Genomic DNA, 62,875 nt, shown 5'->3' on the forward strand with positions numbered 1-62,875 from the left:
TCCATCAATCTTGAATAGAATACGGCATATGAGCTAAGAAGCAGCTTATAAACCGTCGACAGGTGAGGGTCAGCAGTCGTAGGTGGTGTCACATTTGTCCAATGTGGAAGTAGGTCGTGCTGTCTAAAGCCAAGACAGCAATGCCTTAGTGTGCGCAACAAGGCCAACAGATTACTTGGATGAATGGTTTGAAAAACCGACAAGTTGAAGATTGAGACAATTATGCAGCATATGGGAATCTTCATCCAGGCTGAGGGACTGATTACCTCATACTCCTCCTCTCCTTACGCCTTCCTCTTTGTATTGGACTGATGAAGCCACTGTGTGGCGAAACGTTTCCTGAATAAAGATTCCCATATGCTGCATAAGTGTCTCACTCTTCAGATTACTTGGATTTATCTCAAGAAGTATAAGTAACAGAAGTCCAAAAGTTATTTTACAGCTCAATAGTGAGGATGGATATAGACTCATTAGAGAACATACAGAGAAGAATGACTAAAATGATTTACTGTGTAAGGAACCTCCCTTAAATCTTCACTCTCTGGAGAGGCGTAGAATGAGGGGGAGATATCATTGAAGAGTATAAGTGGTATAAACCTTGGTAATAATTACCGACAAGTTGGTTTAGAAAGACACGTAAGCAAACACTATATAATGCCGTTGTTAGGTAAGACACATTTTAATGTTCAACCTGTCAGACACTGCAACACAAGGGTTTTTCAAACCATTCATCACAAGGGTATCTTGGTACAGACCTTAAATCAACTTCGACAACCTCTACTAGTGAGAACGGCGGGATTTGAGAGGGACCTGACCTCCCAACATCTGCGTTCTACTAGTGACCTACGTCTCACCTCCTGGCGCTATATAAGGCTCCATCCTGCCACTTCGGTATTTTATACCATTTTAATGTTGTTAGGTAAGACACATATGCAACAGTTAGACAACTTTATTCCGAAACGTTTCGCCTACACAGTAGGCTTCTTCAGTCGAATACAGAAAGTAGGCAGGAACAGTAGAGATGTGAAGACGATGTAATCAGTCCATCACCCTTATAGTCGCATCTCTACTGTTCCTGCCTACTTTCTGTATTCGACTGAAGAAGCCTACTGTGTAGGCGAAACGTTTCGGAATAAAGTTGTCTAACTGTTGCATATGTGTCTTACCTAACAACCTGTCGGTATTGTATACCATTTTGATGTTCATCCTCCATTCTTATGTTCTTATAAGGGATTTTTTTCCTCAGATGCGTTGCTTCGTTGTCGTATTTGTGTTCCTGGCGGCTGTTGTTGCTGAATCACTGTTCATGTTAGCTGGTGTAGTGGGAGGTTTGACTCCACTCAAGGGTGACGCCCTCATCGGTTACGATGCTGGCCTGCATAAAGCACACTATCGTAATTACTTCCATAAACCGTACCGCTTTCGCCTGGCCATGCAGAGTCCCGCTATCAAGGAGAAGTTGCTGATGTCTACTGTGCGTCTACTCGACTCTAGAGGCTGCATTCTCAAGCTGTTGTGTTACATCCAGACGAAGGAGGAGGCTGCCCGCTCCCTGGAGGAGATCATGCTATCCGACATGTTTGCCAAATGCGCAAAGGTTCCTTGTAACGTCCACTTCATGAATGCTATACGTATCGGCCACAAGTCCAAGGATTGTAATAAAGTTGGTAGAATTACCGACAATATGTAAAGTAAAAGGACACAAGTGCAACTAATGTGACATTTATTGTGGCAACGTTTCGCTCTCCAGGAGCTCCTGGAGAGCGAAACGTTGCCACAATAAATGTCACATTAGTTGCACTTGTGTCCTTTTACTTTACAAGTCCAAGGATGCCGCAAAATGTGACAGGTACTTCTCCAAGTGTCTTCTGAATGACGCTCGGCTCAGTGGTTTGCTACAGCGGACCTGGGGATGCGGCTTTGACTTCTTCGACGTGGTACGTCGTCCACAACTGGTTGAACGCAAATTGTACACGTCCGTTAAAAAATGCATTGACGAAGAAGTACAATAGAGCAACTACTGTGCATATACTAAGTATTTAAAACTGAAGTCTCAAATATTTGAGTATTGTATAATGATTCTTTACGTATTCTTCGCTCATTTTCAGAGCAGTGTTTCATTTTAGCTTTATTAATTATGGTATACTGTCTTGTGGATATTATTTGTTCCTATATAATGGTGTGATTTTTAAATAAATAACTCACAATTCCAACTATTTTCATCTTTGAAGTGTTCCTTTCTCATGCTGATCTAGTCTCATTCATAGTTTTAATATCAATAAATGTTGAAAATGGTATAAAATACATTTACTCCAAATTGAACATTAAAATGGTATAAAATACCGACAGATTGTTAGGTAAGACACATATGCAACAGTTAGGTATCTTTATTATGAAACGTTTCGCCTACACAGTATGCTTCTTCAGTCAAGTACAGAAAAGTTGACAGAAGCAGAAGATACTTGAAGACGATGTAATCAGTCCATCACCCTTAAAGTTTTGAGGTGGTCAGTCCCTCAGTCTGGAGAAGAGCATTGTTCCATAGTATGAAACAATATGGAGATGAAGTGACAGGATGGAGCCTTATATAGCGCCAAGAGGTGAGACGTAGGTCACTAGAAGAGGTAAGAACTCAGATGTTGGGAGGTCAGGTCCCTCTCAAATCCAGCCGTTCTCACTAGTAGAGGTTGTCGAAGTTGATTGCAGGTCTGTACCAAGATACCCTTGTGTTGCAGTGTCTGACAGATTGAACATTAAAATGGTATAAAATACCGACAGGTTGTTAGGTAAGACACATATGCAACAGTTAGGTATTTTTATTTCGAAACGTTTCGCCTACACAGTAGGCTTCTTCAGTCGAGTACAGAAAAGTTGATAGAAGCAGAAGAGACTTGAAGACGATGTAATCAGTCCATCACCCTTAAAGTTTTGAGGTATCTTGGTACAGACCTACAATCAACTTCGACAACCTCTACTAGTGAGAACGGCTGGATTTGAGAGGGACCCAACATCTGAGTTCTTACCTCTTCTAGTGACCTACGTCTCACCTGTTGGCGCTATATAAAGCTCCATCCTGTCACTTCATCTCCATTTTGTTTCATTCTATGGAACAATGCTCTTCTCCAGCTTCTATCAACTTTTCTGTACTCGATTGAAGAAGCCTACTGTGTAGGCGAAACGTTTCGAAATAAAGATACCTAACTGTTGCATATGTGTCTTACCTAACAACCTGAAATCAACTTCGACAACCTCTACTAGTGAGAACGGCTGGGTTTGAGAGGGACCTGCCCTCCCAAAGTGACCTACGTCTCACCTCCTGGCGCTATATAAGGCTCCATCCTGTCACTTCAACTTCATATTGTTTCAGACAACGGAACAATGCTGTTCTCCAGACTGAGGAACTGACCACCTCAAAACTTTAAGGGTGATGGACTGATTACATCGTCTTCAAGTCTCTTCTGCTTCTATCAACTTTTCTGTACTCGACTGAAGAAGCCTACTGTGTAGGCGAAACGTTTCGAAATAAAAATACCTAACTGTTGCATATGTGTCTTACCTAATAACCTGTCGGTATTTTATACCATTTTAGTGTTCAAGGAGACCAAAACTGAGCAGCATAATCTAAATGAGGCCTCACTAGTGATGTATAGAGCTGCAAAATAACTTTTGGACTTCTGTTACTTATACTTCTCGAGATAAATCCAAGTAATCTGTCAGCCTTGTTGTGCACACTAAGGCACTGCTGTCTTGGCTTTAGATTTCTGCTTACCATGACTCCCAAGTCTTTTTCACATTCTGTATGATCAAGCTCTACTTCACCTAGATTATAGCTTCGAGGGTTATTTTCATTACCAAGGGCAAGTACCTTACACTTATCCACATTGAACTTCATCTGCCATTTTTCAGACCAAGACATTAATTTGTCCAAATCGTCCTGGAGTTCATTGATATCCTCCTCAGAGTGAATTATACGGCCTATCTTTGTATCATCAGCAAATTTACTCATGTCACTCGTAATCCCTTCATCAAGGTCATTAATGTAAATTATGAACAAGAGAGGGCCTAAAACTGATCCTTGTGGAACGCCATTAGTGACTAATCCCCATTCAGATTTCACTCCATTAATGGTAACTCTCTGCTTTCTATTGGTTAGCCATGCCTCAATCCATGCTAGAACTTTACCTCCTGTACCATGAGCTGCCACTTTTCTTAAGAGTCTCTTTTGAGGTACTCTATCGAAAGCTTTACTAAAATCCAAATAAACAATATCATATTCCTTATCGCTGTCAACTGCCTCAAATGTTCTATTGAAGAACGTCAGTAAGTTTGTCAGGCAGGAACGACCTCTCGTGAATCCATGCTGAGATTCATTTATCAAGTTATGTTCTTCAAGGTGACTTCTGATAATGTCAGCTATAATTGATTCTAATAACTTGCCCACTATAGATGTCAGGCTTATTGGACGGTAATTTGAAGGAGTGGACTTATCCCCTGATTTGAATATAGGAACCACATTAGCCATCTTCCACAACTCTGGCACAACACTGGTAAGGATGGATGCATTGAATACACTCGTTAATGGCTGACTAAGCTCCATCTTGCATTCCTTAAGTACCCTGGAAAACAGCTCATCGGGTCCCGGGGACTTATTTTGCTTCAGTTTGTCTATCTGTTTAATAACCATGTCCCTCGTGACAGTAATATTAGTTAACTTAAATTCATCAAGAACTAAGTAATCGTTGATTACTGGAATCTCATTTACATCTTCCTGTGTAAAAACTGACAAAAAATAGTCATTAAATAAGGAGCACATTTCCAGTTCGTTATCCGTCAGCTGTCCATTCCCAATTTTCAGAGGTCCTACTTTTTCCTTCACCTTCGTCCTATACACTTGAAAGAATCCCTTTGGATTAGTCTTTGATTCATTAGCAACTCTAATTTCATAGTCACGTTTAGCCTTTCTAATCGCCTTTTTTACTTCTCTTTTAAGCTGAACATATTGGTCAGTAAGGTTAACCTCTCCTCTTCTGATGCGCCTATAAATTCCCCTTTTCTCCCCTAATAGATGCTTTAGCCTCCTGTTAACCCATTTGGGATCGTTATTATTAGACCTAATTTCTCTCTGGGGAATGTATATACTCTGGGCACGGTGTACATTATTAAGAAAACAATCATAAAAGCAGATCCCTTCATAATCATAAGTATGATCATCGTTAATAAAATCATTAGCTAGATAACTCCAATCAAGATTAGACAGGTGTTCCCTAAGTCCATTATAATCGGCAGAACGAAAATCAGGGATTTTTACTGTATTATCATTATTCTTGCATTCCCAGTTAATGCTAAAAGTGATGGATTTGTGATCACTTGCGCCAAGCTCTTCAGTGATCTCCAGATTATTCACGAGTGTTTCCTTATTTGACAAGACTAGGTCTAGTAAATTATTAACCCTGGTAGGCTCAGTTACGCTCTGTTTCAGAAAACAGTCCTGAACTGTTTCCATAAAGTCACTGGACTCTAGATTACCTGTCAAAGAATTCCAGTCAATTTGACTAAAGTTAAAGTCCCCTACTATGACTATGTTACTGTGTCCAGAAGCCCTAACAATTTCGTCCCAAAGAAGTCTCCCTCTATCGTGATCCAAGCCTGGAGGTCGGTATATTACACCTAGAATTAGTTTTTCTTGACCCTCCACGAACTCTACCCAAACAGACTCTGTTACTGCTCCATCTATTTTTATACCTGTTTTTATGCAACAATTAATATTTTCTCGAACATACAATGCAACTCCTCCCCCCTTCCCATTACATCTATCCACATTGAACAACTTAAATCCCTGAATATTACACTCAGCAGTCATATCCCGACTCTTTAAATCATACCACGTTTCAGTTAATGCAATGATATCAAAGTTCCCAGCACATGCTACCAAACGTAGTTCATTAATTTTGTTTCTTGCACTTCGACTGTTAGCATAAAATACCATCATATGGTTTTTCTTCTGCACATTTTTCCTATTCATCTTTATTTTTACACAATTTCTGAAATTATCATTACCCAGAGTTACTCCATGACAGTTACTATTAAGATTCTTAATATCAGAGCATAAGTCAATATATCCATACTCATTATTTATCATTTCTAAACCCATACCTCTAACTAATCCTAGTTTAAAGTCCTAACAACCCCCTCAACTGAGTTAGCAAGAAAACCCACACCTGCCCTGGATAAGTGAATCCCATCCCTGGCATACATGTCATTTCGGCCATAGAAGTTGTCCCAGTTGTCAATGAATGGTACTGCATTATCCTTACAGTGTTTATCCAGCCAACAATTAATACCAATTGCTCTGGACAACCATTCATTGCCAACACCTCTTCTTGGCAAAATACCACATATAACAGGGCGCCCCCCTTCTTCCTAATTATGTCTATAGCTGTCCTGAACTTTCTAACTAAATCCTCACTTCTACGTTTGCCTACATCATTGCCTCCAGCACTGAGGCAAATAATAGGATTGATCCCATTACCGTTCATGATGTTGTCAAGCCGGCTAACAATGTCCTCCATCCCAGCCCCAGGAAAGCATACCCTCTGTCTCCTACTCCTGTCCTTCAAGCAGAATGCCCTATCCATGTATCTAACCTGGCTATCCCCAACAACAACAATATTCTTACCTTCCTTGTTGTCATTCGTCGTGACGATCCCAGTAGTCGACTCACATTCGTCGGGTAGCAACGAGAATGAGTTGGAGGTTTCCACAGGGGTTTCCACAGCAGTCTCTTTCTTCTTCATCGTTTCTGGCTTTCCATTCGTCTTCTTGATCGTCAACTTCGTCGTCCCCTGCTATCCAGCCACTGACCACGATCCCTTCTTGACCTGAGGACTCGAAACAGGAGGACTACTACGAATCCTCTTGTTTTCCTCGGTCAATCGCCGTATCTCCATTTTCGCTGCCCTCAATTCTTCCTTAAGTTGCTGGTAAAGTTGCTCGATGGAGGGCATCTTGGTTCTGTCCACGGGAGCGAATGAGGCCGTATAATTCACTCTGAGGAGGATATCAATGAACTCCAGGACGATTTGAACAAATTAATGTCTTGGTCTGAAAAATGGCAGATGAAGTTTAATGTGGATAAGTGTAAGGTACTTGCCCTTGGTAATGAAAATAACCCTCGAAGCTATAATCTAGGTGAAGTAGAGCTTGGTCATACAGAATGTGAAAAAGACTTGGGAGTCATGGTAAGCAGAAATCTAAAGCCAAGACAGCAGTGCCTTAGTGTGCGCAACAAGGCCAACAGATTACTTGGATTTATCTCAAGAAGTATAAGTAACAGAAGTCCAAAAGTTATTTTACAGCTCTATACATCACTAGTGAGGCCTCATTTAGATTATGCTGCTCAGTTTTGGTCCCCTTACTACAAGATGGACATAGACTCATTAGAGAACATACAGAGAAGAATGACTAAAATGATTTACTGTGTAAGGAACCTCCCGTATGAAGATAGACTTAAAGCCTTAAATCTCCACTCTCTGGAGAGGCGTAGAATGAGGGGAGATGAAGATTGAGGCACTTATGCAGCATATGGGAAGATTGAGACACTTATGCAGCATATGGGAATCTTTATTCAGGAAACGTTTCGCCACACAGTGGCCTCATCAGTCCAATACAAAGAGGAAGTCGTAAGGAGAGGAGGAGTATGAGGTAATCAGTCCCTCAGCCTGGAGTCGATGTGTTCAGTCCATCAATCTACAAGATTGATGGACTGAACACATCGATGGTTAGAAGTGATCAAGGTCCCAGGACCGAAACGTTTTCTAATAAATATGTTATAGTGTTTGCTTACGTGTCTTTCTAAACCATTAGTTAACTTAAATTCATCAGGAACTAAATAATTGTTAATTACTGGAATCTCATTTACATCTTTCTGTGTAAAAACTGACAAAAAATAGTCATTAAATAATGAACACATTTCCAGTTCATTATCCGTCAGCTGTCCATTCCCAGTTTTCAGAGGTCCTACTTTTTCCTTCACCTTCGTCCTATACACTTGAAAGAACCCCTTTGGATTAGTCTTTGATTCATTAGCAACTCTAATTTCATAGTCACGTTTAGCCTTTCTAATCGCCTTTATTACTTCTCTTTTAAGCTGAACATATTGGTCAGTAAGGTTAACCTCTCCTCTTCTGATGCGCCTATAAATTCCCCTTTTCTCCCCTAATAGATGCTTTAGCCTCCTGTTAACCCATTTGGGATCGTTATTATTAGACCTAATTTCTCTCTGGGGAATGTATATACTCTGGGCACTGAGTACATTATTAAGAAAACAATCATAAAAGCAGATCCCCTCATGATTGTTTTCTTAATAATGTACTCAGTGCCCAGAGTATATACATTCATCAAGCCTACTGTGTAGGCGAAACACTTCGACTGAAGAAGCCTACTGTGTAGGCGAAACGTTTCGGAATAAAGTTGCCTAACTGTTGCCTATGTGTCTTACATACCGACATTTGTCTTTATCTACACAAGAATGCGCGTACCTCACACAGGCTCTTAGCTGCGCTTTCCTCTGTGAATATAACAATGATACACAAGTCCGACAAGCTGATAAGTAAGACGCATGTGCACCAAATCTTGTCACCAGTAAATACCATTATTATATTCACACTGTGTGACACACAGCATGGCGACGTTAGCATCTTCGCTGGGCCTGCTACTGTGGCCACCAACCAGTGGTTGCTAGCTACATTAGCAACCACTAGTTACTAGCCACACTAGCAACCCGTCAGTGCTTCAGGCGCACACATGACGAGATATAAATACTCATATACATTTCACAAATTATTTTTTACGGGAAGATATGAAAGTCACATACTACGTCACTACCACGCGACGAACGTCCGTTAAACAGCTTTATTGTTGAACATTAAAATGGTATAAAATACCGACAGATTGTTAGGTAAGACACATATGCAACAGTTAGGTATCTTTATTTCGAAACGTTTCGCCTACACAGTAGGCTTCTTCAGTCGAGTACAGAAAAGTTGATAGAAGCAGAAGATATTGAAGACGATGTAATCAGTCCATCACCCTTAAAGTTTAAGGGTGATGGACTGATTACATCGTCTTCAATATCTTCTGCTTCTATCAACTTTTCTGTACTCGACTGAAGAAGCCTACTGTGTAGGCGAAACGTTTCGAAATAAAGATACCTAACTGTTGCATATGTGTCTTACCTAACAAGCTTTATTGTTCACGGTTGGGCTCACAGGGTGAACACATTTTACCATCAGCAGTGAAACAACTATAACATTAAATTGCTTATGGGCAGCATTTTTATTTAAAATTTTAAGGTAAAAATCTGGATGGGTGCCATGGTTGTACCCCGCTGCCAGACAGTCACTGCTGGTCGTCGTACCTGAGGAACAGAAGTCACTAACCCAAACGTCTGTAGCACCTTGCAGGGTGCGTTTATTCGCCGCTCTTGTTTGTACTGACACATGTTTTGTGTTGTGATGGTATTTAAGACTGCTTAAAGTGGCATGTAGGCATTTGCTGCTTGAAGTCAAGAACAAATTGGAAAATTGCTGTTATCACAGAAAATATTCAAGGATTTTCGCTTAACCTGATAGATCCATTTATGCAATTGATATAAGGGTCTAAGTTAATATAAAGTATGCCTCGTCTGACTGGCACTGTAAACAATGTCGGGGAATGATTTATGCTAGGAAACCAAGCGTAACAGAAAATGTTTAACTGCTGCTCTGGACTTCAAAGAAAGTATTATATATCCCAATTTTAAAGAATCAGTGTTCGTTCGGATAAACACCTAATATTATAACAGACCACAAACTGAGATTCGCTTGTAAATAAGCAAGTGTTGCATTACTATCAGCCAAGCAGAATAAAAAGAGACGACTGATTTCAATCTCGAAAGGCAGAAGAAAATAGTTACGGAGAACATTTAGTAATTGCAAGACTCTCATAGTACTGCGATCATCGAGAAGTGGAGGAGCGTGGCCAAGGAGCAGGGAATAAACACAGGTAGTGACTGCTGCTGCTGCTGCTGCTGCTGGGAACAGTTAAAAGCCTGGAGTCACAACTCGACCCCAACACTGGAGTAACTGTGCAGGTTCCGTTGCTCGCTTCCTCCAGGACTGGCCACACCTCCCCAGGCTCTCCGGAGGTAAGTTCACACTCTCGTTCCCTTCAGGGGATTCCTTCATGTTCTTGATCAGAGGAATGAGCACTACTGGCCTCTTCCAAGGATCCTACGTGATTGTCATCCATTCTCCAGGTGGTGTGTGACACCTGAACGTTAAGCGATTTTCCCTTGAATATTACAATAATAATAGAGGAAATGGTATGGTGATACCGACAAGATGTGGAAAAAGACACTTATGTACAGTTCAGGACATTTATTAAAGGAAACGTTTCGCCACGAGTGGCGAAACGTTCCCTATAATAAATGTCCTGAACTGTGAACATTAAAATAGTATAAAATACCGACAGATTGTTAGGTAAGACATATATGAAACAGTTAGGTATATTTATTTCGAAACGTTTCGCCTACACCCTTAAAACCTTAAGGGTGATGGACTGATTACATCGTCTTCAAGTCTCTTCTGCTTCTATCAACTTTTCTGAAGATTGAGACACTTATGCAGCATATGGGAATCTTTATTCAGGAAACGTTTCGCCACACAGTGGCTTCATCAGTCCATTCTACAAGATTGATGGACTGAACACATCGACTCCAGGTTGAGGGACTGATTACCTCATTCTCCTCCTCTCCTTACGCCTTCCTCTTTGTATTGGACTGATGAAGCCACTGTGTGGCGAAACGTTTCCTGAATAAAGATTCCCATATGCTGCATAAGTGTCTCAATCTTCAACTTGTCGGTTTTTCAAACCATTCATCACACATATCAACTTTTCTGTACTCGACTGAAGAAGCCTACTGTGTAGGCGAAACGTTTCTAAATAAAGATACCTAACTGTTGCATGTGTCTTACCTAACAGTCCTGAACTGTACATAAGTGTCTTTTTCTACAATAATAATGGAGTCCCCTTTATCTTTCCGTACGTAATGCGCCGTTTTTTTTTTTATTATTATAATGATATTCTGTGTTCGAACCAACCCGCAACTGTAATAAATTAATATTCAATTGAAGAAAAGTCTGAAAATGGGGGAGGGAGAGATAATGGGTCACCAGAACGTTTTTTTTTTTTTTTTCTTCTTTTTTTTTTTTGAGGAAGAGAGACTATAACCTCCAGTCGAAAACAAGATATTGTAAATACAAGTATTTATGGTTTAGCTGAGCTGAGCCATCAATCCCATAAACATCATGTATCCAGGATTGATGGTTAAGCGGTTAGAGCGTCCTGGATTTTGTGGCTTCCCACCAAGCGGGTCAATACACGGGTTCGATCTCCGGCTAGTCGCAGTTTGTTAATTGCTTTAAAACTACTTGTTCGTGGAGGCGTTAGTACATACACTGAACTAACCTGGATCCATCTAATACACAGAAATTAGTGATAGCTCCAGCTGCTGTCCAGTCACGTTTTTTCTGACACTGTATTCATCATAGTTGTGCCTCTCGTTTTCAATCTCCATTTTTCAAAGGGTGTGTCCCTGTCTACCTTATCAAGGCCTCTGAATATCTTGTGTACTGTTGTCTCTTTTGGTTCTTCTGTCTTCTAGCTCCGGTTTAGTTTCTTAAACTTCTCTCATCTCTTGTTGCAAATTTATGGACATTTTCCCCTCGAGTGTTCGTGAAGGATTCTCATTCACAGTACGCTATATGACCATCTCCTTTTGCATGTTTTCTTTACATGCTGGTACATTAATTTGCCCGTCACTATCTCCATCACCTTAGTTCTCCATGTGTCTGTATCTCCATTTAGTTTCCATTTTTTTTTCAATATATATTTGGTGAAAGTCTCCCATTATTAGTTTTGCTTTGATCTTGTCGGTTCGCGTTCCTAAATCCAGGATGACTATAATCATTTGTTTTTAGTCGTCTTCACATTCCCGTCTATGTCTTCCCTTGCGTGGTGGTGGTTTGTTGAACACCGTTACGTGGTTTCTGTAAGTGGGTTTGTGTGTGTACTCACCTAGTTGTACTCACCTAGTTGTACTCACCTAGTTGTACTCACCTAGTTGAGGTTGCGGGGGTCGAGTCCGAGCTCCTGGCCCCGCCTCTTCACTGATCGCTACTAGGTCACTCTCCCTGAGCCGTGAGCTTTATCATACCTCTGCTTAAAGCTATGTATGGATCCTGCCTCCACTACATCGCTTCCCAAACTATTCCACTTACTGACTACTCTGTGGCTGAAGAAATACTTCTTAACATCCCTGTGATTCATCTGTGTCTTCAACTTCCAACTGTGTCCCCTTGTTCCTGTGTCCAATCTCTGGAACATCCTGTCTTTGTCCACCTTGTCAATTCCTCTCAGTATTTTGTATGTCGTTATCATGTCCCCCCTATCTCTCCTGTCCTCCAGTGTCGTCAGGTTGATTTCCCTTAACCTCTCCTCGTAGGACATACCTCTTAGCTCTGGGACTAGTCTTGTTGCAAACCTTTGCACTTTCTCTAGTTTCTTTACGTGCTTGGCTAGGTGTGGGTTCCAAACTGGTGCCGCATACTCCAATATGGGCCTAACGTACACGGTGTACAGGGTCCTGAATGATTCCTTATTAAAATGTCGGAATGCTGTTCTGAGGTTTGCTAGGCGCCCATATGCTGCAGCAGTTATTTGGTTGATGTGCGCTTCAGGAGATGTGCCTGGTGTTATACTCACCCCAAGATCTTTTTCCTTGAGTGAGGTTTGTAGTCTCTGGCCCCCTAGACTGTACTCCGTCTGCGGTCTTCTTTGCCCTTCCCCAATCTTCATGACTTTGCACTTGGTGGGATTGAACTCCAGGAGCCAATTGCTGGACCAGGTCTGCAGCCTGTCCAGATCCCTTTGTAGTTCTGCCTGGTCTTCGATCGAGTGAATTCTTCTCATCAACTTCACGTCATCTGCAAACAGGGACACCTCAGAGTCTATTCCTTCCGTCATGTCGTTCACAAATACCAGAAACAGCACTGGTCCTAGGACTGACCCCTGTGGGACCCCGCTGGTCACAGGTGCCCACTCTGACACCTCGCCACGTACCATGACTCGCTGCTGTCTTCCTGACAAGTATTCCCTGATCCATTGTAGTGCCTTCCCTGTTATCCCTGCTTGGTCCTCCAGTTTTTGCACCAATCTCTTGTGTGGAACTGTGTCAAACGCCTTCTTGCAGTCCAAGAAGATGCAATCCACCCACCCCTCTCTCTCTTGTCTTACTGCTGTCACCATGTCATAGAACTCCAGTAGATTTGTGACACAGGATTTCCCGTCCATGAAACCATGTTGGCTGCTGTTGATGAGATCGTTCCTTTCTAGGTGTTCCACCACTCTTCTCCTGATAATCTTCTCCATGATTTTGCATACTATACGTGTCAGTGACACTGGTCTGTAGTTTAATGCTTCATGTCTGTCTCCTTTTTTAAAGATTGGGACTACATTTGCTGTCTTCCATGCCTCAGGCAATCTCCCTGTTTCGATAGATGTATTGAATATTGTTGTTAGGGATACACATAGCGCCTCTGCTCCCTCTCTCAATACCCATGGGGAGATGTTATCTGGCCCCATTGCCTTTGAGGTATCTAGCTCACTCAGAAGCCTCTTCACTTCTTCCTCGGTTGTGTGCACTGTGTCCAGCACTTGGTGGTGTGCCCCACCTCTCCGTCTTTCTGGAGCCCCTTCTGTCTCCTCTGTGAACACTTCTTTGAATCTCTTGTTGAGTTCCTCACATACTTCACGGTCATTTCTTGTTGTCTCTCCTCCTTCCTTCCTTAGCCTGATTACCTGGTCCTTGACTGTTGTTTTCCTCCTGATGTGGCTGTACAACATTTTCGGGTCAGATTTGGCTTTTGCTGCTATGTCGTTTTCATATTGTCTTTGGGCCTCCCTTCTTATCTGTGCATATTCGTTTCTGGCTCTACGACTGCTCTCCTTATTCTCCTGGGTCCTGTGTGTGTGTGTGTGTGTGTGTGTGTGGGTGGGTGGGACGAGGGGGAGGGGAGAATCACAATGATATATACGATATATTAAAATAATCATCTCTGAGGTGCAGCATCCAGTCCCTGTTCAGAGTTCGCATCTCACACGAGAAGAACTGAACGACAGAGCACAGCCAAGCTGTACAGTAACGACGGCTGGCTGCAGATTGCTTGACCATAGCGGTGTTGACGCCACTCAACCTCACTCAAACCGTTGTTTTTATGACTCATCTGTATTTCGCTGTAAGAGCTGGAACTATCTTGCAGCCGCATAGACGTGAATGATGTCACGACAATCTTTGAAAGTATCCAACTTATTCCTTGATGTAGTAAAATACGTTGTCGCTCTCTTATTTTTATTATTATTATTATTATTATTATTATTATTATTATTATTATTATTATTATTATTATTATTATTATTATTTTTATTATTATTATTATCATGAATCATTATTTGCACCAAGCTTGGTGTCCAGGATCATTATCCAAACTTGGTTTCCAGGATCACTGTCCAAGCTTGGTGTCCAGGATCATTATCCAAACTTGGTGTCCAGGATCATTGTCCAAGCTTGGTGTCCAGGATCATTATCCAAACTTGGTGTCCAGGATCATTGTCCAAGCTTGGTGTCCAGGATCATTATCCAAACTTGGTGTCCAGGATCATTGTCCTGGCTTGGTGTCCAGGATCATTATCCAAACTTGGTGTCCAGGATCACTGTCCAAGCTTGGTGTCCAGGATCATTATCCAAACTTGGTGTCCAGGATCACTGTCCAAGCTTTGTGTCCAGGATCGTTATCCAAACTTGGTGTCCAGGATCATTATCCAAGCTTGGTGTCCAGGATCATTATCCAAGCTTGGTGTCCAGGATCATTATCCAAGCTTGGTGTCCAGGATCATTATCCAAACTTGGTATCCAGGATCATTGTCCAAGCTTGGTGCCCAGGATCATTATCCAAACTTGGTGTCCAGGATCATTGTCCAAGCTTGGTGTCCAGGATCATTATCCAAACTTGGTGTCCAGGATCATTGTCCAAGCTTGGTGTCCAGGATCATTATCCAAACTTGGTGTCCAGGATCACTGTCCAAGCTTGGTGTCCAGGATCATTATCCAAACTTGGTGTCCAGGATCACTGTCCAAGCTTTGTGTCCAGGATCGTTATCCAAACTTGGTGTCCAAGATCATTATCCAAGCTTGGTGTCCAGGATCATTATCCAAGCTTGGTGTCCAGGATCATTATCCAAGCTTGGTGTCCAGGATCATTATCCAAGCTTGGTGTCCAGGATCATTATCCAAACTTGGTATCCAGGATCATTGTCCAAGCTTGGTGTCCAGGATCGTTATCCAAACTTGGTGTCCAGGATCATTGTCCAAGCTTGGTGTCCAGGATCGTTATCCAAACTTGGTGTCCAGGATCACTGTCCAAGTCTAGGATCCAAGTTTGACGTCCAAGTTTGGATACTAAACTTGAATACAATGTTTGGTGTCAAGCTTCGTGTCCAAGTTTAATGTCCAAGTTTGGTGTCAAAGTTTAATGTTTGGTGTCCAAGTTTAATGCTTAAGTTTAATGTTTGGTGTACAAGCCTGGTGTACAAGCTTGGTTTTCAAGTTTCGTGTACAAGTTTGGTGTACAAGCCTGGTGTTCAAGCTTGGTGTACAAGCCTGGTGTTCAAGCTTGGTGTACAAGCTTGGTGTTCAAGCTTGGTGTTCAAGCTTGGTGTTCAAGTTTGGTGTACAAACCTGATGTACAAGTTTGGTGTACAAGTTTGGTGTACAAGCCTGGCGTACAAGTTTGGTGTACAAGCTTGGTGTTCAAGCTTGGTGTACAAGCTTGGTGTTCAAGCTTGGTGTTCAAGCTTGGTGTTCAAGTTTGGTGTACAAACCTGATGTACAAGTTTGGTGTACAAGTTTGGTGTACAAGCCTGGCGTACAAGTTTGGTGTACAAGCTTGGTGTTCAAGCTTGGTGTACAAGCTTGGTGTTCAAGCTTGGTGTTCAAGCTTGGTGTTCAAGTTTGGTGTACAAACCTGATGTACAAGTTTGGTGTACAAGTTTGGTGTACAAGCCTGGTGTACAAGTTTGGTGTACAAGCTTGGTGTTCAAGCTTGGTGTACAAGCTTGGTGTTCAAGCTTGGTGTTCAAGCTTGGTGTTCAAGTTTGGTGTACAAACTTGGGTTCCAAGTAATAAGTCACCTTTTAACAAAGGTTTCCTTACTGCTCGCGCCTTCTACTTACATTTTCTCGGTATTTTATATCACTTGTACCCCAAAAAATAAAAAATAATTCCTTCAACATCTATGATGATTGTATGAGAGTATCATGTCACGGTAGTGATATAATTATGAGATCCTCAAGTGTCACTGCAGCGGACTGTCGTGTTGTGGGTCACAACATTAAGCCCGGATGTTTTTGTGGTTTGTTTACAAGAACCTGAGGCGTACTAAGCGTCAGCTGCTCTCAAAGTAAACACAGCAGGTGGTTAGTGACCAGTGGTGTGCGTACATGTGTACAGCTCGCTGGGGGATGGTGTGTGTATGTGTGTACATGTGTACAGCCTGAGGTTTGCCAGAGGATGGTGTGTGTGTGTACATGTATACAGCCTGAGGTTTGCCAGAGGATGGTGTGTGTGTACATAAGCACAGCCTGAGGCTTGCCAGGGAATGGTGTGTGTGCGTGTTAGTTACCAGTTATCAAAGGCACTTATGTACAGACACCTGGTGTGTTTGAAATGTGTGGTGTGTAAGTGTACTCACCTAGTTGTGGTTGCAGGTTTGTGTGTGTTTGTACTCGCCTAATTGTGGTTGCAGGGGTCGAGACTCAGCTACAGGCCCCGCCTTTTCACTGATCGCTACTAGGTCCTCTCTCTCTCTGCTTCCTGAGCTTTGTCATACCTCGTCTTAACGATATGTATGGTTCCTGCCTCCACTACATCACTTGCTAGGCTATTCCACTTCCTGACGACTCTGTGACTGAAGAAGTACTTCCTAACATCCCTGTGACTCGTCTGAGTCTTCAGCTTTCAACTGAAGAATTGAGACACTTATGCAACATATGGGAATCTTTATTGAAGAAACGTTTCGCCATACAGTGGCTTCATCAGTCCAATACAAAGTAGAAATGGGTAAGGAGAGTAGAAGTTTTGAGGTAATCAGTCCCTCAACCTGGAATCGATGTGTTCAGTCCATCACTCTTGTAGGAAGTGCAGTACAGGGCCAGAGACGTGGCTTATATACTGCGGTGAGATAAGTCCAAGCAGGGGGAGGCGGGATCACAGTGGGACCTGCCACTAGTGTAAGTAGGTCGTCGTCCAAAGGTTGGGCAAGCGTTGAAGTCTTTGTACCAAGATCCCATGATGTTGCAGTGTCTGACAGATGTGATGAATGGTTTTGAAAACCGACAAGTTGAAGAATTGAGACACTTATGCAACACATGGGAATCTTTATTGAAGAAACGTTTCGCAACACAGTGGCTTCATCAGTGACACGAAGATAGGTTCGCCGATGACACGAAGATAGGTTTGCCGATGACACGAAGATAGGTAGGATAATTGATTCAAACGTAGATGTTAGGGAACTTCAGGAGGATTTAGACAAACTCTACTCTTGGTCAGAAAAGTGGCAGATGCAGTTCAATGTAGATAAATGCAAGGTTCTGAAGCTCGGGAGTGTCCATAACCCTAGCACTTATAAGTTAAATAATGTAGAACTTAACCATACAGATTGCGAAAAGGACTTGGGGGTTATGGTAAGCAGCAACCTTAAACCAAGACAACAATGCCTAAGCGTACGTAATAAGGCAAATAGATTACTGGGATTTATATCAAGAAGTGTAAGCAACAGAAGTCCAGAGGTCATACTGCAGCTTTATACATCATTAGTAAGGCCTCACCTAGATTATGCAGCTCAATTCTGGTCTCCATATTACAGAATGGACATAAATTCGTTAGAAAACATTCAGCGTAGGATGACTAAATTAATACATAGCATTAGAAATCTTCCTTATGAAGAAAGATTGAAGACTCTTAAGTTACATTCACTTGTTAGACGAAGAATGAGGGGAGACCTGATCGAAGTGTATAAGTGGAAGATAGGTATTAATAAAGGGGATATTAACAAGGTCTTGAGGATATCTCTCCAAGAGAGAACCCGCAGTAATGGATTTAAATTAGATAAGTTTAGATTTAGAAAGGACATAGGAAAGTATTGGTTTGGAAATAGGGTAGTAGATGAGTGGAACAGTCTACCTAGTTGGGTTATTGAGGCTAGGACTTTGGGTAGTTTCAAAATTAGGTTGGATAAATACATGAGTGGGATGGGTTGGATTTGAGTGGGACTTGCACGTCAGAGCTTAGTTCTTGGGTAGCACTGAAAATTGGGTAGGTCAAATGTTTGTTAGTGGGATGAATTGTAAAGGACCTACCTAGTATGGGCCAACAGGCCTGCTGCAGTGTTCCTCCTTTCTTATGTTCTTATCAGTCCAATACAAAGTAGAAATGGGTAAGGAGAGTAGAAGTTTTGAGGTAATCAGTCCCTCAACCTGGAATCGATGTGCTCAGTCCATCACTCTTGTAGGAAGTGCAGCACAGGGCCAGAGAGGTGGCTTATATACTGTGGTGAGATGAGTCCAAGCAGGGGGGGGGGGCGGGATCACAGTGGGACCTGCCACATTATTTAACTTATAAGTGCTAGGGTTATGGACACTCCCGAGCTTCAGAACCTTGCATTTATCTACATTGAACTGCATCTGCCACTTTTCTGACCAAGAGTAGAGTTTGTCTAAATCCTCCTGAAGTTCCCTAACATCTACGTTTGAATCAATTATCCTACCTATCTTCGTGTCATCGGCGAATTTGCTCATATCACTAGTAATTCTTTCATCAAGATCATTGATATATATTATAACAAGGTCTTGAGGATATCTCTCCAAGAGAGAACCCGTGACGTGTACTTAGCTCAGTGGTGACGTGTACTTAGCTCAGTGGTGACGTGTACTTAGCTCAGTGAAGACCTGTTTGTGTGCTCTTGAGTGGTGACCTGTACTTTGAGTGCTGACCTGTACTTAACTCTGTGAAGAAGTGTCTTGTTTGCTCCCGTGGACTGAACCAAGATGCCCTCCATTGAGCAACTTTACCAGCAACTTAAGGAAGAATTGAGGGCAGCGAAGATGGAGATACGGCGATTGACCGAGGAAAACAAGAGGATTCGTAGTAGTCCTCCTGTTTCGAGTCCTCAGGTCAAGAAGGGATCGTGGTCAGTGGTTGGACAGCAGGGGACGACGAAGTTGACGATCAAGAAGACGAATGGAAAGCCAGAAACGATGAAGAAGAAAGAGACTGCTGTGGAAACTCCCGTGGAAACCTCCAACGCATTCTCGGTGCTACCCGACGAATGTGAGTCTACTACTGGGATCGTCACGACGAATGACAACAAGGAAGGTAAGAATATTGTTGTTGTTGGGGATAGCCAGGTTAGATACATGGATAGGGCATTCTGCTTGAAGGACAGGAGTAGGAGACAAAGGGTATGCTTTCCTGGGGCTGGGATGGAGGACATTGTTAGCCGGCTTGACAACATCATGAACGGTAATGGGATCAATCCTATTATTTGCCTCAGTGCTGGAGGCAATGATGTAGGCAAGCGTAGAAGTGGGGATTTAGTTAGAAGGTTCAGGACAGCTATAGACATGATTAGGAAGAAGGGGGGGGGCGCCCTGTTATATGTGGCATTTTGCCAAGAAGAGGTGTTGGTAATGAATGGTTGTCCAGAGCAATTGGTATTAATTGTTGGCTGGATAAACACTGTAAGGATAATGCAGTACCATTCATTGACAACTGGGACAACTTCTATGGCCGAAATGACATGTATGCCAGGGATGGGGTTCACTTATCCAGGGCAGGTGTGGGTTTTCTTGCTAACTCAGTTGAGGGGGTTGTTAGGACTTTAAACTAGGATTAGTTAGAGGTATGGGTTGTTAGGTAAGACACATATGCAACAGTTAGGTATCTTTATTATGAAACGTTTCGCCTACACAGTAGGCTTCTTCAGTCAAGTACAGAAAAGTTGATAGAAGCAGAAGATACTTGAAGACGATGTAATCAGTCCATCACCCTTAAAGTTTTGAGGTGGTCAGTCCCTCAGTCTGGAGAAGAGCATTGTTCCATAGTATGAAACAATATGGAGAAGAAGTGACAGGATGGAGCTTTTATAGCGCCAGGAGGTGAGACGTAGGCCACTAGGAGAGGTAAGAACTCAGATGTTGAAAGGTTAGGTCCCTCTCAAACCCAGCCCCTCTCACTAGTGGAAGTTGTCGAAGTTGATTGCAGGTCTGTACCAAGATACCCTTGTGTTGCAGTGTCTGACAGATTGAACATTAAAATGGTATAAAATACCGACAGGTTGTTAGGTAAGACACATATGCAACAGTTAGGTATCTTTATTATGAAACGTTTCGCCTACACAGTAGGCTTCTTCAGTCAAGTACAGAAAAGTTGATAGAAGCAGAAGATACTTGACTGAAGAAGCCTACTGTGTAGGCGATACGTTTCATAATAAAGATACGCTATAAAAGCTCCATCCTGTCACTTCTTCTCCATATTGTTTCATACTATGGAACAATGCTCTTCTCCAGACTGAGGGACTGACCACCTCAAAACTTTAAGGGTGATGGACTGATTACATCGTCTTCAAGTATCTTCTGCTTCTATCAACTTTTCTGTACTTGACTGAAGAAGCCTACTGTGTAGGCGAAACGTTTCATAATAAAGATACCTAACTGTTGCATATGTGTCTTACCTAACAACCTGTCGGTATTTTATACCATTTTAATGTTCAGAGGTATGGGTTTTGAAATGATTAATAATGAATATGGATATATTGACTTATGCTCTGATATTAAGAATCTTAATAGTAACTGTCATGGAGTAACTCTGGGTAATGATAATTTCAGAAATTGTGTAAAAACAAAGATGAATAGGAAAAATGTGCAGAAGAAAAAACATATGATGGTATTTTATGCTAACAGTCGAAGTGCAAGAAATAAAATTAATGAACTACGTTTGGTAGCATGTGCTGGGAACTTTGATATCATTGCATTAACTGAAACGTGGTATGATTTAAAGAGTCGGGATATGACTGCTGAGTGTAATATTCAGGGATTTAAGTTATTCAATGTGGATAGATGTAATGGGAAGGGGGGAGGAGTTGCAGTGTATGTTCGAGAAAATATTAATTGTTGCATAAAAAAAGGTATAAAAATAGATGGAGCAGTAACAGAGTCTGTTTGGGTAGAGTTCGTGGAGGGTCAAGAAAAACTAATTCTAGGTGTAATATACCGACCTCCAGGCTTGGATCACGATAGAGGGAGACTTCTTTGGGACGAAATTGTTAGGGCTTCTGGACACAGTAACGTAGTCATAGTAGGGGACTTTAACTTTAGCCAAATTGACTGGAATTCTTTGACAGGTAATCTAGAGTCCAGTGACTTCATGGAAACAGTTCAGGACTGTTTTCTGAAACAGAGTGTAACTGAACCTACCAGGGGTAATAATTTGCTAGACCTAGTCTTGTCAAATAAGGAAACACTCGTGAATAATCTGGAGATCACTGAAGAGCTTGGCGCAAGTGATCACAAATCCATCACCTTTAGCATTAATTGGGAATGCAAGAATAATGATAATACAGTAAAAATCCCCGATTTTCGTTCTGCCGATTATAATGGACTTAGGGAACATCTGTCTAATCTTGATTGGGGTTATCTAGCTAATGATTTTATTGACGATAATCATACTTATGAATATGAAGGGATCTGCTTTTATGATTGTTTTCTTAATAATGTACACAGTGCCCAGAGTATATACATTCCCCAGAGAGAAATTAGGTCTAATAATAACGATCCCAAATGGGTTAACAGGAGGCTAAAGCATCTATTAGGGGAGAAAAGGGGAATTTATAGGCGCATCAGAAGAGGAGAGGTTAACCTTACTGACCAATATGTTCAGCTTATGGAAATAAATGGTATAAAATACCGACACAATGGCAATATAAACACAAATGCAGTATAATGTGATCCTTTATTGACTACGTTTCGCCCACACAGTGGGCTTTTTCAAGTCACAAACAGAACTACCTGGGGTGGAAGGAACGCGAGTATTTATAGTCCGGCTGAGGTCAGGTGAAGAATGCTGCATCTGATGATGTACCGAGTTGGGTTGTAGAGTCTAAAAACTTGGGTAGCTTGGAAAGGAGACTGGACAAGTTTGTGAGCAGACCTTCTACAGTGTTCTTATGTGGGATAGCGATGAAGGAGTTTCTTGGCAAGTGGTTCAGCTATGTTATAGAAGCCACTATTCTGGTTGAAGTTGTCGGATATAGAAATAAGTGATGATTCCAGGATTCTTCGGTATTGAGTGTTGTCTTCTGTGGCGATAAGTCTTGAGTTTCTGTAGTTTATCAAGTGGTTGTGTGAATTACGGTGTTGTACGCAGGCATTCCTTGTGTCGTCAGACCTGCTTGCGTATTGGTGTTCTGAAATACGTGTTTGGAGGTCCCTTGATGTTTCGCCCACGTATAACTTGTTGCAGTCATTACAAGGGATTATGTATACCCCTGCAGAGGATGGAGGCTTGTCCTGCCTACTACTGGTGATGTCCTTGATGGTCGTGGTTGTGGAGGTAGATACTTGGAATGATGTTTTGGCAAAGATGTTGGAAACATGTTTGGCAATGGAGTTGGTGGGAAGGACTATGTATCTCTTCTCGGCAGTGTCTTCTCTGGGTGTGTTGAAGATGTTTAGTGCTCGCCGTCTGCAGTCTCTGATGAAGTGACGAGGATAGTGGAGTTTGGAAAATACTTGTTCAATTATAGTGCATTCTTCCTCAAGGAACTCGTTGGTGTAATTATAGGCTTCTTCCTGCGTGCACTCAGAATCTGCAGCAACGAGTTCCTTGAGGAAGAATGCACTATAATTGAACAAGTATTTTCCAAACTCCACTATCCTCGTCACTTCATCAGAGACTGCAGACGGCGAGCACTAAACATCTTCAACACACCCAGAGAAGACACTGCCGAGAAGAGATACATAGCCCTATGCTGTCAGAAGTTGACAGCATAGGAACGAACGAACGAACGAAAGTTCAGGTAAGATCCCAAATGGGATGAGCGGGGAAGACGGGACAGACGAAGAATAGTGCTGGAGAGGAGTGTTCTTAGTCGTAGAAATAGAGCCAGGGCTTAACCCAGCAGCAAAGGCGATCGTGGGACAGATATTGAAAAGAGAAATTCCGGTTCTTCTGTTGGGACTCCGGTGGGGTGAGCTGGGAGTAAGGGACTTGCGACCTTTAGAGCTAGAGAGGAGTGCAGAACTGAGTCATGTCTTAACCCAAAAAAGCTAAGGCGAACGTGGGTCAGAGAATTGTACCTGTCTTAGAAGGTACCTGTCAGCGGATCCAAGGTTATTTGTAAGTAGGGTTAGGAGCAGGATCATGCAAGGAGTAGAAAAGGTTGTGTTGGTTTGTGGGTCTGCGAATGTCTTCGTCAAGGAGAGAGGTCCAGTAGTCATGTCGTGTCTCAAGTTTGTCTATCTGTCTGTCACTGAGCCTCTTCCAGTACAGATTCAGCGCAGGGACGTCTAACTGGGCATGGAGAGACTCGCTTGTGGCGAAGTCCTCCCATCTGACATCAAGCACCCAGCGCAGCGCCTTGTTCTGGACACGCTGCAGCTTAAGTAAGTTTGTTTTTGCTGCAAGAGAGAGGGCTAGAGGAGAGTAAGTTATCAGAGGACGTATTAGGGATTTGTAGAGGTGTAGTTTGGTGCGTTGAGAGGCATGTTTCAGCTTGTAGAGGCCCGCAAGGGCCTTACTAGCTATTGCATGCCTTGAGTGAATGTGTCCGTGTAAACGAAGAAGGTAGTCAAGATTAACGCCAAGGACAGTGACAGATTGTGTGATAGGGAAGTAAGTGCGGGTGTCAGAACACTTCGACAGTGAGAAGCGATCAAGCGACTTAGCTCGAGTGGTGACGCGTGCTTACCTAACACATCGACGATCTCGCCTCTCTCGAAATTACCCCGTGTTGAGTAGTGCTTTGAGTAGTGTTTGCTGGACCTTCGTCTTCCTCTCCACCATCAGGATTGGTGCGTCGGTGGTTGCCGACCGAAGGGCAGGAAGCCTCTTGCTGCCTGAATTCTCTTCGCCTGTTGACTGCACGCCATACAGCCAGTCTCGCCACCACTCAGGATATACAGTGCTCCATCAAGCTACAGTTCACCTCCTCAGTGTCCTGCGCCAGGCAAGTACGTGTGTCTACTTACACGTACTTGCCTAGCTGAGTACTCTCACTTTTTGGCCGATTGTCACCTCCAATTACATCTTTTCGTAATTAGACGATGCCTTCGTTGCCTTCCACCTCCCACCCCCCTTCCACTCTCCCCCAACCTCCCACACCTGCCTCTGCTTCTACTAAATCCAATTCCTTCTCGCTAAACCTCAAATTTTCTAATCCTGATGCCACTATCTGTCCGGAAAATTTATTATATCAGATCACTGGTGCACCTCAACTTAAAGTCTTCAAAACCAACTCAGGCTTCAAACTCCTTCTTGACAAACATTCCTACGAAGCGTACACCTCAAGCGATACCAGACAAAAACTTCTCAACGCAGGCTTCACCATTATTTGGACTCCTGAGCACCGTGCCAAAAGCACAGTCATTGCTAAACACGTAGACTACTCTCTCCTGACAGCCTATGACACAGACAAAGAAGACTTAATAAAAGATATCAGTACTAAGAACAAAGTCTCTGTTGACGATATTTACAGACCAGAAAACTCTACCATTCTCAAAATACGCTGTTCTACTCCTGCTGATTGTCACCTCCAATTACATCTTTTCGTAATTAGACGATGCCTTCGTTGCCTTCCACCTCCCACCCCCCTTCCACTCTCCCCCAACCTCCCACACCTGCCTCTGCTTCTACTAAATCCAATTCCTTCTCGCTAAACCTCAAATTTTCTAATCCTGATGCCACTATCTGTCCGGAAAATTTATTATATCAGATCACTGGTGCACCTCAACTTAAAGTCTTCAAAACCAACTCAGGCTTCAAACTCCTTCTTGACAAACATTCCTACGAAGCGTACACCTCAAGCGATACCAGACAAAAACTTCTCAACGCAGGCTTCACCATTATTTGGACTCCTGAGCACCGTGCCAAAAGCACAGTCATTGCTAAACACGTAGACTACTCTCTCCTGACAGCCTATGACACAGACAAAGAAGACTTAATAAAAGATATCAGTACTAAGAACAAAGTCTCTGTTGACGATATTTACAGACCAGAAAACTCTACCATTCTCAAAATACGCTGTTCTACTCCTGCTGACGCCTCTACACTCTTCAGTCAAGGAATCTTTGCCAAGACCATCCGCATTCCTCCAAACGCTCTCTTCACTCCGAACTTCCACCCAATCACACAATGTCTTAAATGCTACAAATTCGGCCACGACAAAAACACATGCACATCTACACAAGTCTGCTCCAGATGTTCAGCAACTGGCCACTTCTGGAATACTTGCAACCTCCCCCTTAAATGTTCTAACTGCGGCGGGTCACACACTGCAGTTGCAAATTCCTGCCCTTCTAGAAAGCACATTCTCTCCTCCCTCAGAGCAAACCAACCTCCCTCCCTACCCAACCCCTTCCCTGCTCCTCCCTCCCCTTCCTTACCTCCCTCCCCTTCCACAGCATAGGCAAAGCAAAGCAAACAAGTTTAGGTAAGATCCCAATGGGATGAGCGGGGAAGACGGGACAGATGAAGAATAGCTCTGGAGAGGAGTGTTCTTAGTAAGAGAAATAGAGCCAGGGCTTAACCCAGCAGCTAAGGCGATCGTGGGGCAGACTTGAGAACAGGAATAGCAGGGACTGTTGCATTGAACTTGTTGTAGTTGAAGTCTTGAATCTTGAGTAGCTGGCAGCAGGCTAGGTCACATCAGAGGGTAGAACACATATGGGAGTTATAGGAGTAACTGAGGAGGCAGGTTAGCAATGGAGCCATTTTCAAACTTTCTGAAGCTGCTTCTAGATAGGTGGTATAATTTAGCCTTGTTGCTGAAGGTGAAACGTAGAGGCTTGATGAACTCAAGAACTTGGGTGAGTGTGAAGTGAAGCGGTGATTCACATGCATACTTGACTGTTCCAGCACCGAGGCTTTTGTAGAGTTCAGTACAGGTCATGGTGTCAGTATTTGAAGGAGAAGTGTAAAATGTAAGGTTTTCCCATGAGGGTTTACTGGAGTCGTCGTTATCTTCCTCTTCTGGAATGGATTCACTGGGAGAATCTACAATGGTGGTAGCAGGTGACTGAGGTTCGACAGGAGCAGCTGTGAGGTGTAATGGTTGTGTAACAGCAGGCTGGGAGAGGTGGGAGGCGGTGGTTGAGTCAACTTGATCAACGTTGTCAGCGGTGGAAGTGGTTATAGAAGTTACAGGAGCAGTTGCTTGGGCAGGAGACAGGTCTGTAGGTGCAGTAAAGTTCAGGACGTTGGGAAGGATCTTGAGGATGTCTTCTGAAGGTGTGGATTCCGGAAAATTGAAGGCAGGCATGTTGTTCAGACGGAATAGTTCGTTAATAGTGGTGTTGAAAGTGCCGGGGCTTGCTGCGTTTGCAAGGTGTGCATACACCATGCAGTACAGCACCTTGGAAGGAGCACCGTCGGGGAGTGGAGAGAGGGAGTTGCTGGGCGATGGTGCCTGTAGATTAGCGTGTAGAGTCTTGATGGCGTCGGTTTGTGGTTTGGTTATTGCAGCATATGTCGGTGAATTGGAGGTCTTCTTCAGAACTTTAGTTTTCTTCAATATGATTTCTTTCCTGAGTGGGCACTTAGCTGCAAGGGTATGATGATTACCCTTGCAGTTAAGACATGTTGGTGTTGTAGTAATGGTGCAGGATCTGAAATCGTGTCCATCATTCCCACATTTTGAACAAAACTTCTTATTCTTGATGGGGCAGTCCTTGGTGGTGTGATTATAGGAGTAGCAGGTCCAGCAGTGGGAGATGTATGTGAAACGTTCTTGTTCTATATGACTTGGGTGAATGTGGTAATATGAGATGGCCAGACCGTCAGAGAGAGCTTGGGCAGCCATGGAGATGTCTGAGAATGTAATCTTTAGCATTGATGTGGCGTTGGGGATCTTTGAGATGCTGTCTACCGAGGCCCACGTGTTTTGTTCCTCAATAGATGTCTTCAGTGCTTCAGTAGAGAGAGAGGTGACGATATTGTCAAGTCTTTTCACAAAGACCGAACGTTTCGACTTCAAGAATGGAGACGGGGATAGAGTGAATTGTTGTGTTTGTAGGGTCCTGATTGAAGAGTCGTCCATTAGTTTTAGTGCTTCCGTGTCATCTGTGCAGACGACAATGAAGGAGTCTTTCAGAGAGTGGATTGCCGTAAATTTGACCTGCAGGCAGGTCCTAACGACGGTAGCTAAAGCTAACTTCGAGGAGTCATTTATTGCACCATTCACAGGCTTGATTTTCACACGATTCGACACCATTGTGAAAAGGATATCACGTTTGTAGAATATAAATTCTACACCCCGACGGGGTCGAAGAGAGGCTTCTTGCGGTGTAGAGCAACTGTATGATCGGACTGTGTGATCGAGCGACAGTGGGCATAGGGCCGTAGACGTGGCTTATATACTGTAGTGAGGTGACGTGAAGCAGATGGAGGCGGGGTCATAGTGGTACCATCCACTAGTCGAAGTAGGTCTTCGTCCAAAGGTTGAACAAGTGTTGAAGAATTCTTTGTAACAAGACCCCATGATGCTGCCGTGTCTGACAGTTGTGATGAATGGTTTGAAAAACCGACAAGTTGAAGATTGAGACACTTATGCAGCATATGGGAATCTTTATTCAGGAAACGTTTCGCCACACAGTGGCGCCACTGTGTGGCGAAACGTTTCCTGAATAAAGATTCCCATATGCTGCATAAGTGTCTCAATCTTCAACTTGTCGGTTTTTCAAACCATTCATCACATACTGCATTTGTGTTTATATTGCCATGATCAGCTTAAAAGAGAAGTAAAAAAGGCGATTAGAAAGGCTAAACGTGACTATGAAATTAGAGTTGCTAATCCAAAGGGGTTCTTTCAAGTGTATAGGACGAAGGTGAAGGAAAAAGTAGGACCTCTGAAATCTGGGAATGGACAGCTGACGGATAATGAACTGGAAATGTGTTCCTTATTTAATGGCTATTTTTTGTCAGTTTTTACACAGGAAGATGTAAATGAGATTCCAGTAATTAACAATTATTTAGTTCCTGATGAATTTAAGTTAACTAATATTACTGTCACGAGGGACATGGTTATTAAACAGATAGACAAACTGAAACAAAATAAGTCCCCGGGACCCGATGAGTTGTTTTCAAGGGTACTTAAGGAATGCAAGATGGAGCTTAGTCAGCCATTAACGAGTGTATTCAATGCGTCCATCCTTACCAGTGTTGTGCCAGAGATGTGGAAGATGGCTAATGTGGTTCCTATATTCAAATCAGGGGATAAGTCCACTCCTTCAAATTACCGTCCAATAAGCCTGACATCTATAGTGGGCAAGTTATTAGAATCAATTATAGCTGACATTATCAGAAGTCACCTTGAAGAGCATAACTTGATAAATGAATCTCAGCATGGATTCACGAGAGGTCGTTCCTGCCTGACAAACTTACTGACGTTCTTCAATAGAACATTTGAGGCAGTTGACAGTGATAAGGAATATGATATTGTTTATTTGGATTTTAGTAAAGCCTTCGACAGAGTACCTCACAAGAGACTCTTAAGAAAAGTGGCAGCTCATGGTATAGGAGGTAAAGTTCTAGCATGGATTGAGGCATGGCTTACCAATAGAAAGCAGAGAGTTACCATTAATGGAGTGAAATCTGAATGGGGATTAGTCACTAGTGGCGTTCCACAAGGATCAGTTTTAGGGCCCCTACTGTTCATAATTTACATTAATGACCTTGATGAAGGGATTACTAGTGACATGAGTAAGTTTGCTGATGATACAAAGATAGGCCGTATAATTCACTCTGAGGAGGATATCAATGAACTCCAGGACGATTTGAACAAATTAATGTCTTGGTCTGAGAAATGGCAGATGAAATTTAATGTGGATAAGTGTAAGGTACTTCCCCTTGGTAATGAAAATAACCCTCGAAGCTATAATCTAGGTGAAGTAGAGCTTGGTCATACAGAATGTGAAAAAGACTTGGGAGTCATGGTAAACAGAAATCTAAAGCCAAGACAGCAGTGCCTCAGTGTGCGCAACAAGGCCAACAGATTACTTGGATTTATCTCAAGAAGTATAAGTAACAGAAGTCCAAAAGTTATTTTACAGCTCTATACATCACTAGTGAGGCCTCATTTAGATTATGCTGCTCAGTTTTGGTCCCCTTACTACAGGATGGACATAGACTCATTAGAGAACATACAGAGAAGAATGACTAAAATGATTTACTGTGTAAGGAACCTCCCGTATGAAGTTGTTGTTGTTAAAGATTCGCCGGTATTTTCCCGGCCCGGGCCCTTCCAAGTGGTGGCCCGGCACTGGCTCCCTGTCTAGGGAGTGTCTGAGACCTAAGTCTCCCATGGGAGGAGGCACAAGTACCCCCCTCATCTTGTAAGGTACAAACTCGGGCTCTGGCACCAACCATGCCCTAGAAGGGCAATGCATGGTGTCGATCATGCTAGCGCTGTGCTCTCCTGTGTGGAGTGTCGTGTGTTGGTGTTCATTTTCATTCATGTTGATTCGCAGGTCCTTCTGGCCCAGGTCTTCTCCAGATGGTGACCCGGCAGTGGCCCCCCGGGTGGGGGGTGACGATAATCATCTTTCTTCTTTCTTGGCCCTCCGGTTGGAGGATGTCGTCTTCTTCTATCTTGAGCTGACTTCCCCAAAGAGAAGCGCAGTCGGGCAGAGGCAGCAGTTACAGGGTTGATTGGAGCCACACCCCAGCTTTATCGGACAGCAAAGTGCTGGGTGAATGGTCATGGATAGTCGTGCTAGACGAGGGTACCGTCTTCAAGGTCCCTATTCTGAAGCATCTTGAATTTCCTCTTTGAGGTGTACTTGACTTCCACAAGGTGTTGGGTGTTGGCAGTGAGTAGTCTGGTCATGTCTTCAGTGGTGTATGTAGCAGTTTGGTCGTAGGTATACTTGACTGTTCCGTCCTGGAGGTGATGATGGATTTCTGAAGACAGCATTGTGTTCTTATACTCCTTGGTTGTGTAGAAGTATACACCCTTCAGATATCGGACCCGTTGTGGTGCAGCAGTGTCAGTGACAGTGGCACCGTGAGGTGCATCCGCAGTGTCTTGTGTTTTTGCTTTCTTGGCTGGTGGCTGAACTGGTGAAGGCAAGATTTCCGACTGGTCAGTTGCTCTAGCAGTGGATGAAAGCGGTAGTGGACTCTCATTGGTGGGTTTTGCCGACGTCTCAGAGGTCTCTGATTGGTCCATCTCTGTGTCTAGTGGAGGTTGTGACAGCGGTGGAGCAGCGGTGATGCTGGTAATATTTGCAGTAGATTTTAGGATCTCAGTGGAAGGTGGTGATGCAGGGAATGTGAGGCCAGGCATATTGTTTAGTTTGAAAAGTTCATTGATGGTGGTGTTGAAGGAACCAGGCTCAGCTGCATTCTGTACATGAGCATACATAATGCAACAAAGAATCTTGGTGGAGTCGGCAGTAGGTGCTGGCAGGGAAGTGGTGGGAGCAGCTTGCGTGGCATGTAGTATCTTGGTAGTGTCTGCTTGAAGCTTGGCGATAGCAGAATATGTGGTTGCTTGTGGGTTGGGTTTCTTTTGTTGTTGTTGTTTCTTGAGTATGTCTCTTCTGGTAGGGCACCTGGCAGCAAGAGTATGGTGGTCATTCTTGCAGTTCAAGCATTTAGGTGGTGAAGCAGTAGTGCAATTCTTGAAGTCATGACCCTCACGGCCACAGGTGGAGCAGAACTTCTTGTCCTTGGTAGGACAATCATTTGTGGTGTGTAAGTATGAGTAACAATTATAGCACTGTGAGATATGTTGGAATTTCTCTGCTTCGATGAAGGCTGGGTTGATGTGGAAGTAGTGAATAGCCAGGCCCTCAGCGAGAGCTCTGGCTGCCATGTTGACGTCACTGAAGGTAACCTTCAGCATGGATGAAGCATTGGGTATTTTAGTAATGAAGTCCACCTTGGCCCAAGGGTTCTTTGCTTCGATAGATGACTTGATTTCTTCAGTGGCCTGTACAGTGATAAGGTTGTCGAGTCGCTTGAGGAACACAGTTCTCCTGGCCCTCAGTGCTGGGGAAGTCAAGACAAGAAATCCCTGGTCTCGTAGAGTGGTAGTAGCAGTGGTGGTAAGTAGTTTCTCAGCCTCTGTGTCGTCTGTACAGACGACAACAAAGGCCTCTTTGAGCGATAAAATCGCGTTACATTTGGCTTGCAGCCTGCCACTAACGACAGCTGCAAGTGCTAGTTTGGACGACTCATTGGTTGTGCCACTCGCTGGTTTGATCTTTACTCTGTTAGAGTAATGCATCGTGAGTAAGCAGTGCTCTGGTGTAGAATGTGTACGAACAGTCACCAACTGTGAATGAAGATAGACTTAAAGCCTTAAATCTCCACTCTCTGGAGAGGCGTAGAATGAGGGGAGATATCATTGAGGTGTATAAGTGGATGACGGGCATAAACAAGGGAGACATTAATAAAGTACTGAGGGTGTCGAACCAGGTAAGAACCAGGAATAATGGATTTAAGTTGGATAAATTTAGATTTAGAAAGGACATAGGTAAGTACTGGTTTTCTAACAGAGTTGTAGATGCGTGGAACAGTCTTCCCAGTGGGGTGATAGAGGCTAGGACCTTGGGTAGCTTTAAGAAGAGACTGGACAAATATATGAGCGGGAGGGGCTGGGTTTGATTGGTGTTGGGGGGTGCGGGAGTTATTTCTTGAGTAGCTTTAGGTAGATGTCGTTTTGATAAGGACCTGCCTCGTATGGGCCAGTAGGCCTTCTGCAGTGTTCCTACATTCTTATGTTCTTATGTAATGGATTTAAATTAGATAAGTTTAGATTTAGAAAGGACATAGGCAAGTATTGGTTTGGAAATAGGGTAGTTGATGAGTGGAACAGTCTACCTAGTTGGGTTATTGAGGCTAGGACTTTGGGTAGTTTCAAATTTAGGTTGGATAAGTACATGAGTGGGAGGGGTTGGATTTGAGTGGGACTTGCACATCAGAGCTTATTTCTTGGGTAGCATTGAAAATTGGGTAGGTCAAATGTTTGTTAGTGGGATGAATTGTAAAGGACCTGCCTAGTATGGGCCAACAGGCCTGCTGCAGTGTTCCTCCTTTCTTATGTTCTTATGTTCTTATTGTTTTTTGAAGCAGTTTGTGGCAGAACCTACAACATAAGAACATAAGAACATAAGAAAGGAGGAACACTGCAGCAGGCCTGTTGGCCCATACTAGGCAGGTCCTTTACAATTCATCCCACTAACAAACATTTGACCTACCCAATTTTCAATGCTACCCAAGAAATAAGCTCCGATGTGCAAGTCCCACTCAAATCCAACCCATCCCACTCATGTGGGATGGGATGAAACATTGTTTCATACTATGGAACAATGCTCTTCTCCAGACTGAGGGACTGACCACCTCAAAACTTTAAGGGTGATGGACTGATTACATCGTCTTCAAGTATCTTCTGCTTCTATCAACTTTTCTGTACTCGACTGAAGAAGCCTGCTGTGTAGGCGAAACGTTTCGAAATAAAGATACCTAACTGTTGCATATGTGTCTTACCTAACAACAGTCTACCTAGTTGGGTTATTGAGGCTAAGACTTTGGGTAGCTTCAAGTTTAGGTTGGATAAGTACATGAGTGGGAGGGGTTGGATTTGAGTGGGACTTGCACATCAGAGCTTAATTCTTGGGTAGCATTGAAAATTGGGTTGGGCAAATGTTTTGTTAGTGGGATGAATTGTAAAGGACCTGCCTAATATGGGCCAACAGGCCTGCTGCAGTGTTCCTCTTTTCTTGTGTAATCTTCAAATGTCGGTAATCCATACCATTTACAACAGGACCTGAGGCATCGAAGGTAATTCTTGGGTAGCTTTGGGAAAATGTTGGGCAAATGAGTGGGTGGGAATGGTTGATTTAGAGAAGGACCTGCCTAGTTTGGGCCAGTAGGCCTGCCTCAGTGTTGTTTTTCAGAAGGTGATTTCACCTCACCTCGCTGAGGACTATAAAGACTATAAAGACACTGTTTTTTCATCGTAATCTCCGCTGACTCACCTGACGCTGAGAACTATAAAGACTGCAGTACATTGGTTTCTCACACATTGTTGTTTCATCCTTTGAAATGGAAACCAATCATATCATTACAGAAATGGATGCATTTCTTAAAGCTGTTTCAAATATCGATCCTAGTAAAATCTCTGTTCATATTTTTTTAGAGATCATGAAAAGAGTTGAGAACGAGCTACATACTAATCTGCGTAATGAAGAACCAGCCGTGGTAGCCATCCATAATGCGAATCTTGGGGTGTTTTTAGCAGTGACTCTATCATTGTGTATCGGAACGAAGTCGGTTCGGATAACAGGTCAGTGGGAGAGCGTCCTATGGATTGTGGTGGAATTAGTGAGCTACTGGCAGACAGGGAACATAATAGACATTGAATTGTTGAGGGCTGGTAACTTAAAGCCCTGGATACTTAAAATGTACACTGATGCTGAACTGTGCCCCAACGTACACCTACGTGCGCAGATGATTCGCTTCATTGCCATGTGGCCAGATGCGGACTTCCTGAATGCTACCCTCGGCCAACTAGTTGCTACTGGGCTAGTATATACTAGTGCATACATAGAATTGGACCATATAATGTCTTCTGGCTTAAAAGAAAGCCTGTTCAACTCCCTCGTCCATGTGCTGTATAAATTACGCAAGTACTTTTACCTGGATGCCGTCTCTGCTGCCGCTGTGCTCCAAGTCACTAACCTGACGATTGGCCCAGAAGCAGCATTCTTCAGTCATCTGGTGAAACTCTTGAGCCAGAAAGCAGAAGAGACAGAGAAGCTTCTTCGGGCAGGTTTACTCAGTGCACCGCTCGCGATATGGGATTTCTTTGATATCATTTACCAATTCACGATGATGCTCACGAAGCTACCCACGAAGAAGGCTTACCAGAGTCCTGGCCTGGCTCAGGTCGCCGCAGCTTCCCTGGTCACCACCATGAATTCCTTCGTTAACGTGGGCCCCATTTTGCAAAACAAACATCCCAGCAGCTGCTTCTGGGTCGTTTCTAAGTTGGATGCTCTTTTCCAGGTGCTATCCGTTCAGTACAAATACAATTATATTTCTAAAGTTCTGCAGCATGATCATGCACAAGTACTGACTTCCCTCGGTCAACAGGCAGCAAAGTCAGGGTTATTATACCATCATCTTCCAGTGCCTCTTAAGTCGCTGCTGTCGAACTGCCCGGAGGAGTTCGTGGACAGTGTGACGCAGGCGGTGATGGAGATGCCAGTGTTGCTTCGTTCTTCCAACATGATGGTGGACAAGTCGACACTGATCTACCTGCTGTTGGTGTCACCCACAGACCCCTTCACCAGGGCCCCCCTAGGCCATGGCTCCTACAGATGTCTGCCACATCTCAGACGCGACATTATTGCTTGGAAGAAAGCCGCGAGAGCCTTGCAAGATGATGAAGCAGAAGATAGTGACAGTGACGCCGGTGAGAGTTACGACCTGGGAAATATTCACAACAGCAGAAATAATCTAGACACCACGAGAGACGGCGATGATGACTTTTCAAGCGACAGCAACGCCACGAGGGACAACGATAATGACGTCGCGAGCGACAGCAACGCCACCAGGGACAACGATAATGACGTCGCGAGCGACAGCAACGCCACGACGGACAACGTTAATGACGTCGCGAGCGACAGCAACGCCACCAGGGACAACGATGATGACGTCACGAGCGGCAGTAACATCACCAGGGACGGCGATAATGATGTGAGCGACAGCACTATCGCCAGGTACAACGATAGTAACCCCTTCATAAACAACGACAGCAGTGTCAGAAACGTGGAGATAGCGCCCGGTGTTGAGGGAGAGGAGTGTGAACTCTGCAGCTTACTTAAGGAATTCGGCTTTATCTTTTAATCACGTGTATATTTGTTATTGCGTAACATGTTTGTTAATAAATATCTACAATAAAAATCGACTTTTACTTAATACAGTGAGGGATAATGGGGTGAGTCCTTGGCTAGCCCGAACAGTTATTTATACTTGTCTTCGAATCTAAAAGTTATAACGAACGCATAGTTCGAGGAGGCTCAAAATCCTGGTAAGGTACAGGTACCTCTGTATCATCATTCTTGTCACTCATGTCGAGATCCCTCCGGTTAAGGAGGTCTTCCGAATGCTTCAGGTGAGCCTGATTTATCGTAACCGAAACTTCTGTTAGCCTGTGTGGGGCGCTGTCAATACAAGATCTCATTTGACTTTTGGGTCTTCGGTAAACTATAAAGCAAGGTGAAAGACACATGTGCAACATCTGGGTATTTTTATTGTAGAAGTTTTGCCATCCAGTGGCACGGAGGTTGGCGCTTCTATAGATGGAAAGGGGACGTGTAGCAGACGAAGGCATAGTAAACCATACCACGGGAGGGATTTGAACCCGCGGTCAGAGAGTCTCAAAACTCCAGACCATCGCGTTAGCCACTGGAGTTTTGAGACTCTCTGACCGCGGGTTCAAATCCCGCCCGTGGTATGGTTTGTTTGTAATCGTGTCATTACGATTTCGTGAGTCATGTTGAAGGCATAGTCACTAGTAGGCGGGATTCCCCAGTGGAAGTAGGTCATACCCAAAGAGATGGGTTAGCTGTAATAGTAGTGGTCGTAGCCGTGAAGGTTATGTACATGTCCTCAGAATCAAGATTCCACAATGTTGCAGTGTTTGACAAGTTGTACAAGAATGATGAAAATTAAGACACATGTGCAACATCTGGGTATTGTAGACGTTTCGCCACCTAGTGGCTTTATTAATACAAATTTTAGGACAGAATTTGAAGACTTTGACTTTTGGAGTATGTTGCGGGTCTTACTAAGAAAGATTCTTGAGTACCTCGTCGAACTGTGTTCGTTATAACTGTTATAGATTTCAAGACAACACTGTTCGAGCTAGCCATGGACTCACCCCTTAGTGCAGTACTGGCCATTTTATATATGGAGGACCTTGAATCCAGACGGATCCTCGAGTATACCAGGAAAAGATACAAACAATAGATTAACGGCATCGGAGTATAAAAGATCTAAACAAATGATAGTGAATTATTATAATCAAAAAGAAGCGCTAAGCCACAAGGGCTATACAGCAAATGATAGTGAAGATATGAGCGAGTGACTCCCATTGTGTATCCCTCAGGTGATCAGCAGTATGAGTGTCATCAGTGACAGAGTATGGACGGTGGTAGTGGTAGTGGTGGTCACCTTATCACTCACTGCTGCAGCCTCTCAAGTCCTGGTCAGCCTCGACGCTGTGGCAGGTAAGACGCGCCTCCACAAATATATTATTGAATAATACATAAAATAACCCGCACGAGTATGAAACTTATGACGATGTTTCAGTCCAACTGGGACTATTAACTAGACACACTGAAGACCGAAAAGTCATGAGTTTCATTCTCCTATATTCCACTTTTTTATTCTTTATAATATTGAATGCCTATTTATATTGAATAATCTTTTAGTGAGAAAAATTCAGATATTAGGATTTAGAAACTCTTGTTTATCTTCGAAACTCAAAATTAAAGACCGAACTCTTTCTTGTCCTTGAATTTGGTCAGACGCCGCGGAAGGTCGCGCCCTGGCAAGGAACACTCATGTAGCAGACGCTGTCAATGCTTTTCTGGCTGAAACACCTAAGTCAGACCACGAGGGAGTCCCTGTGAGGAACAATAAGTTGAATGTCCTTCTTCCCAGGCGTCCTGTGGGCCCCCGAGACACCCCTGTGGTCATGACTCACTATACTCTCCCCCAGGGACCACAAGACATCCCGGTAGTGATGACTCAGTATGCTTTACCCCCGGAGGCAGGCCGGAGGGACACACCAGTGGTGATGACGCAATTTGCTTTCCCTGAGGGTGTGCCAGGAATAAGGAACAACGGCACCTCAGGGAACGCAGACTCAGGAGTGGTTGCCCCAGGTGCTCCTTCCTTCCAGGGGGCAGATAAAACCACCCCCGGGGAGGTCAGTACCCCTGGCACCATTTCGTCACAACTGGGCTTTGTTGACACCTCTGACGTAAACAACCTCACCCTTGCTCAACACCATATCATTCCGGCCACTGAAGGTGATGACGAGGTGGTACAGGAGGCTATTGGGTCTTCTGTTGGACATCCTGTCGGCTCTTCTGCGGACCATAATGTCGAGCCTTCTGCTAACTATCCTGCTGCGTCTCCTGCACATGGTACCAACAACTTCAGCCTCCTGAAGCCAGCCTCAACCCTGGAGATGATGGTCTTATCCAAGTTTGGCTCCAAGAGAGGAGCACCTCACGGTAAATATAATGGCTTTATTAAAAGCACTGAACTAGAAAGCAATGTGTGTATGTAGAGTGGGAAGGGGGTCATATGACCAGGAGCACATTCACTATTAAACCATTAAGCCTAAAAAAAAATATTCTCAAATAATAATCTTGCTAAGCCATTAAAAATATAATTTAGAAACTGTGATATTAATTTCCGTGTAAATGCCTCTTTTGACTGGCTGCAAATATTGAACACTGATATGTAACTACATCAAAAATGTTTACTGCACTATTCCTTTTGAGTGCATTGATGTAGAGCAGGCTGGGTTCTTAGTATACAGCGATACCTCTCTCGTATCGTACAGTGACCGAAACACATTATTATTATTATTAACATGACATTGTGTAGTTGGTTCAGAGAACAAATGGAGTCCGAGGGGGGAGGAGGAGGGAGAGTCCACACAGAGGATCAACACACTAGCTTACTATGGTGACGAGGACGACCACCTTGACCACAACGACTACGACGACTACTACTACTGGGATCACCACACTGATGTTCTCTCTACCACCTTAAGGTGAGATTCAGAGGATGGTAGTCGTGAGGTGTGGTGTGTGTGTGTGTGTGTGTGTGTGTGTGTGTGTGTGTGTGTGTGTGTGTGTGTGTGTGTGTGTGTGTGTGTGTGTGTATCGTGTACTTTGGGCACAGAAAGTGCATCATTAGGTCATTTGAGAGACATTCGAGTTGCTCAGTAGTTTGTAGTGCTTGATCATTTCCCAGGATGCGACCCACAACGATCGACTAACTCCCAGGTACCTTTTTACTGAAGGTTAACAGGGACAGTGGGTGTAAGGAGACTCGCCCGTGTGTGTGTGTGTGTGTGTGTGTGTGGTGTAATGGTTATGGGAGGGGTGGTGTTTGTTGGTGGAGAGGTGATTGTTGTTGAAGGAAGGTGATTGTTGTTGGAGGGGTGGTGATTGTTTGTTGTTGAAGGGGTTGTGGTTGTTTTAGGAGAGAGGTGATTGTTTGTTGTTGACAAAGTTAACTAACCTCGTTAGAAGCAATGTTTGATTACCTGAGAGTGTTGCCAAGAATCAGTCACTCATCCCGACTCCACAAATAAACGCCATGACGTCGTTAGTTGATTCGTCTGAGAAATATATATATATATATATATATATATATATATATATATATATATATATATATATATATATATATATATACAGATATATATAAATTATATATATATATATATATATATATATATATATACATATACATATATATATATATATATATATATAAATATATATATACATTATATATATATACATATATATATATATAGATATACATATATATATATATATATATATATATATATATATATATATATTTCTCTGACGAATCAACTAACGACGTCATGGCCTGAGCTAGCTACCATCTGCAGCTCTTAAGGCTGCCATCCCTACGAGCCCCTTCGAGGCAGGGTAGATGGCAGACCAGATGCCTAGCTTCTCCCTACGAGCCCCGTGAGGGCGGGGAATGTGGCTAGGCCTGGGGACACTTGGTCCCAAAGATGAGGAGGTACTTGTCCCTCCTCCCATGGGAGACTTAAGTCTCGAGACACTCCCCAGATAGGGAGCCAAGGTTAAGTCTCGAGACACTCCCCAGATAGGGAGCCAAGGCCGGGTCACCACTACTTGGAAAAGACCCGGGCCGGGAGAATACCGGCGAATAAAATATATATATATATATATATATATATATATATATATATATATATATATATATATATATATATATATATATATATATATATGTATGTATGTATGTATATAAATCAATTGTTATTAGACCAGTAATGTTGTGTGTACTCTTGCAGCAGTGTGGCGGAGGTGAAGGGGACCCAGGAAGTGCGGTACATCCCTCCCTCGTCTGGTTCCAGCTCCCCTCCACTAAACAAGTTCCCAAACCTGCCACAGCAGTTCACATCAGATAATAAACATTCCCACAGATTTCCCCCGAAGCATCAGCACTCGCCACAGCCTGCACAGCACTACTCGCCACAGCCTGTACAGCACTACTCGCTACAGCCCGCACAGCACTACTCACCACAGCAACAGCAGCTGCAGCATGCTTCTCTAAGTCTCATGCCACAACCACTGAAGCAGCAGCATGCGCCTCTACAATACTTGTCACAGTCGCAGCAACAACATGCACTTTCACACCGCATGTCACAGCAACAGCAGCGTTATTCGTCGCTACAGCAGCAGTACCCACCACCGCCGTTGCACTCGCAGCAAACACAGCAACTGGCACAGCAGCTCGAGCAACAGATGTACCGCCTCACTCAGAACCCGCAGGCACACCTGGTGGTACAGCAGCTGCTGCAGCAAGATCCCGAGATGCAGAGACTAATGGACCGCTTTATTCAGCGTCAGGCACCCATGAGCGACTCTGTGCACACACTTCAACAACAACCTCAAAATCATGAACAGCAGCCGCAAAATCATCATCAACAACAGTTACAACAGTCGCAAAATCAACAACAGCTACAACAGTCACAAAATCAACGACAGCAGCTACAACAGCCGCAAAATAATCAACAACAGCCTGTACAGCAGCCGCAGCAGCAGCCGCGACCGCAGTTGCAGCAGTCGCAGAGTTTGCAGCGGCGTCAAGGCCAGCAGGTGGCAGGAAGGTTGCAGCATCCTGTGCGTGCAGGCAGCAGCGATCAGGTGGACACCTTCAACATCGTCATAACCAAGAACCTTACAGGAGGACAGTCACAGCCATCCATCCAGTTTCTTTCCGATGCCAAGGTGAAACACAAACCTTTCCTGATAGTCTACGCATGCATTTAATTTGTATTCTTGTTTTAGGAAACACGTAATTTTCGTATTATTCCCCATAAAAAAAGAGAAACATGCATTCTCGCGTCTTCAGAATCTAGAATACCATTTCACGGAACGTGTGTTATAAGATTTGTCGTGACCCACTACAGAGTAAAAGAACTCACTGGCCAGTGAGTTTTACACTTTTTACAGCGCCATTACTACAACTGTCACTTGTTACAACTATTACTATTACAAATTGAGAACAAAATTCATGCCAATATATTACAACTCTTGACACTGCAAAGTTACTCAAAAAAATCTAGTAATCTAGCTAGAACTATTTAAGCTAACTTGGTTTATATACTTTATATGAGGAGGTAAACCCGTGTTAATATTTCACATATTTTTTACAGCTAAAAGTGAAAAGTTTATTAAAATCCATAAGATATTATGCAACTTTTCTCTAAGCTGATGTTTTTCACCCAGGAAAAAAATCTTAATTTTAGTGGATATTCTTAAATTTCCTAAAATCATTGGAAAAGCCTCAAGAAACGTAAACAAATGTGGGTCGTTGACTCATAAACAATGGATGTTCGATCCTTTGTCAATTCCATAGCGAGACAATGTTTTGCACTCTGGTAGGACTGATGGTCTCTTCAGGAGTATAGACCTATCTTAATTGTTTCATGTTTCTGAATAATTCTTAATTCTAAAATATGTCCTTTCCAATTTAGGTCTGGTGTGAGACCTGACTGAAGGAGCGTTGAGTCTCACAGCCATTAAGCCATAAATAAGAGACATGTTATTTAATATACCATTGACAAGTCCAATTTGCTGATTAACACCGAAAAAACTACGTAAGAGAGACATGTATTAGGATACGTTTCGCTCACCAGGGGTTTCTTTCAGTCCAGTCTTAGTACCCGCAAACGTGTCTTACATACCATTGACAGGCGAGATCTAATTATATTTGCGTGTTGTGATCCAGGTTGACGCTATTCTTCTCAACACCAGCATCGACTCCGTCACAGACATCCAGGCTCTGAAGGGTGTCGTGCACTCAGCCATCAACAAGGCCATCTCATCCACACCCATCGCAATACAGGAAGCTCTGGCACAGGTCAGCTGTACTAGGACATTTATGTACAGTACAGGATACTTATTAAAGGAAACGTTTCGCCACGAATCTAATGGGATGGAAGAGCCACACGTGGCGAAACGTTTACTTTCTTGAATTTCCCCAACTGTACGAGTACTTTTCTACATCAGTATCACCATGCCATTAACATCAGGCCAGCATTACACGCCATGCTGAGATTCTGGGGTCGTGTTGAAGTTCTGGAATTTCTGGGGTAGTACTGAGGTTATGGGGATGGGGGGTGAAGTTGTATAAGGTTCATGGTGAGGTTGTATGAGGTGAGGTTCATGGTGAAGTTGTATAAGGTTCATGAGAGGTTTGAAGATCGTACAGAGACTGATACAAATTTCCAGCCACAATTTCAATATCTGAAGACATTACACAAATAACGCGCACACAGACGTTTCGGTTCTGCTTAGACCATTTAACTAGTCATTTCTGAAACTACTTAATGATCCAAGTCGGACCGAAACGTCGCCGTAAGATTCAGTCTCTTAATGTGCGGATTATTTGTGTACTGTTTCAGTCACGGTATTGTGCCTTTCGTTTTATTCCTTCTAGAGACATTATCTATCCTCATGACTCACGAAATCGTAATGACACGATTGCAAACAAACCATACCACAGGCGATAGAACCTGCGATCAGTCATAAAACTCCAGACCAACGCGCTAGCCACTGGGCAGGCTGGCTACAAGATTCGTCCAACTAGGAACTGTATATTTATACGCCATAGGAAGCTTAGCATAGGCACCACTGTGACCACAAATACATTTGTGGTCACAGTGGTGGCCCAGTGGCTAGCGCGTTGGTCTAGAGTTTTATGACTCTCTGATCGCGGGTTCTATCCCCACTCGTGGTTTGGTTTGTTTACATTATCTGTAACTAGACGCGTCCTCAATGGAGATAATTGCTAAAAAAAACATTTAAATTTTCAACCGCAGTAAAATAACTAACCCCGCAACATTATTAATATATTATTATTATTATTATTATTATTATTATTATTATTATTATTATTATTATTATTATTATTATTATTATTATTATCACCAGGGAGGAGGGTAAAGCGCTGAACTCGTTAAGGTCATAGAGCGCCTCGGGTTACTCCTTTTTATCCGACATCTGACTTATGCAGCTAGCCAGCCTATGGTTAGTTTTCGAAGAATCTAATAGGAGGTGTATTTTGATGAAGAAAATGATAAACAGTTGGATGGTTTATCAGACTTAAAGGAAAGTTGTCTATTGTGGCTGTGTTTTACATATAGTTAGTGAGTGAATTTTCTAGATATTCAGCGGTACATACTTCCAGAACTAGCATAAAGGTTAGGCTTTCTAGGAATTATCTAAATGTTATATGTATGTTATATATTATTTAGATATTGCTCTTAGTTATGAAATTTTGCCATTGATAAGAAACATGCTCAACTAAACGAAGCAGGAAGTATGTTCTATGTCAGCAGAGTAGGAGGAGTGTTGATACTCGTTAATGTGTATTCATCTGGTGTTGTGGTGTTGCAGGTGGTGGAAGGACCAGGTCACGATCCCACAGTGAATGTGGTCAACTCAACTATCCCAGACCTCGGGGAGCTGGAGGCCACCATCAACAACCTGCTGGGCACTAGTGTCGTGTACAACAAAAATCCTCAGAGCAACACGACCATCGGCTACATCCCCCACCCTGATGGCTCCGTCGTCAACAGGCTTCTCAACAACACTATAGGTGTAGAGAACCTCAACATCAACTCGACCTCCAAGACCAATGTAGTTAATATTTTCATTATCAACATTATTGGAGGAGTGACTGGTGATAAAGATGAAACCGGCCTGCCAACGCTTCTGCCACAGATAAATCAAAGTCAGAACACTAAGGTAGGGACGCCATTAATACCAACATCTTCGTCGTTAGGCTTACCGACATCTCCATTAGGCTTCACACCCATAAACTCCATCAGGGGAGAAATAAGTGAAAATTCCGAAGGGGAATCCGACTTCCTGACATCACTTCTTTCCCCGACTTCTGTACCACTGAGTCAGTTGCCCCTCAAGCCTCCACAAGTTATCTCTACTACATCAACCTTACCTTCTGGTTTTACAACACCTCAACCGGCTCCCTCTTCGTTTACTTCTCAGTTTGGGGTATCACCAGCTTCTCCATCTCCTCCGCCAGTAGTGCCATTACCTTCCACCATAATTCCCCAAAGAGGTCAGCAATCCGGCTCTATCAGGGGCTCTCAGCTTGCCAACCCTGAAGGTATCATCCTCAATAACAACCAAGTCCTCGACCTCTTGCCCTCGTTCGTCCGAGCCACTACCATCCCGCCAGTCGTGCCGCTGTACAACACTTCATTACACCATATACTAGGAAAGAGACCTTCAGTGCTTGGTCTTCTACCTAACAGAGTGTTTGAGATTATTAGGCCTCGTATCGAGCCTTCAGATAACAAAACCTATGGTGGCCTCATCCGTAAGGTAATAGTGGGTAATCTGACTAGCTATTTCCCTGCTAGTTCTTCACCAATACTTGCATTCACTGACGCTGTGTCAGAGAGGAGCACTGTGACTCCACTTTTTCCCCAGTACCAGTACCCTCCACACAATACTCGCATGCCTCCCCACGATCCTATCCCTAGCAATCCTTTCCCATTCCAAAAAAGCTTTCCTACGCGTTACTCCAGTGAGTCTTCAAATCGGCGGTCCCCAATCATTTACCCGGCTAGCTTAAGCATCCCAAAACACCCACCAACGGCGGCCATTGGGTTAGCTCGCAGCCCAAACCCTCAGAGGAGCCCTGGGACCCACCAGAACCCAATGCAGGGATTCAGTGTCGTCAGCGAATGGCAACAGAGCAAGCGTCATGATGTAAATCTTCTCAATCATACTACGATCAACAATAAAAATCATAGTCAGGAATCCGTTGCTCGAAGAACTGTTAATTTGGCTGAACAGGTGGAAGTACATAAAACAAGTCAAGAACCTGTAAAGGATGAATTGGCTGGTAAGCAAAGAAGCGACACGAAGAGCATCAATAAAAAAGATAAAATGAAGTCGTCGACAACCAAAAACATGAACGCAGGTATCACTTCCTCTGCAGGGAGCCACATGGATAACTTTATGAAAGCCGTTGCCATCGGGGCTTTACCTAGCGGGATTGCCTTTGCTTCCGCCCTCTGGCCGTACTGGGCACCCTTGGTCCTTGGGAGGAGACGTCGAGACCTCAGTGACAAGGAGGCCGCAGCACGGGCTAAAATATCTCAAGACTGGCTCAGCATCCTGACGGGAATGAAATACAAAGGAGCCGGGACAGAATTTCCTGCAGCCTGGGATAGGAAAAAGAACAATTCAAACTTTAAAAAAGAGAACTCATCTTCCATGCCTCGGCCAGCATCAGCGCAAGAACCAGCTTTTTCTAAGCTAGATGTGATAATGACTGAAAGTTTAGCACAAAAAGAGTCGTTATTCAGTCCTACTGCTTTAAAGCTTACAGAAAATGGCAATAAATTAAAGAGCGAGTCCAAAAAGGAAACCACCAAACTCGATGCTTCTACTAAACCAGCACCAGACGGGATTAAAGCAGCAGCCGAAACTAAGAAATCCGAGACCCGTGACAAACCAGATGAACCCTCATCGATGTTTACAGAAGAGGGTCAGGGAGATATCATAAGAACAACAGAGAAGGCCATGACAGTTAGACGCTCATCTGCTGCCAATCCAAGCATATCAACGACTGAAGCCAACTTAAATAACTCACTTGCCCACATAATGTTATCGCTGACCTCAGGTAATGAGGAAACTCTGGTGTACCCAGTCATCGTAGATACCGCCAGCACAACCACAGAGCAAAACAAAAAGGATGACTCCCCTGCAGACGTTGCTCTCGTTACTAACTTCCTTTACTCAGCTCTGAATGGCTGGAAAAATGGAGACAATTTTCTGTCATCTGAGAATATTCCTCTGGAATCTAAAGAGGATCTGCAACCTTCCGTTGTTGATGTCATTAACCTCGAGTTAAACACGGACCCTTCCAGAAGAAAACTCAATGTTACTAACAGCCCTATTATCGTCATCAACAGAGTACCACTCAACAGACTCGTTTCGACTACTCCTCCACCTGCCATTACTGGACCACGACCAAATACACTCATCACGATGTTTCCTGATGCAATTAAAACCACAGTTACGACCAGTCTGCAGACAGTAAGTAGTGTAAATAAGAATGATTTCGACCTTTTCCTCGATACCACCAGCCTCTTCTCGCAGACACGTCCACATCCCGGCCACAATGACTTGGATGTCACTTTCTTGTCAGAGTGGTTCACTAGACCCACAACAAGACCTTTCACTAGAACTACTTCTACCACCACTACAAGAAAACCAACCATCACAACGACAAGAACAACTACAACAACAAGGAAACCAACCACGATAACAAGGAAAACAACCACAAGAAGAATACCAACTACAACAAGACCAGTCACGACAGCAAAGACAATCTCTCCCACGAGAAGAACAACCACCTCCACATCTATAACATTCTGGACAACGGCTCCACCAAGAAAAACTACCGCTCGTTCAAGGATAACGACAACCCCAGCAAGCAAAACGACCAAAACGACACTGCCAACTACTTCATCTCCAAACTTAAGAACAGCCACCCTTGCAAGAGCAACAACTACTCCTACAACAATTACTACTACTATTACCACCACTACTAAACCAACAATCACTACTACAACATCCACAACCACAACAGCCACTACATCTACAACAACCACTACACCCACAACCACCACCACTACCCCCACAACCACCACATCGCCTCCGACCTTCTTTGACTCTATCTCCGATGTCCTCGACACCTCCAGTAACCGTCTGCGGAACGCTGTAGGCTTCGTGGGGTCGGTGGCCGTATACGGAGCGGCTGCGCTTCTGCCTCTTTGGCTGCCCATCGTCCTTGGCAAAAGACGAAAACGGGAAGCTTCCACGGAGGATGACCTTCAAGCGATCTCCGAAGCCATGATGATGATCCAAAACCCTCCTTCAGTAGCTAGCGACCTCTCACGGGGTGTTGAGAAAACAAAGCAGTCCAGGAAGAAGAAACTTACATCTCCAGGAGTCGGATCCGATAACAAAGTAACGGAACTCTACAAACAGTTTCCCTCCTTAAAGACGCTCGCTCTTTACCTGAAGAAGGAATTGCAGAATCGGGCAAAAAACAAATGAGAAAACGTTGTGCGAAGTGCTTATGTAAGACTTAAATTTTTAAACAGTATCTGTAACAACAACATATATTAACATCTCACAAATTTGAAGTGATTGCTAGGCTGTTTCAGTTCATAATGAACCATTATTAAATCGTAGGAAAGAACATTTAAGAAAGTTAGAAGTCAGAGCCGATTCAATATTTAGGCGTCAGTGAAGGTTCAAAGAACAATATACAAGTATCTAAGAAGCCGATAGAAGGGTAAATAATAAACACCTAAAATGGCAGAGGCATGAATCAGAATATTTAACTTGTCTCTCGTCAATATAATAAAATTCGAAACAATCTGGTTCACCCTTCTCCTTCCACTGATACTTTTTTTTTAGAGTAAATTCCCTTCATGCTTGATGCTGGCGAAGAGCTCTTGAGCTCAGGAATTCGAGCTATCCTCCCCTTCCTTGGATTGATCCTGATCGCCTACCAGTCACCAGGCGCTCTATAACCCCAACGAGTTGAGCGCTTCACCTGGACATAAAACAATTTGTTTACTCTGTATCGTTTTCCTCTATTTACTGAACAAACTTAAAGAACGCGAAAAAAGTGCTTCCTTTTTTCCTGTCATGTTGAAGATCATATCCATCCCACAAGCTGGTCGTCCACCAGTAACATCTTACACCCTACGAGCCTTCAGGAAGGCCGTCTTGTTGATTCCTGATGCGGGTCACATGATGACCCACAGCAGGAGCTTTTGGTCATTTGACTGAGGCCTTCCGCTGCCTTACTGCTCCACCCCTTTAATTTTTTTTAGTTATGATCATGACAACCACCTTTAAATAGGGATTGTCGTACACTGTCAAATGTTTTTATCATTGGAACACGCGTGACCTGATTTTGGCTGTCTCACCTACCTTTGACCTGACCCGACCCGTCTTCTCTCCTCTTCCTTTCATTAGCGACTGATATAAATCCAAGATGGACTGAAGCCTCGTCTAGTTTCCATTTCAACTTGTGGATATAGTGCTCCAGTGCTCTAGCTCTCTGTTGCTCTAGTATTCTGATGCTCTAGTGCTCTGGTCAGAGAACACCCTGGTATCCCCAGTTATATTCTGCATACAAGGGGCTTTTGGCATGTATACCCAATCACTACATTTCTTTGTACAACTATGTATCATGTCGAAATAAAAATTAAATAAATAAATAAACTAGAGAGGACCACAATTCTTCACTATCAGAAGCGTGACTCTCGGGTGGTATTAATACTGTCTTCCCTACTCTCTTACCTTGTGATGCAACGCAACAGTAATGTGTATGATATGCTGTGGCCACCCGTCCTCTCACTAACACACAACATTACACTGTGGTAAAGACAGTCAAACGGGTGACAGACAAAGGTGCCCGAAACAGTGAAAATCTCAATTATTTCCATTTCGTTCAGTCCTTCCGTTTTCTGCCAGCTCGGCAGAATTGTTTACGGTTTTATCTTGTATTTTATTCATTTCCGCTGTAATATGTTATAATTTTTTTTAATTCCTGGAGGACAACTTGTGCCTAACGTAACCTAAGTAGCGAAAATCGAGGAGGAAGCTACGTAACACTGACCAGGATGGGTTGCAGGGCTGTTGCTGTCTGTTGTATCAAGCTTCACAATGATGATAAATCATCAGCTACATACCTCAGACATCCCTTGATGTCATCCTCTCCTACTCTCATGTTAAACCCTCCCTCTGTCTTGATGTGAAGTTCTCTTATATGTCATAAACTCTTTATTAATGTGATACCCTCTAATATGATGTTATACCTTCTGTGTTGATGCTAAACCCTCTATGTTGATGTTATACCCTCTATGTTGATGTTATACCCTCTATGTTGATGTTATACCCTCTATGTTGATGCTATACCCTCTATGTTGATGCTATACCCTCTATCTTGATGTTATACCCTCTATGTTGATGTTATACCCTCTATGTTGATGTTATACTCTATGTTGATGTTATACCCTCTATGTTGATGTTATACCCTCTATCTTGATGTTATACCCTCTATGTTGATGTTATACTCTATGTTGATGTTATACCCTCTATGTTGATATTGATATGCGCTTTATATTGATGGTACATCCTCTACAATTTTAACATATCCTCTATATTGTTGTTATCCCTCTATAATGTTGACATGCAGTATATTGATGTTATTCTTCAACATGATGTCACTTCCCATTTGGATGTCAAACTTGTTTTTGTTCTCTGAGTATGTTGCACACACACACACACACACACGACATGTGCCTACGACAATATGGTAACACACACACACACACACACACACACACACACACACAGAGTAGTAAGGAAGAGGAATAGTTTGGGAAGCGATGTAGTGGAGGCAGGATTCACACATAGCTTTAAGCAGAGGTATGATAAAGCTCACGGTTCAGGGAGAGTGACCTAGTAGCGACCAGTGAAGAGGCGGGGCCAGGAGCCTGGCAACCTCAACTAGGTGAGTACACACACACACACACACACAAACATACACAAATATAATGCTGCATATTCTAAATGTTGTTATGTTTAATATTTATTTGTTATAATAAACGTTTTAGTAATAATTATGTGTTTTCCATACTTTTAATGTGAGGCTTACACACTGGATAACTGACTCTTAGAAAAGACAATGTCCTCGTTAATAGTGAAGAAAAGGTAGATGAGCCAACTACTCATATGATGATAAAAAGGATCAAGAAAACATATAATTATTATCTTTTAGGGAAATTAACTGGAAGAACAAGAAGTCTCAACTATAAGCTACAAGACGCTATGGAAACATTTCTTGGCAGGTGAGGTTAGCTGCTTGTACGTGTACGTCTGAGTTAGACATTCTCCATAGATCAATTTTTGTGACTAGTAGATGTATATCGATAAGGCACACAACTCTGGGTATGAAGTTTTATTGTGAAGACGTTTCGACCAGCAGGGACTTTATCAACTGAACTGGTAAAGTCCCTGGTGGACGAAACGTGTACGTACGTATGTGTATGTGTGTGTGTGTGTGTGTGTATGTATGTATGTATGTATGTATGTATGTATGTATGTGTGTGTGTGTGTGTGTGTGTGTGTGTGTGTGTGTGTGTTATTTACATTCTGTAATTACCATGACTGAATTACCATGACTTGCAGATGCTGTAAAATTTTTAATACACACAAAAAAAAATTTACTTGGCTTATGGGAAATTGAATGCATTGCTAACGAGGCGGGTGGCATGCAAAATTTACTTTTGTCATAAGCAAGGCACCAGGTAACCCATGGCAGGAATGGATGAAAAGTACAATGACATCCAGTCACTATCTGTTGATGCGTCTGCTTCAGCAGTTATTAATTACAACCTAATCTGTGTTCATACAGTATAAAGACTTGTGCAACATTTACGTAACTTTATTCTAGTGGCTTCTTCAGTCCAATGCAGAGAACAGTGGAAGATGAGGATGAGTTAGAGGTAATTAGTCCCTCAGCCTTCCCCACCTTTCTATGCACTGGACTGAAGAAGCCACTGGTTGGTGAAACGTTTCTATAATAAAGATACACAAATGTTGCACAAGTGTCTCATTTATCAATTTGTTGGATTTCTAAACTATTTATTCATGTCGCATTAGTTACATCTATGTCCTTTTACTCTACGATGGTTCCTTGATGCTACGTGACACCGATTATTTAGATAACCTGACGCCATCACCTGATCTTCACCACTGACCTGTTTTCTCCGCTATATATACTGTCTTCTCTCTCTTTTTTGTATTATCTGGAGTGACTAAGGTCCCAGGACAGAAACGTATCAAATGAAGATGTCCTGAATGTATTTACTTGTGCTCGTTCATCCGCATGACTGTATGTATTACTGTATTCACGAGTGTATACACGACTGTATGTATGAGTGAATGTACGCGTTGAGAAAAAATAGCTTATGCACTTCCTTGTGGGAGAGAAAATTGCGTAATTATCCGCCAAGGCGGCACTATACCCTGACGCCCCGCTGTTAAGTGTATTAAAGAACATACACAAAAGTCCCATTATATTTAACGTCAAGACGTCGCCACACCCACTAAGAACGATAAAGAATAAAAAGGTACAATACCGTGACTGGAGCAATACACACGTACAGCAGTCAGTACTATTCGTGTATTCATATGTACATACGTTTATAAACTTAAGTCAATGCTCATGCATCAATTTTATAAGGTTATGAATGTGTAGCAGTGCTAGTCAAGCCGGAGGTGAGTCACTATGATGGTTGTGAAGGCTTACTCAGCCCTGTAACAACTTCAGTCAGTATTACCAAGGCTGGCTCCTCCTCAGGAAAATTAATGAATAGAAAAAGAAATAATAACAGACAATGATAAACACTTTATTATTTAGAAACGAAAAATGTAAAACAATAAAACATGAATGGGTATCCTAATTGAAAGAAAAATGAAAAAATGAAATGAAAAAAAATTACATAGGTATATCGTGGTAATGGGGTGTCAGGTGTTGGTGACACTGCGTGTTGTTAAAATCGTAGCTGTTGCTGATGTGGGGGGGGTAGCAGGTGTTGGTGACCACCACCGGCTCGTTCTTCACAGAGTGTAGCCGTGAGTAATTACTTCAGATGACAGGAAAACAGGTTCGTTACCACTGCTATGATGAGGGGTTAGGTCCTGTGTTGGCTTACATAACAGGTAAGTAGATTAAACATGGGACGTCTCAGGATGTTAGTTCGTCTCCTTCTATTCTTCTCGTTGGTTGGCAGGTGACCCTCTCTCTCATTCCAATCTGTAAAGAGAGACAGATTACCCACTGCTTAAGAAATCACTCTCCATGATAAGTACAATACCTAAAAGATGTGGTGATTATTAAAACATTTAACAGATAAAGACTGAAAAAACTAAGTTAATTATTGGTCAAAAGTGAAGCTTTCAACCAATAAGTCCACTAAAATATGATCAGGCATGTACTTACAGTAGTGTTGGGAGCTGTGAGTCGAGTGAGTTACTGTTTGACTGGAGCCCCACACGTCACCTCTCGGAGGGGGGGAAGAGGGAGGGGAAGGGATAGTGGGAGCTAGACTGACCCTACCTTAACAAGCAGCCGGCAATCAAACTATCACTTTCTGGGAGGGGGAAAAAAAAGGGGGGGGGAATAGCGGGAGCTGGACTTACCCTACCTTAACAAGTAGCCGGCAATGAAACTATTGTTACTATACACTCCCTCGCTACTCCTATCTATTGAACTTTTCCCTCACACTCCCCCATACCAAGACTTATAGTCAAGGAGTATAAGAAGAATAGGCGAGGAAAAAGTTCTAACATGTGGAAGCCGCGTAAGGCAACAAATCTTCTACTGACTGTCACGACTTAACCAGTCAGAGAAATAATTGGATGAACCATTGATATACACAATATGGAACTTAAAAGCCTGGAGTGCCAATGTCCACCTCAAGAGGCGACTGTTGGTTCCCTTAAAAGTTTCTAGGTATATCAAAGGTTTGTGGTCCGTTTCTAAAATTAATTCTTTTCCCAGCAAATAAAATTTAAGTTTGGAGATACCCCACACAAGGGCCAAACATTCCTTTTCTATGGTGGAGTATCTCATTTCTTCGGGAAGGAGTTTCCGGCTTAGGAAGCATACAGGGAAGGGAGTACCATCATGGTATTGTAGTAGCACCGCACCTTAGCCAGTATTGGAGGCATCAGTTCTTAAACAAAATGTTTTATTAATATCTGGAATCTTGAGTATAGGGTCTTTCGAAAAGATACTTTTAATCTCATTAAACTTTTCCCGAGCTACGTCGGAAAGTTCAAGAGGTTCCTTCACAGACTTTTTAAGGAAGTCGGATAAGATGCCTGTAAGATCACTAAGGTTCGGGATAAACCGTGCATAAAAATTTACAGAACCAAGAAAGCTATGCATGAGCTTCTTGGTTTTGGGGAATTTAAATTCTAATAAAGCTTTGATCTTACTGGGGAGAGGCTGCAGAGAGTTATTAGAAAGTATCAGTCCAAGATATCTAATCTTGTTATACCCAAGGAAGCATTTCTTCGGCTTGGCAGTGAGGCCATGTGAGCGTAGCCTACGCAAAACTGATGTTAATGTTTGGATATGTTCACCCCACGTGGATGTCATTACGTAAATGTTATCAAAATAAACTGAAACATTTGGCATATTACCCAAGACCTTTCTCATCAGTCTCACGTAGGTAGCACAGGCAGTTACCAAACCGAAGGGCATAGTTCTATACTGCATCAGTCCTTGGTGGGTAGGAAAAGCGGTGTACTGCTTAGAAGAAGGATCTAACATTACTTGATGACATGCCTGCGCAATATCAATCTCTGAAAAGAAGGAAACGTCATAAAATTTGTATAGATCGCTATCTATTAAGGGCATAGGTTCAGCATCCCACCGAGTTATAGCATTAAGGCCTCTGAAGTCAATAGCAAGTCTTTATGAATTATCCTCCTTCTTAACCATGACTACTGGTGAGCAATATGCAGATACTGAAGGTTCAATGATCTTTAGTTTTAATAATTTGTCTACCTCTCGGTCAAATGCATCCCTAAGGTGAACTGGAACTGGGTATAATTTTCGTTTGATAGGATTGTCCGTCAATAAGTCAATCTTATGGACTACCGTGGAGGTAACTCCTGGAATATCAGTAAAGACGTCTGAAAAGTTACTCACACACTGAAGTAGTTCATGTCTCTTATGGTCATCCAAAGATTCATTAATATTAACGCTGGTTGCGCCCGAGTGGTCAAGAGTCACCAAGTCATGTAGTTCTTCTCATAGTCTAAGTTAGAGGAGTCACTTACACACACCTTACATTCTTCAGTTGTCTTATTAAGTTCGTGTGGAAAAACTAAGTCAAAGTTATTAAGGCAGTTAACCGAATTTCTTCGGTAATATTTCTTAAGGATGTTGATATGATAAAGCTTAGGTTTCCCCTTGACTTCTATGAGGTAGTCAACTTTCCCACAAATTTTTAATACTTTATATTTTTTTTTTTTTTTTTTTTTTTTTATATTTTATTTAAAACAATACAATACATTAAATAAATAAAAGAACATAGTATCAGTTCTTACCCAGAATTATAAATTACATTGTCAAAATACACATAAACATTTAACTTTGTGCTGACACAAACTGTCCCTCATCCTCTATACATTTTTTTTTTTTTTTTTTTTTTTTTTTTTGTATTTAAAATACAGTATACATTATACGTGTAAGCAAACATGTTACGAAACCAATCAACATGTAACAACAAAATTAATGTACAACATACGTATACACAATCAAAAAAGAAAAAGAAACTTCGCACAGGTGTACCAACAACATATCCAGAGAATCTACTTCAGCACACTTAAACATCTTATGCCAAGTTTTATATACAAAACAATTCTTAAAGGTAAAAACCTCACCACATACCATTAAAACCTATACATCCACCCCCCACCAAAGGTACATTTATAAAGTCGTACATATGTGCTCTGGAAGTAAAATGTACCCCCCCCCCATCAAATACCTACAAAACAATGACATACTATAAGAGCGCAGGATACTACTTGCTCTAAGTAACAATTATGAAAACTTTGCCTAGCATACAAGGATAATATACTCTATATCTCAGCACGGGTGCAATCCACCCAAGACTTCTTCATACACTATATACCCTATACCAGTATTAATACATAATATACACCGCTACTTGAACTCATATGCACACCTGATCCAACAAAGTCATCTGAAATTGCGTATTTACACAAAATCAATATACATTTTTATATTACCTTACATATACTCTTATATGTGACTTTAAACAATAAAATAGCAAAGGGAAAACAACAGCGTGTACTTAAAATATTTAACACTACCCTACACATACAGTGTCACACGACATGTACTATATAATCTTAACCAGGCCGCTGAAACATTATATGTTAGGCCTTATGTACAAAAATACAATCTCGCATAATATAAAACTGTACCACGTTACTCATTACAGCTATGTAAACTTCGAACCTTCTGAATACAGAAATTGTGTCTTACAGAATGCATCCAACAAGAAGGGAAACCCCGGACTTTGTATCACAGCATATTCGATACAGTCATATGGCATACCTTAGTAACACCATTTAGTATATGCTTTCTATAACATCTTTGAAGGCACTCTCACAATAACGAACAGTCATTCTCACACACACAAAAACTTTAAGATTCTACCCTTTCATTCACCTTGTATACACACAATGATGTAGTGCTCCAATACATTACGTACATATACAATCCAAAATCTTCACAACATAAAGAGAACACATGTGTAAAAACACCACCCACACCACACTCACTACTCAGAAAAGCATAAATGTATCAGTGCAAATCCAGTCACACACTTTAAAAGCCATCCACACATCTCCGCTCAAGAAACTAGCCCGTTGCTACCCATTTACACTTAAATCCCGTAAATCCTTTAACTTAAAACTCCGGTATCCCTCAGTAAACGCTGTCTCCCACCTTCCCCCATAAACATCCCTATTGCGACACTTAGTTCTATAAATGGTGGCCGCTAACACCTTTATTCTTTCATCCACACCCACCTCCCTCACACCCACCTCCCTCACACCCACCTCCCTCACACCCACCTCCCTCACACCCACCTCCCTCACACCCACCTCCCTCACACCCACCTCCCTCACACCCACCTCCCTCACACCCACCTCCCTCACACCCACCTCCCTCACACCCACCTCCCTCACACCCACTTCCCTCATAGCCCAAGACGTATAAATAAAATCAGTAACCACATACGCAACCGCATTCACCACCTGCTGACTCCACCCACCTATATCTAAACTTAACACCCGCAACACCTGTAACCCTTCCCCACCCACTAACCTAACTACCCTACTTAGCCAGACCCTCACATCTTCTAAATAATTACAAAAATACACCGCATGAAAAATAGTCTCTGAACATCCACACGCTTTGCACTCCCCACCCTCCCTTAGTCTCCTATTAAATAACACAACACCAGACGGCAAGATTCCATGTAGAAACCTAAACATTACCTCCCTTACACCTGGTTTAACACGCAATTGCCGTAAACATTTCCAGATATTCCCCCACGCATACATGGGGTATGCCCCCTCAACTGCCGCCACCACAGACCCACCCCCCACCCTCTCAAGAATCCTCAATTTAAGGCGCTTCGGATCCCTCACCGTCATTAAAACCCTCAACATGGCCTCACCAATCATTAAATCCTTACCCCCCCACCATCGTTGCATATCCATACGCAGTTTTTCTAGCCCCCCTTTCCTCGCCCCCACCTCCCCCAAATACCCGCGTTTTAGATACACACTCATCATACGCTTTTCTAAATGTATAAGCCCCAGCCCCCCGTGGCTAACGGGAAGCGTCACCACCCCTCTACTTAGCCAGTCACAACCCGATCCCCATATAAATCGGAAAATCCCATGTTGCAACCGTTGCACCTCTCGCCGCCTCAGCGGGTATACTGCCACCACGTGCCATATCTTACTATACAACAGCACGTTCGTCACAATGACCCTCTGATGCAACGTTAGCTGCGCCGTCCTCAAACCACCCAATCTTTTCAATACCCCATCCACGGTGCGCATCGAATTTACCTCTTGTGCGACCCTATCATTCTTAGCGTACACTATCCCACAAATCAATAGCTGATCCACCACACTCCACCCGCGCCCTACAGTCCCATCTCCATTTACGTTATTGCCTAGGTCCATATACTTAGACTTTGCCACATTAATTTCCATCCCAGTAGCCTCTCCAAACACATCTACCACCTTTCCAACCTTGTGTAAATCCGTCTCATCCCTCACCAATACAGTTGTATCATCCACATAACCCACAATACCCGGCCAACCCTCTCGTTCATTACTAACCCCTCCACTTGCGATACTCCACCTAACTGCCCTATAAAAGGGATCCTGGAGGCACGCAAACAATATTTGCGATAGAGGGCAACCCTGTCGCAAACCCCTTCCCATCTGAATGTTAACACCTAGCCTTCCATTAACCTGTACTCTCATAGATGCTCCCTGATACAATGTTTTCGCCCAAGATATAATTTCCTTCCCGAATTCCTGCCAACGCATGAACCTCCATAACGCATCCCTCTCCACACTATCGTAAGCAGCTCGCCAATCCAATGCCAACACACCCCCACCCCCCAACTCCCCCCTCTTTTCTATAAAACTTCTAAGAACTCCATGCCCTTCATACATTGTCCTACCCGGTACCCCATATTGTCCTCTGTCAATTACGTTACCTATCACCTTTTTTATTCTATTCCCTAATATTCGTGCAAATAACTTATAATCGCCGCACATAAGCGATATTGCTCGGTAATCCTCTACTGTAGTCTGTCCACCTTTCGGAACTAATACCACGACAGCAGTCCTTTGCTGCTCCCCCATTTCCCCATCATTCTTCATTACATTGAATAACCTAACTAAAAATCCTCTCAATACTTCCCAATTCCTAACGTAAAAATCATTAGGCAACCCATCTACACCTGGCGCCTTACCTAAACTTGCACCAGACAAAGCTTGCGAAATCTCACTTTCCGTGATCGGACCTTCTAATGTTACCCTATCCATACCATCAATCTCACATTGCACGAAACCTCCCATTTCCTTTAAAGCCTCATCTCGAATACCTCCGTTTTGTGCATATGACCTAAACCATGCATCTAGATAACCACTCATACCCTCTGTCGTTACTAATACCTGCCCCTCTCTATACCCTCCCATCCCCACATGAACAGTTAATCCCATCATCTCCGTCGCCACTCTTCTCTTACGCTGTTTCCTCAACACGCATGCCGAAGGCCTGTCACCCCATAACACCTCTTCCAGCCCACCCAAAACTCGCGCACCATCAAATCTTTCATTTTGCAAATCCCTGATACGCTCCTTTAATCCCTCAATATCATCCACCGGATGACTAGCACTCCCACGCTCGTAGCAAGCTCTCAACTGTCCCTCAAGATAAGATTGGTACCCATACTTCAACCTGTTATATTCCCTCCCACTACGAATATAAAATTCCTTAATACGAGATTTCGCCACAGAGTCCCACCAACTAACCAATTCACTATTCCCAGGCGCCTCCGCCACCAACTCCTCCCACAATTGAACAAATGACTGTTGATACTCTTCTTGCTGCAACAACTTTACATTCAACTTCCAAAACCCCTTACACCTTCTCGGCAACCCCTCCCAACCTATATCCACCAAAACACCCCTGTGATCAGAAAATACTACGTCCATTACCCTCACACTATGTATTACAACTGTCCTGGGAACGTATAATCGATCGAGCCTAGCCGCATACCCACGTTTAATAAATGTGTGCTCCACCACCTCACCTCCCTCAACATCTGTCAATCCTATCCCGGATAACAATTCTCCCAATATCCTCAAACAATGCCCTGCCCCTCTCGGTTCAACATCCTTATTCCTTATCACACAGTTCCAGTCACCTCCTATCACAGCAACCCCCGGCAATCCACGCAAATAATATACCAGAACGTCCCTTACGAATTTATTCTTTATCCTCACATCTCCCTCTGCTGGGCCATACACACACACCAACGTCATCTGTACCTGACCCCATAACCCATCCACGCGAATCACCCTCCCCTCTCCCCCCTCACTATGCCTGACAACCAACGGGCTAGTTTCTTTCACCAAAATGGCCACACCTCCTTTCAATCTGACTGCATGCTCAACATACACATTATACCCATCCACCTTCAACTCATAACCCGGTCTATAATTGTGTTCCTGCAAGAACACAACGTCAACGTCATGACGCACCAAATATTCCTTAAACCACTCACACTTTCTCTGAGACCTCAAGCCATTGATGTTCAATGTCAGGCACTTAAAACCGACAAAGGGGGTTTCCCTCTTGACACTACCGACTTATCACCTGATCGTTTCATTGCACCCTTTTCCCTCCCCCCCCCCCCTTTCTGTCCACCCTTACCCAACCCCTGCCCCTGGGCGCCACTTGAACCTCTCCGCATGGCTTCCGCCCATGTTTTCTTCCCAGGTCTTTGTGCGGGCGTAAGCACGTCGTCGGAATCCGAAAGCACTGCTGCGCGCTTTCGCGACGTACCCGCGACCTGCATCAAGTCATCCAGCTCAGTGCCATGATGAACCTCCACCTCCACAGTTCTCACCAACTGTGCATCCTTACGACACACTTCAGTCTGGGTTGGCGTCACCACGCCCTCCTCAACTGCAGACCCATGATCCAGGTCTGTACCAACATCCGGACAAGGACTCTCATTATCCAAAATGTTCTCAAACGTCGACACTATCGTAGTTTCCGCGTCACTACCATTCGCTTCCGCGATGACCTCATCAAGCACTTGTACAACGTCCAGGGAAGTGATGTCGTCCCCCTGCGTAGCCCCCGCCATCTCCTTTTCTTCGGCCCTCTCAACCTCCTCACTCCATGTCAAACTCTGCTGAGGCAGAGTCGAAAACAGTTGATCTTGATCCTCTCTCCTTTCCTCCACATCACGTCGTTGCTGCTGGTCCCTATCACCACGTCTTCTTTCACATTGCGCAGCCAGGTGATCATACGAGCCGCACAAACGGCAAGTGCTTCGCTGCCCAGCGTATGTTACAAAAACCTGAGTCCTGAAATCTTCCATCACCACGTACGATGGAATTGGATGTCTGAGCGTCATCTTGACAGAGAATGCACCCTCAGGTATCCCCATATACTGGCCAACTGACCACCTTCCTGCAGTGATCGTATGTATTGTGCCGTATTTACACATAATGAACCGGATGTCAGATGCATCCGCCTCGAACGGCACATTCCTGATCTTAACCCATGTGTAATAGCTGGACACATCATGCAGCCGCACCGTCACAGCATGGTTAACTGGTATGGCCACCTCTTGAAACTTATTCACAACTGCCTCATACACAGTCGCCGAACTAAATTTTACAAAAATCCTCTTCGTTCCGTTCAATGCAAGTCCACAAATCTCCTCTTTGGCTATTCCGTAGGTATCTCTGATGATTGCAGGCAAAAGCAACTCCATTGATGGCCCCGTTACAGCTCCACTGGTTAATACAATGCAGACTGTATTTACCCTGCGCCGGCGAGCCTGCGCCATGTTGGTGAAAATGATATACTTTATATAGACCTTTCCATGCTACTAATAATTTATTTGACTTGATAGGCAAAAGTACCAGAACTTCATCCCCTACTTTAAAACTTCTCCTCTGACTTTTGGAATCAAAATAGGTTTTGTACTGGTCCATTGACAAGCTTAGGTTTTTCGAAACTATGCCAGAGGTCTCCTTAAGTTTGGATCTAAGGTCAAGGAGAAACTGGTAAGAAGACTGAACCTCAGCATTTACCTCCTCATTAGTCCATAAGTCGTGAAGGATGGACAATGGACCTCTGGCCTGTCTACCATAGAGAAGTTCAAAAGGTGAAAACCCCAAAGAGTCACTGGGAACTTCCCTCATGGCAAATAAAGCACAGGGTAGGTAACGATGCCACTTCTTAGGTTTAAGGGAGCAAAGTTTCCTTAAAATGGACTTGAGAATCGAATGCTGGCGCTCAATCCTCCCATTACAGCTGGGATGATAGGGTGTGGTGAAGAGAGGCTTCACTCCCAGAAGTAAGTATAGATGTTGCATTAAGTCAGATGTGAATTGTGTCCCACCGTCAGACAAAATTTCTCTAGGGATGCCCACTCTGGAGAAGATGGACAAAAGGGCTTCAGCCACCTCTGTAGTAGTTATGGTCTTTAAGGGAACGGCTTCAGGGAAACTCGAAGCATAATCAACTGATGTTAATATATATCTATGTCCCCCAGATGAAAGTGGAGATAAAGGACCAACGATGTCAATAGCTACTCTTTCAAACGGTACCGTAAAGATAGGCATTTTGACCATAGGTACTCGCCTGGTACCTCGGGAGGATGACAGTTGACAAACTTTACACGATCTACAATAGGTAGTGACATCTGAGGACATTTTTGGCCAAAAATAGGTTTCCCTAATTTTATTTAAGGTTTTACGATGCGAGAAATGTCCGGCCACTGGCAGGTCTTGAGCCATTTTAAGAACAGTCTCTCTGCATTGACTTGGAACAACTAAGGTGGAATAGTCTATCTCATCTGAATTTAATTTGAATACTGACTTGTACAAGATACCTTTTATATATTCAAATTTATATGAAAAGTTTTTCCTTTGGATAACTTGATTTTGTTTAGCGGCATTATGGCAATTCTGAAGAGAAGGGCAATTACGTTGTAAATTGACAAAGGAGTCATTCGATATATCTAAAGGCTTAAAGTCAGGGAAAATCAAAGGATGGACAGTAGGAGAAGCCTGGGCTTTGGTCTGAGCCCTTGTCAAGACATTTATGGTATCGGAGGTGATATCTTCACTTTCATCTAACAAGTGAACCGGTGATCCTACTACCTCGCTTTCGAGAGTAGCATCACTGGTTTTTAATCCCACATGAATCTCACGAGACATTGTCTCATCTGAACTTTCGAGGGGCTTCTCTGACTCTACAGGAAGAGGATCTGAAACACTTATGTCCATCTTTGGAAGAATGGCACCTTTTACATTACCTATTAGTACGGAGCAAGAAGTGATGGGAGCTAGTACGGCTTCAGACCAACCTGCGAGCCATTTAGACCTAATGTAACAACGGTTGGTAGGAAAAGTGTCTGTATGGCCCAAGTAGTCTGAAAGTATAGCAAAGGAGTGAGTTTCTTTAAGATTAGGGAACAGCTTATCAGAAATGACTATACATGTGCATCCAGTGTCTCGTAGAATGGTAGGTACATTAAGTCCATTAACTGTTCCTGAACAGAAGGGTGCTTTGTCATTACAGTCTTTAAAACATCTTCCAACTTTTTGGACCTTCTTAGGACAATCTGGACGTTTATGTCCCTTAACACCACACAAATGACAAACAGGAATAAAAGAAGTCACTTTACTTTCCACTAGAGGCTTTGATTTCTTAAGGTCTGATGAACCCTTGCCCTTAGGGTTCGATCCCTTTAGGTCTTTATAGGAATTGTGAGCCTCAGCATACAAGTCAGCAGCCTCAGCAACTTGCTCAGCTTTAATCAGGTTACGTTCTCTAATGAATGTTCTTATCTGGTGGGGAAGAGCTGTCAGGAACTGGTCAGCAACCATGAAGTCTCTAAGAGATTCATAACTGTGATCAATTCCTGAACTCTCTCTCCAAAAGTCGAACAAACGAAAGAGTGTTACCTGTAACTGCTGAAAGTTTTGGCCAGGCTGTAAGGTGGCATACCTGAAATCTTTCCTGTAAGAATTAGTGGTTTTTGATATGCTTTAAGGATTGCCTTCTTCAGTAGGTTATAATTACATATGACATCCTGAGACAAAGTTGCATAGATATTCAAGGCTGTACCAGAAAATAGCATTCCTAACCTGGTAGCCCAGGTGTCAGCAGGCCATTCACAGAGGGTAGCAGTATTTTCGAACCTGATAATGTATGACGTAATGTCATCACCCTCTGTGAAGGGAGATAAATTAGGTGTTGGAATATGTGCACTAGCTGCATGATGTTCAATTACTCCTTCCTCTAATTGTTGTTGTGTCAGAGTTAACTTTTTATTCTCTAATTCAAGGCAAGATTTTTCGAGCTCGCGATCCTTTTCTCTCTATTAACTCATGTTCTCTAGCTTTTGCCTCACGTTCTCTAGCTTTTCCTCACGTTCTCTATCCTTTGCTCTTTCCTCAAGTTCTCTTAATTTAACTTGTTCCTCATGTACTTTAGCTCTCTCCTCATGATCAAGTCTATCATGCTCCTTTTTGTCTTCTCTTTCTCTTTCTGTCTTTCTTGGATTTCTCTCTCATTTCTCTCTCTCTCCTTTTTCTCCTGTCTTTCAAGGTTCTCTTTCTCCTTTTTCTCTTCTCTTTCGATTCTTTCTCTCTCCTTTTCTTCTTCTCT

The 62,875-nt window shown here is 43.1% G+C and overlaps 1 protein-coding gene across 2 annotated transcripts; it reads left to right on the plus strand.

Moving 5' to 3' along the window:
- The first annotated feature begins 9,456 nt into the window (after window positions 1-9,456).
- LOC128696654 (mucin-3A-like) lies at window positions 9,457-46,909 on the plus strand. 2 transcript variants are annotated; one of them, XM_070094417.1, is made up of 7 exons: window positions 9,457-10,183; window positions 36,543-36,663; window positions 36,964-37,677; window positions 38,057-38,225; window positions 39,537-40,476; window positions 41,480-41,611; window positions 43,150-46,909. In XM_070094417.1, exons 2-7 carry the CDS (start codon window positions 36,555-36,557, stop codon window positions 46,849-46,851), a joined length of 5,766 nt encoding a protein of 1,921 aa, XP_069950518.1. In that variant the 5' UTR covers window positions 9,457-10,183; window positions 36,543-36,554; the 3' UTR covers window positions 46,852-46,909. The 2 variants fall into 2 exon arrangements, with proteins under 2 accessions (XP_069950518.1, XP_069950519.1); XM_070094418.1 differs by lacking the exon at window positions 9,457-10,183 and having other exon boundaries at window positions 36,359-36,663.
- The last annotated feature ends 15,966 nt before the right edge of the window (window positions 46,910-62,875 follow it).

This window comes from Cherax quadricarinatus, chromosome 46 (assembly GCF_038502225.1).
Source record: "Cherax quadricarinatus isolate ZL_2023a chromosome 46, ASM3850222v1, whole genome shotgun sequence".
Classification (NCBI taxonomy): Eukaryota; Metazoa; Arthropoda; class Malacostraca; order Decapoda; family Parastacidae; genus Cherax; species Cherax quadricarinatus.

Excerpts from the sequence above, each read along its gene's own strand:
- LOC128696654 (XM_070094417.1), top strand. The coding sequence starts at position 36,555 with ATGAGTGTCATCAGTGACAGAGTATGGACGGTGGTAGTGGTAGTGGTG. Across the intron at positions 37,678-38,056 it reads CAAGAGAGGAGCACCTCACG|TTGGTTCAGAGAACAAATGG; the intron begins GTAAATATAATG and ends GACATTGTGTAG. Across the intron at positions 38,226-39,536 it reads GTTCTCTCTACCACCTTAAG|CAGTGTGGCGGAGGTGAAGG; the intron begins GTGAGATTCAGA and ends GTACTCTTGCAG.